Source organism: Salvia miltiorrhiza, chromosome 1 (assembly GCF_028751815.1).
Source record: "Salvia miltiorrhiza cultivar Shanhuang (shh) chromosome 1, IMPLAD_Smil_shh, whole genome shotgun sequence".
NCBI classification, from domain to species: Eukaryota; Viridiplantae; Streptophyta; class Magnoliopsida; order Lamiales; family Lamiaceae; genus Salvia; species Salvia miltiorrhiza.
In genome coordinates this window covers 58180450-58252538 of record NC_080387.1, presented here as the reverse complement: position 1 = coordinate 58252538, position 72089 = coordinate 58180450, and the positions used below count along the sequence as shown (strand labels likewise).

The window sequence follows — 72089 nt, the reverse complement described above, 5'->3', positions numbered from 1 at the left end:
ATTGGCGGAAAGTCTTACCTTTGTGACTTTCATCGATGACCACTTGAGAAAGGTGTGGGTTTACTTTTTGAGACAAAAGTCAGAGGTGTTTGAGGCGTTCAAGAAGTGGAAGGCCATGGTGGAAAATGAAACTGGCTTACGGATAAAGAGATCCGATAATGGCGGAGAATACGAAGATATGGCGTTCAAGAAATTTTGTTACCAGAATGGCATCAAGTTGGAAATGCCAGGGACCCCACAACAAAATAGAGTCGCAGAACGCATGAACCGGACGTTGACAGAAAGAGCTAGGAGCATGAGGATACATGCAGGACTGCCAACACATTTTTGGGCAGAAGCTGTCAACACAACGACATATCTCGTTAACCATGGGACATCTGTACCATTGGAGTACAGAATACCGGAGGAAGTTTTGAGTGGCAAAGAAATCAAACTTTCTCACTTAAAAGTATTTGGCAGGTCATCTCGACCTCAGGTTCCTTGTATCGAAAGTCTTCCTGATAGTGTGGTCAGGCAGCGAGTCCCGTTGAGTGGTAACGGCGGTGCAAGATATACGGAGGTGTACCCCCAGTGAACTCACGATTGAATCCGGTGGTTCCTTGTATCGAAAGTCTTCCGGATAGTGTGGTCAGGCAGCGAGTCCCGTTGCGTGGTAACGGCGGTGCAAGATATACGGAGGTGTACCCCCAGTGAACTCACGATTGAATCCGGTGGTTCCTTGTATCGAAAGTCTTCCTGATAGTGTGGTCAGGCAGCGAGTCCCGTTGAGTGGTAACGGCGGTGCAAGATGTACGGATTGTCGTTCGAGGGAGGACATGATGTGGTCCTTGATTTGAGGGGAGGATTTAGGAGAAGCAAAGCGAATTCTCGGGATGAGAATTTACAGAGACAAGCAAAAAGGTGTTTTGCAGTTGTCTCAGGCCAAATACGTTAATCGAATCTTGCAAAGATTCAACATGAGCAGTGCTAAGTCGGTTAGCTCAGTGTTAGCTAACCATTTCCGCCTATGCAAAGAGCACTCTCAAAAGACAAAGGAGGAAAGAGACTTCATGGCTAAAATTCCTTACGCCTCAGCCGTTGGAAGTCTGATGTATGCCATGGTCTGTACTAGACCAGATATCGCTCATGCAGTGGGAGTTGTGAGCAGAATTATGGCAAATCCTGGAAAGCAGCATTGGGAAGCAGTAAAGTGGATATTGAGATATCTACGTGGATCTACTGATAGATGCTTGTGCTTTCGACGAGGTGATGTAGCACTACAAGGTTTTGTAGATGCAGATTTTGCCGGTGCGGTAGATCGTAGGAGAAGCACTACCGGTTATGTCTTTACAGTTAAGACAGAAAGACTGCTGCGTTGATCAAGGTGTGAAGACAGATTGAAATCAGTCTTCAAGTGGGAGATTGTTAGTCAAAAAGAGGCAGCAACACTCCATTCAACTATTGTGGCTGCAATAGTCAAAAAGAAAAAAAAGGCTGCAAACTTTTTCCACTTTTGCTGCAATTTATTTTCAAGCTTTGCGGCTAACAGTTCCTGATTTCAGCCTATAAATTGAAGGCATTCGCAACAGCATTAGACACCCCAAAACCCCCCAGAACCAACACCACCAAGCAAAGTGTTATTTGCTAGAGAGAGAGAAAAATCTTGTGAGAGATAACTTCAGTGTGGAAGTTATACACGAGTGATAAAAGTGAGTTGAGAGATAGCCTCTGCGTAGGCAAGATACAAAATACAGTGTGGTATTTTTTGTACTCCTCCTTTTGAGATTCTCTAATATATTGGTGTGGGTCCGTGGACGTAGGCAGTTTGGCCGAACCACGTTAAAAATATCGGTGTCATTTTTCTTCTCGTTTCATATCGGTCGATATCCACAATATTGAGTCACACTTGATCCCGGGCGGAATTAGTTGTGTCTAATTTCCCAACAACAATCCTGGGCGGAATTATTGGCGTCAATAATTCCCAACATTCGATGTCAAATTCAAAAATCGGTTGAATGCGCCAATGATTTCCCAACACCAACATAAATAATTGGTGGTTCAAAATTTGAATCGAGCAGAGGTACACTGCACAAAAATGATTTCAACGGCACGTCGAGCAAATTGGCGGTATGCGAAATCGCCGCGGAGCACCCTCTGCAATTGTAGTTGTATGTGCTCCAGAGCCCCCAATTTGAAACAGCAAATGAGCAATTGCGCAGACAAAGGCAAATTTTGAATTTTTTTCGCAAAGGACCACCGGGGCAATTTTGAGAAATGGAATTTTAAGCAGGAGTACTGTAGATACCAAGGAATGCAAACTGGCGGTCACCCTCGTGCCTGGTTCCGCAGTGGAACAGTGTTTTTGGAAAGGGCCGAACTTTTTCTGCGGGCTTCCCATGTTATGGAGATTACTTATCAAACACAGAAATAAGCCCATTTAGCGCCCTTAAATGTCCTTAAACAATTTATCAAACACGCCCTATAGATCATGATAAGAGCTTTAATTTGATATATTTTATGTAAATATTTTATTTAAATTATAAAATTTATATTTATTTAAAGATTAAAATTTTAAGAAAATCTCTCTCCTCTCTCATCTTTTTTCGAATAAATATATTTTTAATTATTTTTTACTTTTATTGTTTTAACTTATTTTTTTTTTGTCTTTACATAATATCAATTTTTATGTTGTGGATTCTTTTTCATTTTTTTTGTTTTTCAATATTCAAATAAAATATATCCAATTAACTAAAGTTAATTTTTTTATATTTATAAATATGATATTGAGTTGGTATCAATTTTATATAAATTTAAAAATATAAAAATATTTTATGTGCATTGCACGGGGTGCAAATGCTAGATATATTTAAAATTGACAAATTTATTCTCACATTGAAAAATCATTCTTAATGTTTCCATGGGGATAATTATCCCCACACTAAAGCTGACTTTAACATTGGAATTGTCAGCGTAACACAACCGTCTGATAAGTGAAATAGCCCTAGGATTATACAATTGTGCCACACTAATAATTTCTATGTCGAACTTAGCTTTAATTTAGAAATAATTGTATTTTACGGGAACATTAAAAATAGAATTTCAATTGATAAATTAATTTGTCAATTTTTAATATCGTGAAAAAAATAAAAATTACGAAAGTTTGTAGATTCATAGGCAATTAACCATAATAAAAAATCTAATTCTAAAAAAAACCCTAATAAAGAATCTCATATGCTAGTCAAGTTAACTTTATTCTAAATTTTACATTATATTTTAAATAACGAATCTCAATTTAGTTTTTTTTTTTTTTGAAACGAAAAGGGAAATATTATTACTCAACATCGGAAAGGGCAATATCTCGAAGCCAGAGTGAGAAGTCCGATTTACAGATCATTACATCCTGAAAAGAAAAAGAAAAACGAGCAAGCTCATGCGTTGCTCTATTAGCCTCACGATGAACGTGAAAAAACTCTAAAATAACATTACGACGAGCATGTTGGAAGACCTCCCAAAGCTCGTCACATAAAGAGTCAGACCCATGATGCAACTCGTGAAGAAGGTGAATAGTCAAGAGTGAATCCAAATAAAGCACAACAGGGCCGATATCATGTTCCAAACGAATCTCAATTTAGTTGGTAAAGCTTTTTCTTTAATTGTTAAATTGGGAGTTTGAGATACCACTAACAAGAAATTGGATTTATTATTGATTCCCATTAATGAAAAGAAAATCTAGCCGCACTATAAGAGCATCCACAACGCCTACACGATAGTCACTTACTCGTGTAAGTGTGCTATTGTGTAAGCGTTGCAGCAGCAGCCTACACGAGGGCTACACGTTCTATCATGTAGTCCATTTTGATGATAGTGTAAGGCGCGTGTGTGACAAACATGGTTTTCGTACCTCAATATCGCATGAATTGTTGTCTTTTTCCCCCTTGAATTGATTGCTAATATGTGTTTGTATCCCAATTTTGAGTTTTGTGAAGTTTTGATTTCTTGGTGTAGTTTTGGAGTGATTTCAGGAAAAATCAAGGATTAATTGGGGGATTTTGAAGACATGAAATTGAAGTACGTCTCGAGAGGAATCCGTGAGCGCAAACGACGACCAAATCCGAGTTCGGACGAGGGAGAACGGAGCCGAACAAGCGGACTGCGCATAAAGCCCAGGATCCCGCGGTCCGGGCCGCGGCCACGGGCCCGACCGCGGGCCTCTGCTCCAAAATTGCCCAGTAAGACGCGGTCCGGGCCGCGGCCGCGGGCCCGACTGCGGGCCTCTGCTCCAAAGCAGTCCAGAACGTTTTTGGCAATCACCCGCGGTCCGAGCCACGGCCGCGGCCCATGACCGCGGCCTCCCCTGCTTCCAGCCGCGTTTTCAACCGCGGTTCATGCCGTGACCGCGGGAAAGAGGCGGGGATCCGCCTTTTGGTGGGCCCAAACGTGATTTTTAGCCCAAAACTCCATTTTTCCCCACTTTTCTCATATCATTCACCACACACACCCATTTTTTCATCTTCCTCAACACTCCAATTCCAAACCCTAGCCTCCATTTCTACCTTTTCTCTCTTCCACACATTAGAACAACACCAAAATCAAATAAAGAAGGGAAGACTTGGAAATGAGCTCATCAAGACCACATGATTGAAGATCAAGATTATAGGATTTGTCTATGAATCTCTATCTCTCTATATCTTTATTTATGTTTTCTTATGACTTGAGATTTGCTTTTATTATGAATATGCTTGGCTAAAATCTCTTATCTTAGGGATTAGATTAGAGGGATTTGTAATGGATTGATTTCTTTGTTCAATATATATATTGATTGTGCTTATTGTTATCTTTTCAAGTCCTAGATTTATCTCTTGTATGATTGGTTGGCCACCTTTTGTGCATTTCTAATTTGTGATTTGAATCGGAAGAGGATAATTACAATAGATTAGGAGTTTGATACATATCATCTCAATAAACTGGGAGGTTGAGAGTTGGGTGAGGGCTTGTTGATCTTTTGTGCTCTTGGGAGTTATAGGTTAGAAATTGACCGGGGACGGCAATTATGACCCGTAATATACTGTTTTAGTCGTCCGGGAGGGGGCTAAAACTAGTAGGGAGATCGCCCTAGATAAGTAGGTCATATCAAAATTAATATTGATTTAGATTAAAATTCATTACAATCCATCGAAATCTAGTCCCTAGGATAACTTTCCTTCAAGTCATTCCCCAATTTATTAACTAAGTTTATGTTATTGTTATTTACTTTGCTTGCTTTAATTTAGCTTTCAATATCTCTTCATCTTTGGTTGTCTAAATAGATTGAAAACAATTTATTAATAGTATTTAGAAGTTTGAATTCACCAATCCTTGTGGGATACGACCTTGCTTCCACTTATTGCAACTACATCGTATACTTGCGGCGTGGTGAAAATAATAGCGAACAGTGTGATGCACGCGCCTATTAAAAAAAATCAAATTTGACCGTTGGCTGCCTCGTTTTGCGTGATTTTGACCGTTCAAAATTATTATATATATATATATATATATTTTTTTCTCTTCTTTTTCTTCTATTTATTCTTCTTCTTCCTCATTTTTTCCCTACACCCTCACTTCTTCTTCTTCATCTTCTTCCTTTCTTCCTCTCTCTACACCCCATGGATCCACACAACCCAAATTACTATGACCTAAATTGGTGCCCCGATCTATCCGACGAATATCATCCCAATTTATCGGGGTGTAACTTGGGGGATGCTCCTCAGTCCGGCAAGGAGATGCCTTCGGCAGCCCATAGTGCCGCCAAACCGAAGAAAGGCAGCTGGAGGAAAGAAGTCGCCCACAAGAAAGACTGTCCGTCAAACCTACACCCCTGAGGAGACGGACATCATCGTCCAAATTTGGATGGAGGAGACAAACGACGCCATTCGTGGGAGAGTATTTTGGTGGAGGCGCGCAGCCGGTGGCCGTCCGGCCATTCTGACGATATGCTCCGGGACAAGGCCCAAACTCTTTTCAAAAGTCGGAGCGCAAATAACGCCTCCTTCAACTACTGGAATGCGTGGAGAATTCTCCGGAACAACCACAAGTTCAAGTCGATGTACCTCGAGGGAGACGTGCATTCCTCCAAGAGGACAAAGACGACAGAGGAGGGCGCCTTCACCACCTCGGCGTCGGGCGAGGAGATCTCGTCTGCCCGGCCGATTGGGAACAAGGCGGCGAGGGCGGCGGCGAGGGCGGCGTAAGCGAAGGGGAAGGAGAAGGCGGCGGCAAGCTCCGAGCAGTCATCGGAGTACAAAGAGGCATTGGATCGGTCTGATCAGAACTTGAAAAAAATCACGGCCGAATATGCCAAAAAGAACGAGCTCAAGGAGAGGGAGCTCGACATGCAACTCCTCATTCTGGATACATCGCATATGAGCGATGCACAGAGGATGGCCCACGAGCACATGGTCCAAGAAATGCTCAAGCGTCGTGGTCTTATCTAGACTAGGAGTTTAATTTATGTAATTTAAATTTTGTTTTTAATTTTTTTTAATGTAATTTTTAGGTTTTTTATTTTAATGAAATTTTAATTATTAGTCAAATGTGTTATTTAAATTTAAGTAAAAAGCATAAAAATCAAAACTAATGCTATCATGTAAGCTATCATGTAACCCCAATGCAACATCTTTACACCATGTGGTGTCCCCTCATAAAGTAGGCTATCATGTAAGCTATCATGTAACCCCATTGCGGATGCTCTAGGGTACATTGAGGGTTCCTCAGCCCACCAAATAAATTGGGAGTTTGAGATACAACTAACATGAAATTGGATTTATTATTGATTCTCATTAATAAGAAAAAAATCTAGCCGCACTATAAGGTACATTGAGGGTTCCTCAGCCCACCAAAACGGCGGGCCTACCTAACGCCCTAACCTGCCGCAGTTATGCTACAAGCCTACAACTAAATAAATGGCGGCGGCATCTTTTGCTTCAGTCAACTAACTACAAATATACAACAATATTGTTAAGTTACTATACTATAGTCGCAACGATGAAAAATCTTAAAGATATCACTCATAATTAGTCATTTCTATCTACAGATCTCTGTTTTACCTTTTTAGTGCTTCCTAAGAAAGTATGAAATTGGGTTGACTGCAATCAAGCATAAAAAAGTGGATCCATTCTAGTGCTATTCGTACATAAAACTGTAAAACAAGATAAGATACAAGCAGTGCATGCAAAGAAACAAAATGGAAGGGCAAAATGAGTGTATTTACATTGGCATGTTTCAAATTCTAACATATCTACTCTTGGTCGTTTCTCAATGAAAACCTGTCCGTTTGGATACTGCTTTCGTATCCGCTACTGTCACCTGCTTCTTTTATGTGCTTCTCCATCGCCCTCCCATCGCGATCATGTGCTCGTCCGTGCCCCCTTCGATCCTGTAAAAGGCCGGTTAGCTACATACGAGCACCAAACAACCACACTAAGATATCTAGTGCATTTGCAAATTAAGCTGTAGCCCTAATTAATCATTTTTTTTTTCTTATTTGTAAGCATGATGTAGACTGCACAATCATAAGTTAAAGAAGAATCACATGATCACATAGCGGCATGTGCAGTTAGATATGTGTAGCAGCGAATTCGGATTGGATTAGTGAAACTTACTTCGCGGAAAGGGAATTCCTCAGCCTCGAGCATATGCACCACATGCCCCATTTTGGGTCGCTTTTGAGAATTCGGGTCCACACAACGTAAAGCAACTAAGAGAATACGCTTCAATGCTCTCGAAGAAGGCCTTTCAGGCAACTTAGGATCCAAAACCCCCTCAGCATTCCGATTGGAAACCATTGTTTTGAGCCAATCAACCAGGTTCACCTGTGAATCGACTCGTTAAAACACAAGAAAGCACTCAAATTAAAATCAAGTAAAACTCTATGTACCTCTCCTGGGGGACGACTGTAATCCACCGGATTCCTCCCCGTGATGATTTCCATGATAAGAATACCAAAACTGTACACATCACTCCTCTCGTTAAGCATGCCAGTGCTTGCATATTCAGGAGCGACGTAGCTAGACAAGAGCAAGTGAGAAAGCCAGTCATTCATCTCATCATGTTTAGGCTATAGCAACGACTACTACTCACCCAAATGTACCCATAACTCGAGTGGTGATGTAACTCCTCTCGGAGCCTATCAGCTTTGCTAGACCAAAGTCAGACACTTTAGCATTCCATTGTCTATCCAGTAAAATGTTGCTCGATTTAATATCACGATGAACAACCTTAGGCTCAAGGCCCTCATGCAGATATGTCAGCCTGAGAAATACTCAAATCTTCTTAAGTTCCAAAATCCAACCAAAAAAGAGTATGAAGTAGTTTAATTGCATATCGTATCAACCTACCCCTTAGCAGTTCCAAGTAAAATATGCATTCTAATATCCCAAGTGAGGGGGCTAGAAGGCCCAACATCTCCATGAAGCCATTGTTCCAAGTTTCCATTATCGACATACTCGTACACAAGCATCCTGAATGGATCACAGCACATCCATGTAACAGCAACTTCAAATTAAGTCATGATGATGATGTTCAAGTTAGATGTACCTATGAGCTCCTTCAGCACAATAGCCAAGCAACCTCACCAAATTCTTGTGGCGTACACGCCCAATTGCTTCAACTTCAACCTTAAACTCTCTCTCTGCTTGACCCCTGAAACCGCATCTCTAAACTGTCAAATTAATTCACACATATAACAACTCAATTTATCCTATCAACTATACAATTACCATCTTTTAAACAAGACAGGAATCGGTGTGAACTATAAACCAAACGTCACGCAAATTCAACTGCTAAATTTCGATTGGAATAAAAAGTAGCGAGCATTTGACCTGTTATTGAGCAGATTCTTGACGGCTATTTTAGTTTGATCCTTGAGCACGCCGTGATAAACAATACCATAGCCTCCTTCCCCAACAACATTCTCATCAGCAAATTCATTAGTAGACTCCTCAAGCTCCCTCAGCGTGTACCAGTGGCCCCACCCCAGATGTGACACCTCGGGACCCACCGCCGTCGCTTCGCCGCTCCCCTGACCCGACCCGGAACGTGAACCCGGGTAGGCAATCCTGTGACCCTTCCCAATCTCAATGTGGATCCTCTGTTCCTCTTTCGGGTCGGGTTTGGGGACCGGTGGCAGCGACTTGGGATCTTTATCCGGGTCCGGAGCCGGGTCGACCCGGATTTCCCTGGAAACACTCGGGATGATGGAGTTCTTGCTGGTCAGTGATAAAAGTGGAGCCTTTCTGTTTCTTCTGGTGGTGAACCAGAGAGAGACGAGGAAGAGGAAGACGACGATGGCGGCGCCCACGCAGAGTCCGAGAACAACCCACAAATGCAGCCCGAAAATTGAGGTCCGTTTCCATAGCTCGTGTTTGAGAAACGATGAATTCCCATTAGACATTGTTGTTGGGCGAAACAGCAGAGTGGTGTGGAAGATAGAAATTGTAGAGAATGGAGGGCAGTGGCGAGTGGAGTGATGAATGATGAATGATGATGCCAATTCTACAAATGTGGACACAAGTCAAAATTTCCACACTAAAATATCAATATGTGGCACATAACATAAGCATTGAATGCGGCTGCTGTCCACGTACTACATTTTTTGTCCCACTCAAAATTAAGACTTCAATAATGGATTCCATTAATCAACCTATGTCAACACTTGGAAATTCCTCTGCGCATTGTTTATATTATGGGTGCTGTCAGTGTGCATTTTGGTAAATTTACTAATTATAAGCCTTCTTAAGCACTGTTTTGAGTTCATTAAGAGAATTGCCTTCTAAATTCTATCTCGTTTCCATATTTTCTTACTTTAATTTCTCTTTCTTCACTAATTATTTGTTAGATTAGGTCTATACAAGAATTATGTATTGCTGTATAAATTATAATTATCTGGTTAGGCTATAATTAAGTGTATAGTGGGGATTGCAATTATGTAATATCACGTACATATTAATTATTATGATATCCATCCGCCAATAGTATTTCTTTATGTTTTATACAAACTAGCTAAAAAACATGTGCATCGTAAAAGAGATGACGCTACTTAATACAACTATGTTTCAACTTATTTTTATAGTTATATTTTTTTAAAAATCAACACGTTATATGAATTCCTTGGTGGATATGTTTTTTGCGAAATGTAAAATAAAGATAAGTTGAAATATTTTATAATAATAAATACACCTAATTATCTCTAATGTTTTACTATTATCTTCTGGAAAGGTTAATAAATATAAATAACTAAAAAATAGACTATTTTTTTAAACGAACTAAAATGAAATTATTATGTATTTCTAAAGTGGCAGCCTAAGTGTTTATTTATTGAACAATTTGATATCTAACTGTAAAGGAGTCAACGTATTTTGATCTCATTTGGACACAGGCTTATTTTTTTTTTTTTTTTTTGAGGGAAAAACGGAGATATATTATTCAACACATGAACATGGGACAAGGAGATGACCCTCCACAAAGGACGGGGGTTCATTCCAGACATGATGTGTAATGATATCTCGCGCAGCCTTCGCTAAGCAGTGAGCGATAACATTTTGTTCTCTCCTTACATGACGAATTCTGAAGTTCGGCAACATCCGCAGCTCAAGACGGCAAGCATCAGCAATAGATCCAAGCTCAAGCATATTCCGATCTCCTGAGGTGATGAGGTTGCACGCTTGTATACTATCATTTTCAATCCAGCCTTCGACAAAACCTTGCTCCTTAATCCAAGAAAGCGCCTCCTTAATGCCAAGAAGCTCTCCTTCCACAATACTCCTTCGCCCGGGCAATTTTTTGGATTTGCCAATCACGAAATGCCCCTCATGGTTTCGAATGGCAACACCAATTCCCATGGACTGATCTTCCTCGAAAAAAGCAGCATCAACATTACATTTGAAAGACCCTTCCGGAATAGGGTGCCACCCCGCGCAAGAGGTCACGACCTGCTGCCTCTGCGTCGCTGGTTGGCGCATGGACTTCCAGTCACTTCGCGCCACAGCAGCTCGTAAGATTGATCGAGAAGACACCGGAAGTACATCCTGCCAAACCATCGCATTCCTATCTCTCCATATTTGCCAAAAGAGCATGCACACCTTAGCTTTCCGTTCATTGTCCGAATCTCTCAACAACAAAGAGAAGGCCTGCTCAAAGGAATCGCAGCTGTCAATAATTCCAGAGATATAACTCTGAAGGCCTCCCTGTCTCCAACAATCCTCAGCAAACGAACAGTGGAAGAACGAGTGCCAGAGGTTCTCAAACCCACTCTTACAGATGGGACATTCCCCCCCTACTGCAACACCCCGGGATAGGAGACGGTGCTTGGATGGAAGGTTATCTCTAGCAGCTCTCCAAAGGAAATGCTTTACTTTAGGAGGTACGTCAATTTTCCAGAGGCAATCCCATTGTCCCTCTACTTTGTAGGTGGTATCCAAAGTGAGCGAACTTGCAAGTTTGTAGGCGGATTTAACAGAGTAGATACCGTTATTAGAATAGTGCCAAATCATTCTATCTGGGCCAGCGTTCGGAAGAAGCGGGATGCTCATGATGTTCTTAAAATCTGCCTCGCCAACAATGCTCTTGAGCAGGTCCACATTCCAACCAGTCATCGTTTGGTTCATCACGTCATGCACACGGAGATCATCAAGGAAAATAGGGCCAGCTGCAGTTACTCGGAACGAATCCCCATTTCTGAGCCAAGGATCCTTGAATACACGGACCTGCGCACCATCTCCGATCCGCCATCTGATACCGCGGCGGAGCAAATCTTGAGCCGAACAGATGCTGCGCCAAGAAAAACTAGGGCTATGCCCAACTGTAGCTGCAAGGAAATCGGTATTCGGGAAATACTTCGCTTTAAGCACACGACACACCAACGAGTCCGTGTCAGTTAGAAGGCGCCAACCGGTCTTGCCGAGCATAGCAATATTCATGAGGTTCAAGCTCCGAAAGCCAATACCTCCCAGTTTTTTATCAACGCACATACGCTCCCACTTCATCCAATTGATACCCTTGCCTTCACCACTTTTATTTCCCCACCAGAAGCTATTGAGCATCTTCTCCATCTCATCAATGAGAGTAATGGGAAGTAAGAAGACTCCCATGCAAAAGGAAGGAATAGCTTGGCCAACACCCTTGACAAGAATTTCTTTCCCAGCTTTAGACAACTTTTTGTTGTTCCAACCCTGGATTCTGTTCCACATTCGGTCTTTAAGATACTGGAAGATCTCTTTTTTTTTTCGTCCCACGAGCGAAGGTAATCCAAGGTATCTTCCGGTGTTAAGAGGCTGATGAACACCAAGGATCTCTGAAATTTCCTCCTTAGTTGCGGCAGTCACATTGGAGCTATACAAAATCCCAGACTTCTGAAAATTGATAGCTTGTCCCGAAGCTTCTTCATAGCAAGCCAAGACATCCTTTAGAGCGTTACATTCATTTGCAGTAGCACGGCAAAAGAAGATACAATCGTCAGCAAACATGAGGTGTGAGATAACCGGCCCCCGGCGCCCTATTTGAAGTCCGTGCAGATTTCCCCTAGCAATCTCGTGGCCAATCATAGCTGAGAGGCCCTCAGCGCATAAAATGAACAAATAAGGAGAGAGTGGGTCACCTTGACGTAGCCCACGTCTAGGAGTAATCGGGCCCACTTCTTTTCCATTAATAAGAATGTCGTAGGAGACCGACCGAACACACATCTGCATCCAGTCACGCCACTTGTCACAAAAGCCTAGACGCCTTAACACTGCATCAAGATAACCCCAGTCGACTCGATCGTAGGCTTTGCTAATATCAATCTTGAAGGCAAAGGAGCCAAACTTGCCTCTGGTCTTCCTTTTCATCGAATGGATGGCTTCAAAGGCAATAAGAATATTATCTTGGATTAAGCGCCCCTCCACAAAGGCTGACTGCGCACGGTCAATAAGATCAGGAAGTACTCCCTTGAGCCGGTTACAAAGAACTTTGGAAACAATCTTATAAATAACATTGCAGAGCGCAATGGGACGAAGCTCCTTCATGGATGAAGGGGAATCAACCTTAGGAATGAGAGAGATAAGCGTGTGATTGAGGCCAGGTGGAAAATGTCCCTCGTTAAGCCACGACAAACAGCCCTTATAAACATCTTCACCAATCACACTCCAAAACTTTTGATAGAATCTAGGATTCAAACCATCGGGGCCCGGCGACTTGTCCGGGTGCATTTGAGAAACCGCAGTGCTGAATTCTTCCAAGCTGAACTCTCTTGTAAGGTTCCCGTTCATATCTTCATTGATGCAAGGATTAAGTTTGTCAAGAATGCGGTGGTAGTCCATCTGTTGACTTGGCTCGTCAAAAAGATTCGAAAAATAGTTGAGGGCAACATCCTGAATCTCCTCATTGCTCGCTGTCCAATCTCCGTCATCTCTTAGCAGTCGTATAATGGTATTTTTCTTCCGTCTAGCCGAAGCCATAGCGTGGAAGAATTTGGTGTTGGTGTCGCCGCCTTTCAACCAATGTTGTTTAGCCCTCTGCTGCCAATGTGCTTCTTCTCTCAACAGAAGAGAAGCAAGCTCAGTCCTAGCACCATTGATACTGTTAATAGCATAAGGATCACCTCTACCTTGAAGAGAAGAAATAATATGCTGAAGTTTCTTCTTTTTGCCTCGTTCATCGCGGTGTAAATTCTGCGCCCAAGTAGCAATAGAGTCCGAAACAGCCAAGAGCTTCTCCACAATGGTGATACCATGAAGATTTGTCCAACAATTTTTGACAACACCTGGAAGATCCGGTTCAAGACACCATTTGTTTTCAAACCGGAACTTCCTCCTCGAAGTAGTAGTCGGAAAACCTTCCATATTGAGAATAATTGGAGTATGGTCTGACATGGGAACAACATAAGTGCTGAGAGCAGCATCAGGAAAAAGACCACGCCAACTAGCAGTTGCCATGCAACGATCAAGCCTCTCTTCAACCGCATGCGCGGTGCCAAGACCTCGAGCCCAAGTAAACTGGTAACCAAGAAGAGGGATATCATCCAAACCGCAGTCGAGTATGGCCGCTCGAAAACCAGAGAAAAGCCAAGGGGGATGCTCGACTCGGCCCCGTTTGTCCCTCGGATCAAGGAGATCGTTAAAATCTCCTAAGATGGCCCAAGGCAAAGAGCTTACGCCAGCAAGGCGCCGCAAGATGTTCCAAGACTCGCGTCTTCTGCTTCTCTCCGGAAAGCCGTAGAAACCAGTTAGACGCCATCTGCCCTTACTGTCCATAATTTCCATATCAATGTGGTGAGTAGAAAAACTAAGTAACTTACAAGTCGTGGAAAACTTCCACAGCATACAAAGACCGCCGCTCCTCCCGGCACAGTCCACAGTGAAACAGCCATCAAAATGTAGTCGAGCACGAATTTCCTCCATCCTTCCGCGACAAGAGATGGTTTCGCAAAGGAAGAGAAAGTGGGGCCTATGAACTCTCACGAGTTCATTCAAAGTAGGAATTGCGAGGGGATGGCCCAAGCCCCTGCAATTCCAGCTTATAGCATTCATTGGGCTCGGCCGGCCCCGAGCCCGGAGCCTGCCGTTTGAGAAGAGAATTCATCATTAACATCCCCAGAAAACTCTGTAGGAAAATTCGCCGATGAGGAAGTTGTGTGATTAACTAAGGGGCCGCCACGTCGTCTCTTTCGATCATCATAAAGAACGAGTGACGTGGCATCAGTCTGCATTGCTTCACGTCCATTAGTCTCGGAAGTGATATTCTGTAGTGCCAATCTATGCGGATTTGGTATGATTTGATTTCCATAATTGTAGGCATCAGTTACGGGAATATTGATATCCCGATTTTCATGGAGTTTCCTTTTCGGATCAGGAATGTGCGACTCAATGTCAACCCTAGCAGCCGCCGCCTCCTTGCTAGGGTTTCCTCCATCTTCAACTCTTAGCCATTTGTCTCCGGCAAGATTAGGGCTCCGCCGATCGGCCGCTTTGAGATCCACACCCCATTCACGCTTCATATCCTTCGTTTTCTCATTGAACAAAAGTTCACAGTAGCTTTCCGAATGACCAAGTTTTCCACAGAGAAAGCAAAACACATTTAATCGTTCATATTTGAAACGAACAGTGAACGGCGTACCATCTTTCTGTTTGAGTTTCTTGAACCGTTTAAGTGGGTCGTTGACTCGAATACCAACCCGAATTCGCATATACTGCCGCCACACTCCGGAGGAATTAGTATTATCGTATTCCATAAATGACCCAATGAAGTTCCCCAGAAGTTTTCCAACACCTTCTGTCAAGAAACCGGCAGGTAGGTCATGGATTTGGACCCAAAAAGGGAGTAAGTCCAACGGAACTGATAGAGGAAATTCTCCTTTCTTTAAGCGATGCAGGATCAAGGGAAAGTTTCCAAACGCCCACGGGCCTCCCTCGTAGACACGCTTCAGATCAAGCTCATGAAAAAACTGAAAGATAAATCTGCCTTGGCCAATATCTTTCATAAAAACGCCTTTTCCCGGTCGCCAGATACTCGCCAGTCGGCTTCGCATGAGATTGAAATTGATTGGTTGATCCGTAAGGAATCTTCCTACCAAGCACAGATCTACGGAGACTGTCGAGTCTGCAGTAATCTCATCATCGAGGATCAGCTCATCATCTTCATTTGACAAATTGAGAGAAGCCATCTGTTCTTCCATGACTCTCACAGGAGAAGAAAAAGAAAAAAACCAACGCAGGACTAGGGTTCTCAACAAAGGAGAAAATCAGAGGATCTCAACAAAGGAGAAAAATTTCTCGTCTTTCACTTAACGGACACAGGCTTATTTTAAAAATTCGATATCTAACTATAACAGTCCGTTAGTTGAGACTTGAGTGTGTTCATTACCGGAAATTAGAAACAAAAAAGTATAGTAATTAGTTTTAAATTGAAGAAGGGGAAACTATTTACTTTTCGCAATATATCTCAAGAACATATTGGAAGTTGGGACGTTTTCGATATATTGTACGATTTTCACATAATTTGGGTACCCATTAGATAATTAATTTTGTTCAAATAATCTTCTTTGTTCAGACAATTTTTTAAAATATAGTCATAAACAAAAGAATCTCACAAACATGAACGGTAAAACTAACATAAATTGAACTGGTCGAAAAAACAAACTATAATAAAACACTTCAAATGATCAAATAGAAATAGTTAATTTCCATAATCTAAATGTTAGAACGACTAAGCTTCGACTTTCATTTAAAATAAAATAAATGTAATGGGATCCTCCGCATAAGGAGGGCATAATTTCTTCATTTTTTTTTTTTTCTTCCTTGAATTTCTGTGGATGGAGTCATGTGAAAAGGCACAACAAGAAACAAAACCCATAAGGTTTTCGAGACTGGACAAATCTGCGTCTTCAAATGAGTCAAGATATGAAAAACCTGTGTTGGAGAGTAGAAGAGCAGATGGGGAGTGATGAGACGGCAGCGTTTGCAGACCATCGTTTCAAGTGGACAATCCCGCAGTCTTGCATATGGGGCATGAGTTCTTTTGCATGAGCCATTGTTTTACACAGTCTCTATGAAAATCATGCCCACATTCCAATGTGCCAAGATCTTCTCCATCGTTATACTCCTCCTGCGTCAAATATGCATGCCGAATTTGAATGATAGAGATAGCCTTTTTTTTTGGTTTGGTGTTTTGAATAATTTCAAGTGGAAGAAAAGGTTAATACCCGACAAATACTGCATGGCTCCGTCTCAGCCTGATCTGCTCGTCTTTCAGCATATTTACGTTGCTTCAAACGAGCCATTATTGTTTCTTCATTCAATCCCGTGGAGACATTTCCAATGCGCTCCTCCAGGGCCAATAGCTCCTGGAATTTGAAACAAAATTCATGATTTTGACAAATGGAAAATGTTAGGTCTAAAATGTAAAAATTAATGTGTGGCCCTCACCTCATAGGACATATTATCAACATCCAGTCTCATGTCCCGGTGACGATCATGTATATCACCCATCCCGAAGAAGACATTGTGATCAAGCATCATCATATCCTAGCAAACGAGCGTACAAGATATTAAGTTTGGAAATTGCAAGGGAGAAACTGGTCAAAGGCTGGGTGGCTTTATCCAACCTTCAGCTCTACTAGGCAGCCAAGCAAGGCTGGCACTATGTAATGAAATTAACATGCGGCAATGTCATCACTATGTTCAACTTCATACAATACTAATCAGTCAGTCCCTAGTCACTGACTCTACCAATTGCTGTTGCAGTCGATAAGAAACAACTCACACACACATTGATATATTTCAAATAGAAATCCCTACATAAAGCAGCTATTATTTGCAATTGAGCAACTAATTATATTGTGGTCTCAATATAATAGATCGGGAAATACTATCAAATTTGATTAAACCATGCTTCTCCACAAATTCATTGCATTTCAAACACCATTTTCTAAAATTACAGCCCTGCGATGGGAAACACCACCAGTGAACTTAGTAGACGCCAAATCTAGAAGTATAAACAAAGGGGAGAATAACTAACCTCAAGTCTCAAGCCCTCTCCCCTTCTCATGAGATCCAAGACATGTCGAATCTGCTGAAAAACAAAATATAAATCAGTAAATCACTAGCTGCATTTTGCAACATGATATTTTCATATACTTCTCTTGTAATGTGCATTAGCATGAGATGCAAAAGCGGCACAAACCAAGACTGATGAGTAAGTTGAATCAAATGAGTCATCGAAATCTAGTGACTTCCACTGGACAAAGATAAAGCAGCATAAAAGTAATATATAAGCGTATTGTAAATGATCATGCATGCTTTGTCCACATAGTAGGAGCTACAAAGAAGATACAACATCAAGTAGTCAGCTTTTGCTTCTTCTCGTGAAACCAGTTCTAATATTTCGAATTAAGCAAATCTTCCAGTCAATATCGTTGTCAGAATAATTCAAAAATATATATATATCATTGTCAGAAAAGAACAAGGTCCCACTATACATTCTAAGAGGGTGTTTGGGTATGTTTTTATATATTTGCAATGTTTATATATGTTTTATTATATTTAGCTATTATTTTCAAGTGTTTTTTATGATTTACGCCTTGGTCTTATGCCGTGAACCGCCTCGAGGTTTATGCCTCACGGGGACACTAGAAAACACCTTGAGGCTTAAAACACATTTAAAAACATTGAAAACAACATAAAAAAGATTGAGGATCGATCTAATTGCAAAAAAAATAATGGTGTTGTAATTGCAGCTTTTAAAAGTCATGTAAAAACTGCAAACTTGGATAAAGGTTGTGTGTAATTAGATTTATCATGCATATATGATACAACCTTGGGGTGTGAAAATATACTCACACACTTACTAGTGAGTTAATGGTACATGCTCAAACTCTGAGAGTGCAAAATAGTTTTTCTCAAGATTTTTCTGAATGAATTTTTTTTTTAATTCTCAATGGATGTGCAAGAACAATTTGTAAATATTTGAATATTATATACTACTACTCAAGAATACCTAGGAATGGAATTTCATCCACAAATGCAGAGTGTAATCCAATTCACATATTGTCTAAGCACCTTGCTTGCACAATCATCTAGCTAGTGATCGAACAGCTACTTTCAAGAGAATTAGTAAATTTAAACTATTCGGCTATTCCATCATAAACTTAAACATAATGAAATTAATAAATTATATAGTGTATATATACATATATGTTGCTTAGATATTTACATGGACCTATTACCCCAACCCATAACCAATTGGCTTTAAGAATTTCCTCTACCTGATCCAAACCCAATTAGTTTGCCCATACCCACTTCAAATAGGTCTAAAACCTACTTTACCTGTACCCATAAACATCACTAACTATGATTGCAAATCAAATACTCCCTCTGCCCATGAAAGAACTCTCCTAGGAGGGAGTGACAAGGGTTTTAAGAAAAAATATTGTTGAGTGTATTGAGAGTGGATAAAAGGTAGTTGAGTGTATTGGGAGTGGTTAAAATGTGTTATAATTAATATTGAGAGTTGTGAAAAGTGAAAAGTAAGAGGATTATAAGTGGCGGGGTATAGTCCAAAAATAGGTAGGAAGTTCTTTTGTGGACGTCCCAAAAAGGAAAGATATGAAGTTCTTTCGTGGACGGAGGGAGTATCATAATATACTTCTGGTAGTATGACAGCACAGAGGGTATAAGCAATACAACAAATTATGCATCCATAAATAACAAAGAGATCTTGACCCAACAACATAATAATAAAATAATTAAATAAATAAATAAAAAGGTATGTATGGAGATAGTATGGGGCTTCAAAAACAAACTTCTAAATTCACGCAAAGCTGATGTGGAAAACATTTTCACATTTGAAGATTCACCAATGTAGAATAAGAAAACATGAAAGATTCTCATAATCAAGTTAGACATAATCGAGTATATATCACAACTACATGCAGCATTAGTAAAATGAAAAGCATCATGGGAACATGTGGAGTGGATTCAAGCACGATTATTCACGCTTCCATAATATAAATGAAAATGCAGATACTTAACACATCAATGTACCTCGGACATCACGCTGCCTCTTCCTTCACGAGTAGCAGCCATGCTTCGGAGTGAACCATGTAATGCAAAAGGACTATCCAGATGTCTCTCCAACAATGCTGACCTTGTGTTTGCTAAATGAGAAGCGTGATTGCTAGATCCAGATGGAAGCGCTGTTTCTTGTGATGTACTGGGTGCACTTGATCGTATAGCAGTACTGCTACTTTGACCTCCAGGTTCAGTACCTGCTGCAGATAATAGAGATCTTCGAACAATTTCCGTTAATCTACGAGGATATTGCGGATAACTCCTATGAGACCAAGAAGGTGAAGGTAAAGATGAATTAATCCCTGAAGTTGAGCCTGCCCGAGAAGCAGATACAGCATTTCCAGCAATATTGTTAATCCCTCCAGCTAAGTTCCAGTTTGGAGGTTGTTGAAATGAACCCCCCATCTCACTAGCAGGAATAAACATAGGATGCTCCGACATGCTTCTGGGAATATTTCCAGATGTAGATTCTTCGTAAAGCATAGGATCCGTCTCCCTCTCTAGAGAAACAGCAGCAGAAGATGAATTGCTAGTTCTTGAGCTAGAGGCTCCACTCCATCTAGAATGAGGATTTCGACGAACAGAAGGAATATGCTGAAGAATTGACTGACCATGAAGATTTCCATTCTCCACAGGAGGGTTTGGGTTCAAGTCAAACAAACGATTTCGAAGAACTAATCTTGATGAATGTCGAGAATTGGAAACATTAGCTTCTCTTGGTAATGGGATACCAGGTATGTGATCCTGTTGATGAGAGCCACTGATGCGCAAGCGGAAGTTTCTGCGAGAACTTCCAGCAGTTTCCCTAGAATTTGAAGACAAAGGATTTGAAGAAACGGCTTCTCCAAGTTCGAGCCGAATCCTTGAGTTTCCATGCTCTGACCCATTGCTGAAGACCAGGTTATTTGCTGGTGGAGTTGACATACTAACAGTACTGGCAGAAATTTGGGCAGGGGCAGATGTTACATCATGCCATTGACTTCTTTCAGCATGTTCAAAACAATTTGAACTTCCTGCTCCAGAAGACTGTCCAACTTGTACGTCAAGGGCTTTTCTCTTGCAAGATAAGCGCCGGCCATCCAAAGAACGACCTGGCCTGTAATCACTATCCTCCATCACATATCCACCACATCCGGATGACATACCAAGTGTATCAGAGGAGCTACCAGTAGATGGCATTTTCTCGTTCGATGATCCAACGGATATGTGTCTATTGGGATGCTCAATTACCTGACAGTCGTCATATTCTTGATCTCCGAACTCTGAACACATGTTAAGATCCTGAGAGATAGAATCAGGTCCAGGTATCTGCAAAAGAGATGACCCACTTGATGTCTGATTGCCTTGCCCATCGACAACAACATTATCCAGTGGAAGAATATTAGATGATTCAAGCTGGCATTCTTCCAAGTCGAGAGCAGCTCGAGAAGGAACACTCCATCTGTGCTCTCTTTTTCTCTCACTACGGTCGGATTGACTTCGTGCAGCACCAGAACTAGTTTCACCTAAACTCCACTGACTGTGCGCTATATGATGTGAATACTGAGTATCGGGATCACTTGACGCAATTTTGTACTCTGGTAGTCGAGCTTCTGCAGAATTCTGCATATTATTCCAGGGCACTTGGGAATCCATGCCAGCATCACTTGACGTAGAACCATGATCAAAACTTAGATTTTCGGGCAATGTACTGACAGAATTCCTCTGCCCTTGCATTAGGGATCCAAATGAGTTTATTCAAATACTAAAAAACAGAAGAAATATATGGAAGACTGATTATCTAGAACTTTCGTTCTGAGAGAATCTGCAAGAATAAACACAGAAGGTGAACACCATGTAAGTACTTGAGAAGTTTATAGAAGCAAATTGTGAGTAGCACAGTAGTATGAAAGAACTGAAAAAACAAATAAACGGGAACAAATCAGGAGACAGGGTGAATTGAACTTAGAAAAACTTTGTTCAGTTCAAATAGCCACAAGAAGCTCACTTTTAAGATGGGTTTTTTCATAGATGTTTTCGCAATTGACCAATGCCATAAGGTACATAATTTTCTTAGCTTTATGTTACTGATATCATAATCTAAATAGTCCACAGGATCTTTATTCAAACATGTACCAACATCATACACTGAGCAATGCGAAATCAGAGACATCAACCAGAATTCCATTAAACACCATAAGCTAAAGGAATGAAAGATACATGAAACAATATTCTAACTAGCATAGGAGTCAATGAAAATTACTTGCTGAAGTGAAAAATTATATAGCCCCAAGAATACAAATACGGATTCTAACTTGTGAAACAATTTAAAATATATAGGCTATAAGCACCAAGATATGAAACCAAAAGCTAGAAATGTTTTTTCAAATAGCTCACCAACTTAATACTAATGTAAAAGCAAAGAAAGTCAGCTAGAAGCATGACCAACCAGACAGCAACATTGTACTAAAGTTATTCAAAATAAGGGAAACACTCAAAGAAGAAAACAGGGAGTCTTGGAAAACTTCACTCTTTGATCACCAGTTGAACATGTGGATATACAGCAGAACAGAAGACATATACAATTGAAGTTTTAGCTGATGGTAAATCTTCTAGTGTGAGAACAAGAAACAGTATTATGTTAGACAAAGGAATAGGAATATGATATAAAACACTGTTGAGATTAATTAAAGACTCAATTTGAAACAAAATGAATCCTCAATCAACCAGATATACGTCAAACCATCTTTTAAGGGGATAAACCAGAAATAAAGAAAGATTCTAAAGCAGTATGAGTTATTCATTTTTTCCTCAGGAAACAAACAGAAAGAGAAAAGATGCTAAACCCATCCAAAATTTTGAAAAACAACAACCAAATAAAAGGCTGAATCCCATAAACCAAGAAAGAGAAACAGCACAAAAAAAGACTCAATTTTTAACCAAAAACACAACAGAAACGGAAATTTTTTATATAGTATCAATCAAAGATCAAACAAATATGAGAGAATCTGACAAATTTTACCAGCCAAAGAGAAGCAGGTAAGGCGGTAGATCTATAGCCGATACCTGAACAAAGCCAAAAACATCCGTTAAAACAATGTTGTTCTAAATTAGCAAACTTTTAATAGATGATCAAAATCTCTGTATCGCCACCTCCCCCTCCTCAGATAAAGCAGAAATGGCTGAGATGTGAACACAAACCTCAACTCAGAAAGAATAGATATTGAAGAAAAAAAGAGAATTCAGAAATGAGATTATAGAGAGAGGGGAGGGCGAGGGGTAGGGGGATGGAAATGAAACTGGTGGGTGGGGTGGGGTGGGGTGGGGTGAAAAATGAGAGATGGGTGGGAGGGATTAATGGGGGCAGTAATCTTTAATCTATAATTTACTCAAAACACGCCACCAATAAGCCCACAGGGCCACAATTTCACACAGGCGACAGAATTTGAACACGAAATAATAATAGGAGAAACTTTTCAATTTTCATCAATGCCCATATAAATGAGAAAAGTCATGATACCTCCCTCTTTTTCTTCGTAGCAGTTTCCAGTGATGGGATGGAAAACGAAATTAGATTAAAGTTATGAGGTGAAAACAAGATTGTGGCAAGGAAAAGAATAAAAAGGAGGAAAAAGATAATAAAGATTGCAACGCGGTGTTATTATAATGGGGTCATGTGTTGCTGTAATGAGGCTCACAAAAATCATTTTCCAATTTGCATTCGGCGCGGTCTTGGTCATTGTAGCAAGCGTTGAAAACAAACAGGCAGGTGACACAGGTCATCTTGTGAGCCAAATTTTGCACTTTCGTTTAATTCAATTTTGAACTTTTTTTTTGGATCAGGTTTGGGTTCGAGTTTTTCGGATTTGTTTTAGTTTTAGATTGAATTCCTCATTCCTAATCTTTTTCTATATGACAATTTTACTTAAAAAATATTTTATATACTAGTTTTGCTTTGCTATCTACATCCAACATTATTTTTTTAATAATAAATATTATTTTAAAATATTTTTTATATTAAAAATCAATAAATGTTAAAAAATTTATGTTTTATTATGAGTAGAGCAATTATTACCTGTTCTTTCAAAACAAATAATCGTGAATATTGTTGGACCATGTAAATGTTTGAAATGGTGTCTCTTATTATAAATTCTCAAATTCAAATGATTTAAGTCATATATTCTCAATGAGATAGCTAGATGCATAACCATCATTATCGCCATCATTTATTTTCTATACTTAAATGACTAAATATTTTATTTATATTTATTAAACATGTGCGATCATTTTATATAAAAATATGTCATTACATATTTCATTCAAAAAGAAATTATGTAATATAACTATTACCTATAAAATATTTAAGAGATTAAAAATTAATGCAATAAATTATAGTTCTATGATTATGTTATAATTAATTTATTGTGATTATAATTGATACACAATAATAATGGTTTGATTAATCTTAAATTTCAATTTTTTTACATAAGTTGATTAAATGTACAAGAAAGAATAAATAAATATGTTAAAGGTCCATCTTTAATCATAAATTTTATCAATATAAATATTTTAATAATACTATAAATATTTATTAGATATTTTATTTACATTTTATCGGTATGACTAACACTTATAAAATACGATGTATTTAAAAGACAAAAACAATTAATATTTTAATTGGGGCAATGTAAAAATTTACAACAACAAATAAAAATCATATAATTAGGCAAAATTAAAACATGTAACAAAAAAATTAATTCAAAAGAGATTTTGTTGAGTGTATTGAGATTTGGTAATGATGAAAATGTGAAAAATAAGGATAATTGGGGTATTATTAGTGGTGAAATATAGTCTGATAATAATAAAGAAGTTATTTTTGGATGTGCCAGAAAAAATAAATTATGAAGTTTTATTGTGGATGGAGGGAGTATATTTAAAATTAAGTGATATAAAGAATATAGGGCAAATGGTTTTTAATACCCACTTTTATAATACATCTATCAAATCTACCCACCTATATAAAACATCTATGAAAAATACCCACTTCATAGTGAAATACCATTTCTACCCTTATACTTAGTTTCTCTTTATCCATCTTTTGCCTAATTAAGCTTGACGAGTATATCGGCTGGAAACTTTCCTCGTGCCCGATAGGTTACTTCGGTAAACTGGGTCTGGACTGTGAGACAACGTCACGTACTGTTAAGCAAAAAAGGATTAAAATTCAAAGTGTTCAAATTGATCCCGCGCTTCTCAAAATGGTATCAGAGCGGGTTTTTATAGAGGAATTATATAGTTTTTAATTTATTTTATGATTAACCCATGTGGGAGGAGACTCCATTAAAAATGGATCCGGACGAGTGTCCGAGATGTATTGTCTACAGGAATTCTCTTCAGAATCTGGAGAGAGAAACTACTCGTCTTATAGACGATCTCAACTGGAACAATCGAGCCCTCGTAACAAACATTCGGCGAGGAGAAGATATGGAAATTATTCGTGATATCATCACGGGTATTCAATCTTACCATGAGACTCTCATGGGAATCGTCGGAATAAGAACGGCGATTGAACGAACCAGAGATGAGGACCATCAGTCCCACGATTGATGGAACCAAAAAACAAGGCGGGAGTAGCTTATCCAAGCTACCACAAGATCGAGCCAGACTCTTCCGAAAATGTCAACTTTCGGGAGATCCAAAAGACGGTGGAATTTTACGGCAACAAGCTGTATGAGCTACCGATGGAGATGAGCAAAATATCACTCAAACAAGAGGAAATACTAACCCTCTTAAGTGATATCCAGAGGAGATTGGAGGAGATCGAAAGGCGAAAACCATGTTCCGGAAAAATTCGGAATCAATGGTCTAAAGACCCGACGTCTACTTCTCTATTTGAGGCAACACCCAAGGAGTTGCAGCCGAAGGACATAATCCGAATCATGAAAGGCAAATATCATGAATAGCCTTGACAGAATCGGATTAGAAGATCTACAGGAGTTAGCAGAATCTTTTGCTAACCTCAAAGTGGTTGATCTAAAGATGAACCAAGGAGATGAGGTTCCCAAAACCGAGCCTCAAGATGGAGAACCGTCGAAAAAAGGTTCAGCTCAAGACGATGTGAGCCAGTACCAGCGAACCAGACGACGGAGGCCTCAGATGCAGGATACTCCTGTAGGAAAGGTTACCCTTGAACCAATCCATCCATACGGATTGATTCTCAACCTCGACGAGGCCAGATTCAAAGAATGGGAGGGTCTCATCGACGAATGGGCTTCATCAATAAAGGTCGTGATTGCTACAATTGATTACGACAAGAAAGAGTTTGCCAGAGTCTTCGAAGCTAGCTTAGCAGGCATGGCAAAACAATACTGGGAAAAACTTGAAGTTAGTACCAGGGAGGAGTTGTTTAGTAATGAATCTTTATATGAAATCATGAAGGAAATTACTAAGCAGATCAAAATCCATTTTTTGGGAATGGGTTTTTTCGAAGGATCCGCAGAGGAGAAGCGCAAGAAATATCAACAGGCACTTTACAATCTAAGGTTGATGGTGCTAGAGCCAAAAGCTCTCGATGAATTTCTGCGACTATACACCCTATATGTCCATATGGGGGAGGTGGAAGATCAGAAGGCCATGGACCTCTTCTTTCCAAAGTTTCCAAGTCCATGGAGGGAGATGCTCATCAATGAGTATGTTTCACCAGGAGGATATCCACTTGACAGTGCCTCAAGAAGGATGTCTTATGTTCACAAGAAGCTGTCCGAATGGTGCCAGAAGGCGGCGGACCTGAGGAATCTCAAGAGATTGAGGAGACTCAACAAGAAATCCCCATTGATGTGCGACAACATTGATCTTCCAACAGAGATTGGTGCTGAGTTGCTGTATCAGAAGAGGAGCCGAAAGAAACATAGGTACCAACCCTATGAAAGAAAGTCCAGAAGAAGCTCTTGGAAACCAAGAACTATGTGGACCAGACAGAAGGCGCGCTCCTACAAATCAGGTCAACGGAGCGGACCATCAAGAACCCGATTCTCAAATCAAAAGAGAATCCCGGCGAGAAAAACTTTCAGGCGTACTCAGGCCAAAGCAAATGAAAGTTTCAAGGATTGCAACTGCTGGTCGTGCGGTGCAAAGGGGCATATCTCAACCAATTGCCCAGATAACGAGAAAAAGATGATAAGGAGATTCGAATCCACACCGGATATCGAAGATGCCATCTATCATCAGGAATTGATACCCGTGTATCAGTTCGAAGATATATCCTCCGATGAGAGTATATACGAACAGGAAGAAGTCTTTAGTTCTGAAGATTCGGAGATGACCGATGGATCAACCGGAGACGAGTCAGACTAAAGAACACGAGGTCCACCACATCCAGAAGGAGGATCAGAATGGATTCACTAGCCATTTTCTGATTCCACAAGAAGAAGTGGTGAAAAAGCTCGTGAAGAAACTCAATAGGGAAACCGGAGAGGTACAAACATACCAAGGGTTTTCCAATGGGAGATTGAATCGAGTTTTTAATAGCTTGATTCCATCCAAGAGGAAGCATCATGTCTATTTTGGTGTCACAAACCGAGAAATGGCGCTTCCAATGGAGATTACAAGTAATCAGGTGGAGATCCAGCTGGTTCCTGCCGAAGATATTAGGCAGGATCTTAAGAAAATGAAGCCAGAAGTCGCAAGTACGATGAAATGGATTCATATTGGAGCAATTCAATTGGTACTCAAATCTTCCCTTTTCCCAGGGACAGACCAACCAATTGACGTCGCACTTTGCGATAAAAGGGTCAGAGATGCCAGAGAATCAGTTATTGGAGCTTTTTCGGGCAATCTCTATGCCAAGAAGATTATAACCGAGTTCTACCCACAGATCGCTTATAATCTACAAGATTCATCCTTCAGCCGAGCCCTGACTCTCTATCAGGACTACAAAAAGAAGGAATACATGACAGATGGAAATAGGCCATACTCACTGACTTATCAAGTCTCGTATGCCTTGTCAAATTCCCATCATACGGAGTTATTTCTGGGAAAGGAATTTATTGAAATTCCAGAAATATTCAAAGAAGTTGCCAAGGCAACCCTTCCAAACCGAGTGGAAATTCCCCAAGTCAGGGAAATCGACATCGATGTGGGAGACAAACCGGTGCTAAGCCATACCCAGAGTCTCAGACTGGGAGCACCCAGGCTATCATTCCAAGGAAATAGGCTAACTTCAGGGCCTATAACAAGAAGTTTCTCTCATTCCTATGAGAGAAGGGCGATCCAGGAAACACCAGTCCCAGACATGAAGGTCAAATTCAAATGCCCCGAAGGATGGAGACAGGTTTCCACAAGATTAGATACAACAAGCATGGAAAATAAGTTTCCTTGTAGTATGTTGTATTATTTGGCGAATCCAGGGGACAACCGATACATCGGAACTCTGGAGGTTGGAGGTTTTGAAATTCAGACCGAAGGCCAAGCCGGACAAGAAGCGGATGTCCTGATCTTAGGACGAAATTTCCTTGACAAATATAAGCCATGGTCATGGAAATCAGGAGGAATGGAGATCACCATTGGACGTCAAAGAGTGATGATCTAATGACAAGTCCATTCTCAATATACATCTCTGTGGGGATGTTATACGAGAAATACAAAGCAGAATATTTTGCTGCTTATGTGGATTCAGGAGCAGGAATCTGTACAGCAAAACGAGGAGTTTTTCCAGTAGAAGTGGAAGAAGATCTACCTCGAATTGCAGGAAGGGATTTCTCCAAAAAGATTTTGCTCCTATCAAAGGGAGTAAAGCAAACGGAAATATTGATCGGCGGAGCAGGGCAGACACCTTGGTACAAAGTCAAGACTCCACCAATTTATTTCCATGATACCGGAGCAGATATATTATTCGGAAATAATTTTCTGCAAAGCTTCAAGAGGTACATACAGGACAATGAAGCCAGGAGGCTAGTGTTCACAACCAATTGTGATCACAAAATCATTGTGCAAAGGCTTAATGGAGCCTTTCATCGATCGATGCCAATCAACTTCCGCAGCAAGCGTGGTGATGATGGCAGACTCCGGAGACCCCAAATGAAGGATCAAAGGAGATTCGGAGAAGTTTTGCTTAAATGCAGAACTGAGGGATTCCCAGATCTCTCCGAGGAAGAAACTCAAATCCTCAAAGTATCCCTGATATCCCACAAAGATATCAAAGAAGAAGAACAGGTGTCCATTGCCGACGTCAAAAGGAGAATCCAGAAGTGTTACCACGAGGATCCTTTGGCATGGTGGGACAAGAACCAGCTCAGAGCAACCTTGAAAGTTAAAACTGGAAAGGAGCATGAGTTCGTAAGGTTCAGACCTATTCTGATGAACCCTCGGGATCAACAGGATATGATGAGTATAATCAAGGAACATCTTGATTTAAAGCTGATCAAAGAAGGAAGATCACCCTACAGCAGTCCGGGATTTCTGGTGAGAAATCATGGGGAGATCAAGCGAGGAAAGCCAAGATTGGTCATTAATTATAAAGGGATTAATGACATTCTTGAGTTTGATGGATACTTCATCCCAAGCAGAGAACACCTTATCAACTGCATTAGGAGTGCAAGGGTATTCTCAAAATTTGATTGCAAATCGGGATTCTACCAGATTCGCATGGAGGAAGGGAGTAAGAAGTTCACAGCCTTCTCAACTCCACAGGGACATTATGTCTGGAATGTCATGCCAATGGGGTTAGCCAACGCGCCTCAGATATTCCAAAGGAAGATGGATAATCTCTTCAAAGATTATTCTTCGTTTATGTTTGTTTACATTGATGACATCCTTATTGCATCAAAAAACATTCATGAACATGTCAGGCATCTGGAGATCTTTGCGGATGTTTGTCAACAAGAAGGACTTGTGCTGTCAGAAAAGAAGGCAGTCATTGCTACCCAGAAGATGGAGTTTCTGGGGATCGAGATCGATGAATCCGGGATAATTCTGCAAGATCATATTGTGGAAAAAGTCCAGGGATTTCCAGAGGATCTCAAGGAGAAGAAACAGCTCCAAAGTTTTCTCGGAGTTGTCAATTTTGCAGGGATGTTTATCAAAAACCTTGCAGAACACAGAAAGATCTTCAGTCCACTACTGAAGAAAGATGTTCCATTCATATGGAAGGAGGAACATCGAGAGGGTATAAAGAAGTTGAAAGAGATTTGCAAAAATCTCCCGAAACTTTCGATACCACAAGACGAGGATGACCTGGTCCTCTACACTGACGCGAGTGATTTCTGGTGGGTAGCAGTGCTTACGAAGATCACCCCTTATGGAGAAGAACCTTGCAGATATTGTAGCGGTCTTTTCTCCAACGACGAAGCTGTGCGATGGCACATCAACGAGAAGGAATTCTTTGCAGTTCGGAAGGCGTTTAAAAAATGGCCGCTTTTCTTACTTGCTAAGAAATTTGTTTTGAAAGTAGATAACACTAACGTTAAAGCTTTCTTAACCAAAAAGATTGAATCTAAACCTGAAAAGGCTAGATTAATTAGATGGCAAGCAGAATGCCAATATTATGATTATGATATTGTCGTTTTGAAATCTGATCAGAATGTTCTTGCAGATTTCCTTACAAGAGATGGAGCTCCCTGAAGTGGAGGCCATCGAGGCAACACAGGCGCAGCTCTTTGAAAGTCTAGAGCTGCTACAACAAGAGTGGCACAAATGTGTGCTACATACCAAACAAGCAGGAAAGATACAAGCGGCTGACGAAGCCAAAGTATCTAGCCAAATTGATGTCTGTTTCATGAAGATGTTCAATCTTCAGGAAGCAACTGAAAAGCCGCTCTTGCGCGCTGTCCGTGAAAATCGGGCTAAAGCAATGCTTTCCGTACAGGGCGGATTACCTGTAGCAGGGGATTCAAGTACCCCTAGCACAAGTCCTGAGACAACGGTTTCACAGCCAGACTCTCGAGGAAAAGATGTTGTTAAGGGGTCACACCCTGACTCAACATGTCAACCCTCCACCTCTGGGGAAAAAGAGGGAGAGATCAATCTTAGGCCCATGACAGGCCAAGTTAAGGTTGATACTAACTTTATTGAAATTTCTCCTTCTTGGCAGATGTACCAGGACAGGTGGGAGAAACTTCTCACAAGGAGGGGCATTAATCCGGGAAATTGCCGGGTTGATGTAGTCGGAAAATATCCAAGGGTTTGGACGACTCCAGGAGCCAATCCAAACGATGTCAAGGAATGGTATGAGTTTGGGGCTTTGGCCTCAGTTTATACCACCGCCCCAGCCTTCACCGAAATTAAGGGTCTACCAAAATGGATCCAGAAAACGGTGTTCGACACATGGGAGAACAACGAGTCCCTCAAAAGGGGAGATGTTCTGGAGTTATACTGTTTCAGTGCAGCACCAGAGCCAGTCGGAAAAGGAATCCGTGAAGCTTTCCAATTCATTAAGCTTCGGAGACCTGATACGGGAGCCCTTAACCGGATCAAAGTTCCCGACTTCCAGGCCGCAATCGTCTCAACATTCACGGAGGATCTAATCTCCACTAGACGAGCATGGGGCCTATGGGTCTGTCTCACAGAGATGGACAAAATGAAGTCCAGATTCAAGTTCTATCAAAGCTCGGATCTGGGAACGTTCCTAGTTAATACCATGACAGGAACAACAACTCCGTTTGCCGAGGAATCTTTCGAGAAGAAAAGGCAAATGATCTGGAAAAACAGGATTGCGGGGAGCCAGGAGACTCGTCGCAAGTTTTGCAATATGGCCCACCTAGGCCATTGGAGCGATAAAATCTGCGATCAATGCTCATCGCAGAAGGAGCCGGAATTCGGTAAAGGGTTCTTTCCAAAGCCGGATAAAAGGAGGTTCCGGTCTGATGAACATGACAAACATCAGACCCCGAAGGGAAGGACACCTCGGGCACCAAAAAAGTAAGGTGGCCGACAAAGCTAAGTGAATCATGTGATTCACAGCAAGGATCGCACCCACAAAAGAAACGACAAAAGTGGGTGGAAGAACAGGAGGACCACTCATCAAAAGCTCCAGGACAAAAGTGAGTGGAAGGGAAAAGCAGCCGGCCCCTACCAGCATTATCACAAGACGATAAAGCAAGGGTCCAGCACCATGTGATGCCACTAACAAGTGTCGGCAATCAAGGCCGACAAAAGAAGGTGGATGTCATATTCAAGCAAGCTGGCCACAAGGAGGGAATCCGAGGCCACCAACCGAGCAATTATAGATGGGATCAAACCTCTATATAAACACAAGTGCTGGAGAGAAGAAGAACATCGAAAATTTCACAACCATTTTCACACACCACTTCCTCTCTCTAGAAAATTATCTTTGTAATTTTTAAATTTTGTTTTCAAAGTTTTTCATTTTAGTTTTAGTTCCTTTTTATTTTATGTACACAAGTATTAGCTACTATGAGTAGCTAAACAAGTTAGTCTCCTCCCTTGGGGAGTATTTTATGAAATAAATTAATTATTATATAATTCCTCTATAAATACTTTGTTTTTGTCCAACTATTTCGGTTTAGTAAAAATATTTTCTTTTCATTTATCAACGGAAGTATTAGACGTCGAACACACAGTGAAGGAGGGAAACTGATTCCTGAAGGTGACCAGTCGGCGAGAGCCGATACACAGTGAAGGAAGAAGGTTGCAACCATCACTTGCGAGTGCGTGGTTGGACGAAGGCCGAGGAGGCAAGAAGTCCGTAAAACGCGATAAAAGCTCCTGAAGGTGACCAGTCGACGGAAGGTATACTGTTGATTTATGTTTTGAATTATTTCGAAGTTGTACGGAAGCATGTTGGGCCTGATTATGTATTAATCGAATTATGATAATTTGAACATGAAATGGTTTAATGATGGATTTGTTGAGGATTTGTTGAGGGGTAGTTTTGGCATTAATAATGAGTTGGATATGGTTGATATGTGTTTTGTGAAAGTGGGTATTTTTGATAGATAAGTTATGAAGGTGGGTATTTTAAATTTTGACCCAAGAATATATATAAAGAATAAAAAGGGTCTATACAGAATCACCCTTTAAAAAGCATTCGATGTTTTTCCTGAATCTGGGCTTCAGCTGCTGTGGTTGGGGCTAAAATGTCTCCAAACTGAAACTTGGGTTAATGTGTCAACTTCAACTATAGCCCATTTAAATTGACAACGTTCCAAGCAAGAGTTGGGCTTACACTGAATCTAAATGAATTCGTTTGAAAGATCAATGGACATAATACATTTGGACCCAATTCTGAATTATTTAATTTATCTGGAGAAATATTTGAAATCAGTTTTTTTTTTTTTAAAGATTTTTTTTTGGGTTAGAAAGAATGATGAAGGTTTTTAATTGCCCATTGTTAAAACGAATGGGAGGTTTGAATGTGGCAAAATACCTCATCCATAATTTGGACAGTATACCCCTTTATAAAAATTGATTTGTACATTATATATATATATATATATATATATATATATATATATATATATATATATATATATACTTGGTATGGGGAGGGCTACGGTAAAAACACTTCTTAAAATATAAATATAAACGTTTTTTAATGTACGAATTTTATCCAACAAAGTTACGAATTCATCAAACATGGTTACGAATTGTGAAAAATAATTTTTTGCTACCTTTGGGATTCGAACCCAGGACCACGAATTCATCCAATAGGGTTACGAATCAACCGTAGATCTTGATGATCTAAGGGCTGAAAATCATTTATATTTTATACACTTAAGAGTGTTTTTATTCTAGCCCTCCCCTGCTTGGTATATACTCCGTATTTAATTTATATAACAATATATTTGAACCACTCTTCGCAAATCATCAATTTTCAGATTTTTTAATATTACTATTTAGTTGTGTAGTTACTTAATCATACTTTTTAAAAAGTACTTTATTTGTTGATAGTATTTGTTTTTTACTACGAAAATAAAAATGAATCAGTTTGTTTATGGGAGTTACTTGTTGTATTGAGGAGGAGTTTGGCTAGGGATGAGATTCAGTATCTCACAATATATCACTATTATATTTATTATTTTAATAATATATTTTATAAAAAACAAAAATTATTGTAATATTTTGAATTATATTTATTTTTCAAAGAATTAAATTTAATATATATATATATATATCATAACATTGAATAAATCAACCTATTATTAACTAGTAAAAGTGAAATTAAATGATAAAATCAATTATATATCATAATTGGATAAAATAAACTCTAGTTAGTAATCATAAAATTAAATTAAAGCATATAAAATTAAAATGGGAGAAAAAATATATTAGAAAAGTAAAATAAAATGAAACCGAGGACACCAACATGGCAACATTGAATCACAAGTGGTTTGGCTAAGCATATTATAAACTCTGTCATCTTATGAAGTATTTATAATTTCAAACATGACCATACAATTAACGAATTTTCATATCTAATCACTTCGTAATGATAGCTAAACTATGAATAAAAATAAAAATTACTCTCAAAAAGCATAGGGCGCCATACCTCTTCAGGCTCTTCTGGCTAGTGGTAGACTCAGGTCCAATCCGCTGAATCTAAAATGGAGAAATTGCATGCTTCAATTAATTAGATGCAATAAATTACTTTTATGACATCACGTGCAATGCACGGGAAAATTCTTTTTATTTTTATATTTATATAAAATTAATTTGAATTGAATATATTTGAATTGAATATTGAATAAATAAAAAAGAATTCACACTTATAAAATTTGATATTATGAAAAACAAAAATAAAAAAATAAGTTAAAAAGAATTAAAAATAAAATACTAATTAAAAAGAATTAAAAATATATTTATTCAAAAAAAGATGATAGAGAGAAGAGAGAAATTTATAAAACTTTAATATTTAAACGAATTTAATTTTTACATTTTTGATCAAATATTTTCAAATTTTATAATTAAAGCTCTTATCGTGATCTTTAATCTGATATGCATATTAAATATTTTATAATTAATCAAATTTTATAATTTTGGAAAGAAATGTAACAACAAATAAGAAGTTAAAAAAATGAAAATAAGATGAAAAATATATTGTTTAATCATAAATTTTTAATTTTATTATAACTACAAAATTGTCGCTTAATTTTGAAATCAATTTGAAATATTTCAAATTGGAAAGTCCCTTTTTAATATAGGATAGATTAGAGATACGAGAATTGTGATTTGTACTCAATACTCTCCCTTTTATAAAGGAGATGAATACCAGTGGAACCAATTGTTTATTAATTGCTCAAAACCAAAAGATACAAGTACCCATGGAATTGGTCCCATTCTTAATTCTGCTGTTTACTCTGTGGTGCACTTGTGCTTACGTCCTCACATCAATTCTCCGGCGCCGGAAACCGGCCAATCTTCCTCCGGGGCCGCCTCCTTGGCGGATTATCTCGAACATTCTCCAACTCCGCCGCAAACCCCACAAAACACTAGTCCAACTTTCCAAAATTTATGGGCCTTTAATGCACCTCAAGTTGGGAAGTGTGAACACAGTAGTTGCGTCCTCGCCGGAACTTGCTAAACAAGTACTTCAAAACCACGATCACGTTCTCTCCAGTCGCTTCCAACTGCAAGTGTTTTCCGACCACAACCAAGCGTCAATAGTGCTGCTCCCGGCTGGCAGCCGGTGGCGGCGTCTCCGCCGAATATGCAAAGAGCAGATGTTTTCGCTGCAGAGGCTTGAGGCAAGCCAGGGGCTCCGACAAAAGAAGATGAAGGAACTCAGAGACTACGTGCATGAATGCTGCCACAGCTGCTCTGTTTTGGATATTTCAGAAGCTGCCTTCACCACGTCGCTCAATCTTCTTTCGGAGTTTATGTTTTCGGTGGATTTGGATCAGCTGGGTTCGGATTCATCATCATCGCAAGGATTCAAGACAAGTTTGCAGGGTTTGTTGGAAGTGACGGGCACAGCCAATCTTGCTGATTATTTCCCCATTCTTAAGCGTATTGATCCTCAACGTCTTAACCGCAAAGCAACGTCGTGCATTCAAAACATGTTGAGAATCTTTAACGACATAATTGATCAGAGGGCAGCGATTGGTTCCGAGTCCAAACATGATGTACTGGAGGCACTGCTACATATGAGCCGCCACAATGAGTCTGATTTAACCCGGAACGATATAACACATTTACTTCTGGTGAATATATAATTCCAATATTCTTCTGAAAAAAATGATTTTATACAAGTAAACAATGAGTTGTTGGTTGAATTCAGGACTTATTCCTGGGAGGAGTAGACACGAGCGCCACGACGGTAGAGTGGGCGATGGCCGAATTAATACACAATCCAGAGAAGATGGCAAAGGCAAGAGACGAGCTAAACTCCGTTTTGGGCGGAAAAGGTGAAGAAGTTGAGGAATCAGACATATCGAGGCTGCCATATCTGCAAGCAGTGCTGAAAGAGACGTTCAGGCTTCACCCACCCGGCCCTTTTCTAATACCCCACATGGCCGAGGCTGATACAGAAATCAACGGTTATATAGTCCCTAAAAACTCACAAATACTAGGAATATATGGGGTATAGGCAGAGATTCGGATTTATGGTGGAACCCGGATTCTTTTGAGCCTGAACGATTTATGGAGAGCAAAATGGAGGTGCGGGGCCAGGATTTCGAGCTCATTCCATTTGGTTCGGGAAGGAGAATATGTCCAGGGATGTCGTTGGGTTATCGCGTGGTGCATGTGGAGGTGGCAACCCTCATTCGCAGTTTCCACTGGAAACTAGAGCATGGAGTGAAACCGGAGGACCTGGATATGGAAGACAAGTTTGAGTTTTCGGTCAAGAGGGCAATGCCCCTCAAGGCTCTTCCTATTCAAGGTTTCTTCAAATAGTTTATAAGATGTTTAGCGCTGTCCTACAGTTTAGGGGAGAACGCGTGCATGCCTCTCTCCAATAGTATGCTATATGTTCCGCCAGATTTTGCAGTATGTGAACAATATCCCGCTTGTCGGGGTGTACCATGTTGTTCATATTTTTACTTTCTTTTCTTTTTCTTTTTATTTTCTTGTTTTATTTCTTTTTGTTGTTCATATGAAATACTCACTATTTATCTTGTTTTATGTGTAGATCTTTTTCTATTTTTAATATTATTATTTTGTTTAAATTATAAAAGACAATATATAAAATTTTAAAATTGTGATATCATAAAAATACGATAATAATAAAAATACAACAACATAAAAATACCATAACATAAAATTACAAGAAATGGAAATGTTGTTTAAATATAAAAATGCTATTATCATGTAATTTACGCTTTTTGCAAGTATTATATAATGTTGTTGGAATAGATTAATGTGCAACAATTTAAATATATTCCTTAGTAAAATAAATTATTTTATAAATATTTATATTATATTATATTATAATTAAATAAATTCATAATAAATATAAATATAATCATATATATATATATACACACACAATTATTATATAAAAAGATTAATTGAATAATAATTAAAAATATCAAAATAGAATATTACATTCTAGAGTAATATGTAAAGTTCATTGTTGAAGAGCAATACAAAATTACTCTACCTTTCACTTAAACAATAAGTGAACCATTGGATATGCTCTTATCTTAGCCAAGTTTTTGGAGCCCAATAAACAACTTAAATAATAAAGAGATAATTGCATTTAAACACAGTTAATGTAATCGTTGAAGTAGTATAGTTATTCAATTATATCATTTTGGTACATTAATTGTTTAAGCAATGTAGACATTGCATGCATATTCACCTTAATATTGAGAGCAATTGAAATTCGTGTGCAAAATTAAAATAATTAAAATTTTATATATTTAAAAACAAAGGTTTTAATTTGATTAAAAAAAATTGTGTATTTAGGTGCAAATACAAAATGTTTTTCTTAAATTTTGGGCTTAAGTGGATGTGGTTTGGGGCTAAATGTGTATAAGAGCATCCACAATGCTTGTTGCTTAGAGGGGTGTCTTAGGAGTGGGCCCCACCTAAGACACACCCCTCTCCAATGCATTGTGTCTTAGAGAGTGCCTTAGATCCTCATTTCCACAAAATACATATTTCTACACTTTTATTTTTAAATTCTCAATTTCATTAAAATTAAAATTAAACATTACAATAATTAAAATAAAATTAAGACAAAATTAAAAAATTACATAATTTTAATAATAATAAAAAAATACAATAATTAAAATTAACAATAAATATTACTAATTTAAATACAATACAATGAATTAAATAACAATAATTAAAAATTGGGCTAAAAATTAAAAAGAATTAAAAAAGTCAAAGCAATTTTACCACTCCACCCCACCGCCCCACTCCACCCCACCCCACCCCACCCCTTCTTCTTCTTCTTCCCCCATCTCTCCCCAGACTCCCCTCTGTAATTTTTCGTTTTTTCTAAAAATTCTTCTTCCTCTCTTCTTGTAATTTTTCGTTTTTTTATTTATTATTATTTTAGCGCGTCTCCCACACGCGAACATCATTTCTCTCCTTCGCCCCGGATCGCCCACTCAACACGGCCTCGCATCTGGCCGGCACTCCAACGCTGCTCGCCTCCTAGCGCCTCGGATCGACGCCTCCTTCGACACCAGCGCTGCGGATGCTCTAAACTGCATATTGGGCTAATCAAATTTGATGTTGGCACACTAGTCACAAAATAAAAAAATTCCACTTTCCACCAGCAGATCTATTTGCAGGATTTGTGGTCCGCTGTATTAATTATGTCCAGATTCGTATTCTGCAAAAAAAAAAAAAAAAAAAAAAAAAATCTTTATCTTGGGCCAGAGGCGAGTCCGGTTTTATGAGAGCGCTACTATATCATGGAATATAAATCTACTATAAATTGGAAAGAGAGGATTTAAGATGAGAAAACTTAGCATTGCAGTATTAAATATGGTTATTGTTTAAAAGTAGTTCAAATTTTGATCATGTTGTGTTGGAAATATGGTTTTATGCCATATCTGAAAATTATTATTTAATTAAATATTTATTATTTAATTAAAATAATAATTGGATGTTAATCTACATCTCGAGTAGATCAACGTGATATACTTGAAGTCTCAAAACCAATTTCCGGTGAGTGAGATATTGTATGTCAAAGTTTGGATGTTGAAGAGGAAAAATCAGTTTCTACTTCTGCGTTCAACGATTGCGGCCACCTACCGCAGCCGACGGAGTTGACCACCGGCCGTTCACACCGGCCGTTCACACCGGCCGTTCACACTAGGTTTAACACCTATAAATATGGGTGTGTTATGAGCTTCATAACTCACAACTTACGAATCATAATTCACAACTCACAACATAAGTCTAGCTTAGTTCTCGATCCTTATTCAGTTCGCCGGAGCTCGCCGGATTGTGGTGCTACATCCGACGAGACGAAGTCGTTTTACCTTTGGGGAAGATACGCCTAAACCGAAGAGCACTACCGGGGCGATAATCTTCTTGCGGGAAGAGATTCATCTCGACTCGACTTAGTTTATACGTATAATTTATTTATACAGTATATTTTCAGTTGTATAAAATTATTTGAGTTGTAATTTCTCAAATTATTTTCTTGTGTAATATTTTCAATTATTTTGAGTTGTAATATCTCAAAATATTTATTTTGTAATATCTCGATCGTGTACCCGGTTCTAACAATCGCAAGAAGATTAATTCTCTGCCGTTGATACACGTTCGAGAAATGGCTCACACCGACGTCAATATGGATGGCTCCACCACCTCTGCAACCATCGGTTCAACCACGTCGTCAATATTTTCCTCGTTTGCATCAACGGGGGCTTCATCGTCAACATCTAGAACTATTGGTCTTGCCGAGAAACCATCAACGTTCTCGGGCAAGAATTTCAAATATTGGCAAGAAAAGATGCTATTCTACCTCACAACCGTGGGGTTTGCCGAATTCTTGATGGAGGATAAACCTCCAACCCCGAGTGAAGGGGAGACGAGCCAAGAAATTCGTGCCGGATATTTGAACTGGTGCCGCGGCGACTACTTGTGCCGTAACACCGTTCTCATGTCTCTGGACGAACGGCTCTACCGTGTTTTCAAGGTTCAGGAAACCGCGAAACAATTGTGGGAGGCCCTTGATCTAAAGTATCAAGTGGACAAGGCGAATACTACCAAGTATGTCGTTGCCAAATGGTTGGAATATAAAATGGTCGACTCCCGACCATTGATGGACCAAGTGGAAGAGTTCCAAAATCTTTCACATGAGGTTCAAGCCGAAGGGATGCCCTTGGCGGATGCATTGCTCGTTGCAATCATCATAGATAAATTACCTCCTAGTTGGAGGAAATTTCAAAACCTTTTGAAGCATGAGCGCTCGGAGATGTCCGTGCCGATATTAATATCCAAGCTTCAAATGGAGGATCACGTGAGAAGTCGTGATCAAAAGGGAAAAGCTCCAATGGAGGCAAAGGCCAATCTCACCGAGAAAGGCGGTCCCTTCAACAAACGTGGTCGCCCTAACCCTAATAATAAGGGTAAAGGGAAGCAAAGCGGTAGTCAACCATCAAAGTTTGATGGTGTATGTTATAATTGTGACAAAAAAGGTCACATGGCTAAGGATTGCCGCAAGCCAAAGCGGAAGAAAGCAAATGGCAACGTGAACAACGTCGAGAAGGACTTCGACGATTGGAACCACGATGACTTTGCTGCCATGATCTCCGAGGTGAATCATGTGGACAACCCGAACGCTTGGTTCGTGGACACCGGCGCTACCGTCCATATATGCATAAATCGTGAGTTGTTCCACAACTACAAGGAAGTGGAAAACAAAACGATAATGGAGGCTAGCGAGCGGACATCCCAAGTCCTTGGCATGGGAGATGTGATTCTTCAACTCACGTCGGGCGTGGAGATCACATTGAAAGACGTATTACACGTTCCAACTGTCCGAAAGAATTTAATTTCGGGCTTTAGGCTTACGAATAAGGATTTTGAATTGTTTTTCAAATCTGACTATGTTGTAATACGCAAGTGGGGAAAGTTCCTAGGGAAAGGCTATGCCTCCGAAGGACTTTTCAAACTTGGTGTAAGAGCTTGTAAGCCTGCCAAGGCTAAGATCAATAAAGATGCATCAACCTCTTCTGCTTACTTGATTGAGTGTTCAGATTTATGGCATTGTAGACTTGGACATGTTAATCTAAATGCTATAAAGAGATTAGTAAAAATGAATTTACTAAAAGTTGATGAATACAACTCACAAGAAAAATGTGAAGTTTGTGTTGAAGCCAAAATGGCTAAGTTACCGTTTAAATCGGTAGAAAGGAGCACTCAACCATTGGAACTTATTCACACCGATGTTTGTGATTTAAAGTTCGTGCAAACTAGAGGTGGCAAGAAGTACTTTATCACCTTTATAGACGATTGCACAAAGTATTGTTACCTTTACTTATTGAAAAGTAAAGATGAGGCTATTGAAGCTTTTATAAACTTCAAAAATGAAGCCGAGAATCAACTTGGATGTCGAATTAAGATGGTTCGAAGTGATAGAGGTGGAGAGTATGTAGCTCCGTTTGCTGAATTATGCAACGAAAGTGGTATAATCCATCAAACGACAGCTCCTTATTCACCACAATCTAACGGCGTTGCTGAACGCAAGAATCGAACTCTTAAGGAGATGATGAATGCCTTGTTGATTAGTTCAGGATTACCCCAGAACATGTGGGGGGAAGCTGTTTTAACGGCCAACTATATCTTGAACAAGATTCCACTCAAAGGGAAAGATGTAACTCCCTATGAGCTATGGAAAGGAAGGAAACCTTCGTATAAATACCTCAAAGTGTGGGGGTGTTTAGCCAAGGTAGAAGTGCCTTTACCAAAGCAAGTTACAATAGGACCTAAAACGGTGGATTGTATCTTCATTGGTCATGCACTTAATAGCAGTGCCTATCGTTTTATAGTGCACAGATCGGAGATACCTGATATACATGTTGGGACAACGATAGAATCAAGGAATGCTATATTCTTTGAAAATATCTATCCTAACAAGGATAAAGGTACATCGAACTCTGATGATGGAGTTGATGGTGATGCTACAGGTTCTAAACCTATGGAAGTAGCTAGTAATTCTACTCAAGTAGATGATGCCACGGGTTCTAATCATGTACCACCTAATAGGAAAAGACCAAGGTCTAAACCTATGGATGTAGAACCGAGACGTGGGGAACGAGTTAGAAAAGCTAATGTCTATGGACCGGATTATGTTGTCTTGATGCTAGATGGCGAACCGGTGACGATTAAAGAAGCTATGTCTGGCTCAGATGCAGATCTCTGGAAAGAAGCCATCGATATTGAGATTGATTCCATTATGAAGAATCATACTTGGGTGCTAGTAGATCTACCACCTGGTGCTAAAGCTTTAGGATGCAAATGGATCCTAAAGAAGAAGTACAAATCTGATGGTACTATAGATAAGTACAAAGCCCGACTTGTCGTTCAAGGTTTCAGACAGAAAGAAGGGTACGATTTCTTCGATACCTATTCACCTGTGACCAGACTAACATCTATTCGGATGCTTCTCGCTATTGCTGCCTTGCACAATCTCGAGATTCACCAAATGGATGTGAAAACTGCGTTCTTGTATGGCGAGTTGGAAGATGAAATATATATGAAGCAACCTGAAGGGTTTGTAGTACCTGGGCAAGAGCACAAAGTATGCAAACTTCAAAGGTCTTTATATGGGTTGAAGCAAGCACCGCTTCAATGGCATTTAAAATTTGACAGTGTAATGTTGTCAAATGGATTCAGAATCAATGAGTGCGATAAATGTGTCTACATTAAGAATTCTAATAACGAATATGTTATTGTTTGTCTTTATGTAGATGACATGCTCATCATGGGAAGTAATTCCCGAGTGATTCAAGAAACCAAAGGCATGCTAAGTAAAAATTTTAGCATGAAAGATATGGGCTTAGCTGATGTTATCCTTGGAATTAAAATTCTAAGAAGACCTGATGGTATTACTATAACACAATCTCACTACGTTGAGAAAGTGTTAAAGAAATTCAACGCTTTTGACAAGCCAATAGCTAAAACACCATGGGAACCTAGTGTGCATTTGAGTGTACACAAGGGAGAACCTGTTGACGCGATAGAATATGCGAAGATTATTGGGAGCTTGTTGTATCTAACAAATTGCACTCGTCCCGATATAGCATGCTCGGTCAACAAGTTGGGCAGCTTTACAGCTAACCCTAGTAATGAACATTGGAAAGCTCTTGAAAGGGTTTTGAGATATTTGAAATATACTCAAAACTATGCGATTCATTATACTAGGGAACCCTCTGTACTTGAAGGGTACTGTGATGCAAATTGGATATCTGATGCCAAAGACTCGTTTTCAACGAGCAGTTATGTATTCACTGTGGGGGGTGGTGCTGTGTCTTGGAAATCCAAGAAGCAAACATGTATTGCTAGATCGACCATGGAATCAGAATTCATAGCTTTGGATAAAGCTGGTGAAGAAGCCGAGTGGCTTAAAGTTTTTCCTCGAGGATATTCCATGTTGGTCGAAACCTGTGTCGTCCGTGATAATTCATTGTGATAGTCAAGCTGCTATCGGACGAGCACAAAATCATTTGTATAACGGTAAGTCGAGACATATTCGTCGACGTCATAATACCGTGAGACATCTGGTCACTAGTGGAGTTATCACAATTGATTATATAAGATCAATTGATAACATAGCGGATCCTTTGACAAAAAGTATCCATCGAGATCAGATGTATAAACTGTTAGGGGGAATGGGTTTGAAGTCCACAAATTAAGGATAATCATAGTGGCAACCCAACCATGATGACTGGAGGATCCCAAGAACTTGGTTCAATGGGACAACTAAGCTATGAAAATCCGTGTGTTGAACACTCGAATTGCCTATTCCTTGTAGAACAGTGAGTGTTCGGAAACCTGCACGTGGTGAGGTTAAGTCTTTGACTTTTAATGACTCTAGAACTCCTCGAAGAGGACAAGTATAGCAGGATACTTGAGTTAAGAGTCACCTATGTAAGTGTGAAGTGGGGCCGCTTCGATTGAAACACTTATGAATCCAAAGAGGTGTTCCAAGGCCTGTAATGGACACAAACGTGAGAACGAATAAGGATTGAAGCAATATTGTGTCAATATTGTTGACTAAGTATACACCGAGGAGGACTAGTTCAAGGAACACAATCCACTAGGCCGCCGGTATACTCGATAATATTGACTATGGCAGGTTCAAAGCCACAAGCTACCTTTCCAAATGCAATGTTGTATCTTAAGAGGACTGAGCTAAATGTCTGCATACATTCGCATACTGATTTCTCACTCATGTGGGGGATTGTTGGAAATATGGTTTTATGCCATATCTGAAAATTATTATTTAATTAAATATTTATTATTTAATTAAAATAATAATTGGATGTTAATCTACATCTCGAGTAGATCAACGTGATATACTTGAAGTCTCAAAACCAATTTCCGGTGAGTGAGATATTGTATGTCAAAGTTTGGATGTTGAAGAGGAAAAATCAGTTTCTACTTCTGCGTTCAACGATTGCGGCCACCTACCGCAGCCGACGGAGTTGACCACCGGCCGTTCACACCGGCCGTTCACACTAGGTTTAACACCTATAAATATGGGTGTGTTATGAGCTTCATAACTCACAACTTACGAATCATAATTCACAACTCACAACATAAGTCTAGCTTAGTTCTCGATCCTTATTCAGTTCGCCGGAGCTCGCCGGATTGTGGTGCTACATCCGACGAGACGAAGTCGTTTTACCTTTGGGGAAGATACGCCTAAACCGAAGAGCACTACCGGGGCGATAATCTTCTTGCGGGAAGAGATTCATCTCGACTCGACTTAGTTTATACGTATAATTTATTTATACAGTATATTTTCAGTTGTATAAAATTATTTGAGTTGTAATTTCTCAAATTATTTTCTTGTGTAATATTTTCAATTATTTTGAGTTGTAATATCTCAAAATATTTATTTTGTAATATCTCGATCGTGTACCCGGTTCTAACATGTTGTGATTAATATTTCGAATTTATAAGTAATATAAATATAATTATTATTTGTTTATATTATTTAGTTTATAGCTCAAGTTAAAATTTCGATCATTGAAGTTGATGTGTTTCGCTGGAATGTGATTTAGTTTATTGTCCGAAATTATTTTCAATATATGCCATTGCCGACAAGATACGTTAATCTTAGTTGATCGAAATTTTAGTTTGAGTTATAAATTAAACAAGAGATGATGATAGACTATATTTATAATATTTAATTACAAATTTAAAAAATCACCATATGATCAATTCGAACTATTTTTTAGTAATAACTAATAAGCATATTAAATAAGGCTACGGGAAAATCATCTCACTATCACAGTTCTTTCATTTATGCCCCTAATTACATTATGTTCTTTCATTCATAGCTAACCTTGTCTTATTCTTTATCAGTTATTATGATGATATATTGATATTATCTTGTAACCTTTTACGCCAAAATCTATATATTATATAAAGAACCAGTTTCACAGCATCCAATTTACCCACGAAACCCTATAATATTTTCTCTCCCACTATTTTATCTGTTTTAACTGATATCCCGTCTCCATATACAATTTTTTTATCTCTACTCCATTTCTGCAGAAACCTCGACTAAATTACAATTCTGCAGAAACCCAATTACAAAGAAGAAATCATCAAAACTTGATAACCCTTTTCCTCACCCCTATCTCCTCCTTCTCTTATTTCATCGCTGCCTCGATTCACCCCCTTCTAACTCCGCTGGATGTTTACTCATCAACCTCTGATGGAAATGCCTTCGCCGCCTTTGCCGCACCGTCTCGAACAAACGTAAGTTTTCTTCTCTCTATTCCTATTTGTTTTTCAATTTTTTATTCAGCACACTTGAATTTGTACTTTTTTTTTTGTTCTTATTGATTATCAGCCTGGATCAATTTTATTTCTAAAAAATGGCGATGGTTCCTGGGCAGCTGATGTGGGAGATTGCAGGAAGACCAATTCGTTTCTGGTAAAGCAGTTCGGGAATGGAACCATGAGTGTGCAATTCAGCAAGGAGCCTAACAATCTCCATAACTTGCACTCTGGTCTGTTTCTCAATTTTTGCCTCTGGATTTCATTTTATCATTGGTGGAAAAAATATGTCTCTAAATATGATCTATGAAATTTTATAAGTGTTTTTTTACGATTGGAGGGTGTTTGAAATAATTTGGCTTCATTTCGCATTAATTATTTTACAAGATTTCCTGGATTTGTTACATGCCATAGAATTGAAAAATTGTGCCTTTTATAATTAATGTTCAGATGAGTTAACGTTACCATTTAAACTAAGGTTGATACTAAAACTTGCATTTTCTGGTGTTTGAATTTTATTGCCAGTCATATATTATGATCATTCTTATAATTACCATGTACCTCATTATTATATACTTCTTGCTTTCAATGATATAAAGTTTACTCCTTTATTTGATAGAAAGAGGCAGGGAGGGGAAGTGTGTGTCAAGCATTTAATGTGTTTTTGAGTCTCTGAATTCACAAAGAACAAACCTTCTACAATGGATGTGTGTACTTTGTGCCCGTAGAATCACTTATATTTTTCCGTGTTTGTAGTTGTTTTCTTAATCAAACAAATATAGGTAAAACCTAATTCTACCCTCGATGAAAGCTACTAATTCTGATAATATCTTAAACTATCTTGGTAACCTCTAAAATGATAATTCTTAATTTACCTTAATTAGGAAGGATTATGTTGATAGTACTCAATCATGATTCTTTCTTCTTAAGTTGTTTCATTTTCTAATATTCTGTTTTAGACAATCTGGAACTGCCATAATTTAGATAGCATTTTCGAAAAAGCTGATATCATTAAATAACTGAGCAATTAACATATTTTTGGGATGGACTTTTGTTCATTTTTTTTGTTTACAAAGACTTTTGTTCTCTTTTGAGAAGTTTACTAATTCTTGCATGTTGTTTCTTCTATTTTATTTATATTCTCCGTACAGTTGGTGGGGCTGTAATGCCTGTTAAACTGAAAATTATTGTTTCGTCACTTTGTCAACCCAATATAATGTTGGCTAAGTGTTTCATCGACTTAGCTCTTTTTATCATTCTATTTGTTTAGATTCAGTCATGAATTCTTACTTCCACTTTGTAGGAAAGTCTGTTGTCCTTCTATATACATCAAAATATCATGACATACCTGTTGTTGTAAATCTTTCTGATTTTTATGATCTCAAAAGAGGAATTTAGGAACGCTTTGGTAATGATATCTTGGGAAGACTCAAGAAGAACGAAGACATAGATGTAAAAGCTGAGACAGGTTATTGTTTGATTTTTCCAGTTCTTCTTTTGGCATATTTTATCTCTCTCACGTTTCTCTCTCTTCCACTATTCTCTCTTCGTTTAGCCCACGATTTTCTCTTGATTTAACCTATAGACATGTGAATGTGTGTCTCTAAAAATGATAGGAATTTAGTTAGTGTATTAGTTGTAAGTGATGCTATGAGATATTTTAAATTCTTTAATCTACAACATAAATATGTGATTTCTTGAACATTTTTCTAAAGTTAAATTATCATAGATGATCATAGGGATACTATTAAAAGAGTGACTTATTATAAGTTTTATGTTGGACAAGAGAGACTGATATGTGATAAAGGTTTTATTCTAAGAAGATCCTCCAACACCAGTGGTAATGTAACATTGAAAAGGTTCTTATGTCATTGAATTTAATTTCTCTTTTCTATAATAGCTTTAAAAATAGTGGAGAAATGTATCCAGATTGGGTGTCGAAGAAGGATGGAGAGCATTAGAAATTCGATGGAACGAGGGAAGGGAGTAAATGGGTGTTCTCCATCGATGCATAGATCTTTGAGGTTGCACCGGATTTTCATCTGGTCAAGATGAAGAAGGCGAACATAGATACATTGGAGTATCATAAGGGAGTGAAGGAGGAGATAAGGTCATCGTTGAAGGATATTATTTGGACATGGCAAGGGGAGGAGCCGCCGCCTACACCACCACAACAACACGAAAAAATAGAGTTTCAGACATCTCAGATTTCAGAGTTTTTACCTTAGAAGCTTTAGGTTTATGATTGTGACTTAGATATTTATGTATTGTATTTTTCCTTAGGCAAGAGTTGATTCCCTTTGATTTTTTAGTCATTTGTATCTTCATGCTAATTTTTCGATATAATCTAACATTGCGATCTTCATACTCATGTTTATATTTTAAAATAATCTTGATGATATCCCTTTTGTAAGAATAAATAGATGTAACGTTTATTACATTGTCATGTAGATCATTTATGTTTCAACTTGAGAATGAATGTTTTTATACTTCCTTAATATTTATATAAAATTAATTATTTGCTGTGAAATCAACTTAAGAAACAGTAGGTGCATGGAAATGTATGGAATAATAGCAATTTTGGAAATGATTTTTTTTTATTTTAAATGTGACATGCATTTTTCCGTGTCTAACTAATGGAAAATGGAAAATTTGATGAAGTCAATTTGTATAATTTTGTAATTTTGATATGAATGTTATATAAAATGAAATATCTCAAAATCAATAAATTTTATGATTTTATATTAAATTTTTGTGATTTATAATTCCATTCTATTGAACAATTTGATTGATGTAAATTATATTTTTGTTATCCATTAATTTAACTCATAAATAATGATATTTTTATATAATACTGTAAAATATGAAAAAATTATATCATGGTCCACGCGATGATCCGTGCATCGCACGGGAGGACGTACTAGTATACATATAAGTGCTAGTTTAATTAATTATATTCATTTTTAAGATAGAAGGGTCAAAGCCACAATATTATTTTACATGCATGACTAATGATCACAATACATCGAGCCAAATCAAGTTTAGTCTGTTTCCAATGTGCGATATCTTTTATTTTATAATACTATTTCATAGTTTATTGTAGGGGTAATTACGCCAAAAGTCATGAACTTTGGCCCGATTTCAAGACTTTCCATGAACTTTAATATTTACCTTCAATTCCCCAAATTTAAACACTTGTTCAATTTTTCCATGCTTTTTATAAATCTCCAATATGACGTGGAATTACCAGACGAAGAATGAAACGACGTCGTTTAGATGGGATAAAACGACATCGTTTAGTCATATATTTCATCTCTCTCTCAATCGGAGCAAGCACAACAGCAACGGCGGTTCAGTCGAGCTCGCCGAAAGTCGACCACAGCAGCTACGCGCACTTCGCCTTCCTTCCTTGTCCAGTCGAGCTCGCTGGAAGTCTAGCACAACAGCTACACAGACTTCGCCGCCCTTCTCTGTTCAATCGAGCTCGCCAGAAGTCGAGCACAACAACAGCGACGATTTGCGCAGCCCAGAGCCAACGGCCCCTTCGCGCCCTTGTCTCTCACCGCAGGCGACATCTGCGTAGTCCTCGGACCGCCGCTGGAGGAGATCCCTGCTGCTTCACTTGAAAAACCTAGCTGAAAATCGAGGATGTGGAAAGGGATCTATCAGAACCTTGGACGGCACTGGAGAAGATCCTCGCAGCTAGGGTTTTAAAACCACGCCTTTCGTCACAGCCCTTTGCCGCCCTATCATTTGGATCAAAAAACTGCAACTGAAGACGAAGCGCAGCGCTGTTGTCGCCGCCTGCCACGAATCGGAGCATCTCCGATTTTCTGAATCGCAACTAAACAAAGTTCACCATCTCCGAAATTTATGAAATTGCTCCAGGGTTTCTTTTCAATCTCCGATGCGATGAAGGTGAAGTGGTTGACGGTGGCGACGATGAAAACGACGTTGATGGAGGTGAGGTTGACGGCGGTGGAGCACAGGTAGGTGGTGAAGTGGCGGTGGAGCAAAGGTCTGCAGTGATGGTGATGGAAACTTTTTATTTTTTTTGTTTTTTTTGTTTTTTATTTATTATTTTCCAAGTGTCAAATTTTAAGTCCAAGTAAGTGCCATGTCAGTCTAATATTACCACATAGATGCCATGTCAGTTTGTTGCTCACCGGAGATGAAAAGTATGGAAAAATTGAACAAGCGTTTAAATTCAGGAAATTGAAGGTAAAAATTGAAGTTCATGGAAAATCTTCAAATCGGGCCAAAGTTTATGGATTTTGGTGTAATTAACCCTTTATTTTAACTATGAAATTATTGTATGTGTACTTTTATAATTTTATAACTATCCATTACAAATGCGATCGAGTAATAAAAATATTTAAAATATAGATAATTACATATAAATATTAAAGTTTTAAAGAATTTAAATTTTACACACATCAATTTTAATTTTTTATATTAAAACCTTCAAATTTTTTTTTCTCATTTTACTATCTTGTCAGATTCTGGCATGATGACATGGCATAAATATGCTCGTGTGGCATAAATATGACAATCAAATAATAAGATAATGACAAGAGCTTTAATTAAATATATTTTATATAAATATTAAATTTAGAATGTAAAAGATATTTGTTTAACGATTAAAATTTAAAACAAAACTCTCTCACATCTCCCTTTTTTAATAAGTTAATTTCTCATTTTTTTTTTAAATTTCTTTCAACTTGTTATTAAGGAGAGTTAAATTAGTGTAGTAAAAGTGTGTAAAGGTGTGAGGTCATATTATTTATAGTGTAAAATCATTATTAAAAATAGAAACATGACAAGATCAATGAAATAACCTAAAAAAGAAAACATGATAAGATCAATGGAATAACCTAAAAAGAAAAACAAGACAAGATCAATGGGACGAATGAAGTATATAATTGCAAATTAATTAACCATATTCGTTTTTAAGATTAAAAAGAAATACATAATGAGTCGAGCCAAATTCTTTCTAGTTTGTTTTTAAAAAATAGTATTCCATATCCCCTCAAAAAAAAAATAGTATTCCATACTATATTTTGAAGCGAGATAGTGTTTTTGAGATTTGTTTTGAGAATTAATTAAATTCAAGATTTCTCACAAATAAAAGTCTTTCAGTGTTTAATTTATCATTTGAGTTACACCTTATTGACCATTTACGCAAACACACACAGACACCAAGACTCGCCCATGCAAACAAAAATATACACACACTCCACCTTAGATTTCACCAAAAACCAAGTGCAAACACATGACTTTTCAAAAAAAAAAAAAAAAGAAGTTGCAAACACATTCATATATGTGTTCCCCGGCCCACAATCATTATTGTGCAGGACCTCTCTTTCACTTTGGCTCATTATTCTTATCCACAGCCTTTTCCACATGACCTCTTTGGAACACTTGAACTTGGATTTCTCTATTTCTAACTTAATTTCTCTACAAATTCGACTTGTTCAATCTTTCTTCATGAGCTATTAAAGATCCGATAAGTAGATAACCGGTCAAGTTCAAGTCTTTAAACTCGATCTCTTACGACAAGATCACTTTTTTAATTAATTAGTCCCAAGATCTAAATTTTTTCCAACAAGATCATCATTAATCTTTTCTGTATCTTTACACTTGATTAGTATTAACCTACACATTTGAAGTAGGATCTTGAAGTTGATTTGCAGTCCTCATATGTAGAGATTCTAACTCTCATCTCAATGTTTAGAAAAAGTCATTTTCACTCTATCAACTTCTTTAATAAAAGCTTAAAATAATTTCTAACGATTCATTAAAATGGTTGATGCAGCTATTTTTTCGAATATCTTTTTATTTAAACTTTGATAAATAAAACCAAAGTATATTTAACTAAATTTTGTTTTTCTCCCATGCGGCTGCATCTCCAACATCAGCACATTGATTTCTTTTTCACATCCCAAATTCCATATTGTTCCAGGTCATGCAGCATGCATATTGTTCTTGAAGCTCTAACCTCGAAATACATGCCTAGCTAGCTACTCAATTACAGTGTGAGACGATCTGTGTATGAATGCAAAAAATGCCAACGAAGAGATGTGGGGGAAACTTGTATTTCATTAAAAAATTGGTCATGAAGTTGTTGTTCATTTTATTCATTCTTAAGGTATTTGAAGCTATAAAAATTTTAAAAATTCTCCTAATCCTACACTATTAATTATCACAACCGTACGTTATCACCACTACTACCACAATCACTATTATCATACATTCCTATGCATGATTTCGACATCGACGAATGCTGTTCATTTTAATAATATCGTCATTTCTTATTTAAAGAAACGATGCCGGAGATCGTAATCTGGTCATAATCACATAAATCTTGACTTAAATATTCTCATATTGTAGGACCGGGGTGATGGCGTGCAGTATTAAAACATCTGTCAGAAGAGCAATTTAGTAAAGTGAAAATGGGTCCTCGGATTTTTTAATTTTCATAGCTTAGCACACCGTTGTCGGTCAGATTTGCATGTTTAGATATTTTCTGTATTTTGACGCACGACATCTATCAAACTTTTGAAACTCAAATATCATACTAGTGCTATTTAATTTGGACAAAAAAAGTTTAAATATTTTTTAAAAATTAATTTAAAATTTTAAGTATTTAGTCAGTTTTATTATTTTATTCAAATTCTTTGTTTTTTTTGTAATTGTTAATTTTTATTTTTTATATTATAAAATTACAATGTGGAAAAAAATAATAAAATTAATTAATTTTTATTTATTTTATACCAAAAATTTAAAATAAAGTATTTTTTTTTTCAAAAATATCTAACTATTTTTTGTCCAAACATATTTAATTAAGGGATAATTGCATCTAAATACATTACCTTTCCCCATATTTATGGAATTGCACATCACCCTTAAAATCCGCCTCATAATACATAACTTTTTTTTTTTCTTCTGGAATTGCACATGGTCAGCCAACCACCAACTGAAAAAATGACGTGTATGCCGGAAACGCCACATATACACGCCGGGAAAAAAAATTAATTGATGTGGCAGCCATGCAGGAAATTATAATTTTTTTTTTGCTATTAAATTCGAATTTCCAGAATATAGAATTAAGGCATTAATTTCTCAAATCCCCAATTTTCCCCTTACAATTCTAAATAACATTATTGTAGTATTCTTTTTTTTTTTACAACAACATTATTGTATTCTTAAAATGATTGAATCTAACGTTATTGCATCGGCAGGACCAAAACCTACCATCAAACGCCAACTAGTGCCATCCAATACAGGTCATCTCAAATTTCCAATTATCTGTTGACATTTCAAACATACATTATTAGCAAATACTAATATAGATATAAATTGGGATTTGGAGGTAACGGTACAGTCTATACGAAGTATTATACTAGTATAAGCAGAATGTGGATAAGATATTGCCACTTAGGGAATTAGCATAACCTGTAGGCTGCAGAGCATATTAGCATTTATAAAACCCATTGATATATTTCATATGTTAGAGCACCAAAAATGCAGCTTCCTTTTTCAATTTCTGTGATTCTCTTGTCATTTTTTCTTTGGGCTAATCATGCTTCATCAGAAAAATATACTTACATTGTCCGCATGGACAAATCCTCCATGCCTAAGGCATTCTTGAGTCACCATTCTTGGTATTCTTCCCTTCTCAAATCAGCAAAATCAGTTGATCCGGCATCACTAGCCGCCGACAAATCCGTAGCGAAGCTTATCTACACCTACGACCATGCCTTCCACGGCTTCAGCGCTGTATTGTCGAGAGAAGAATTGCAGATTCTAAAGAAATCAGGCGGGTTCCTTTCCGCGTCCGTGGACAATGTTGTCACTCCCGACACCACACATTCTGTCAAGTTCCTTGGCCTCAACACTGCCGCCGGACTCTGGCCTGCTTCCCAGTACGGAAAAGATGTGATCATAGGCATCATCGACAGTGGCATCTGGCCGGAGAGTCCGAGCTTCAAGGATGACGGTATGACCGACATTCCTGCGGGGTGGAAAGGAATCTGCCAAGAAAGCCCAGATTTCAATTCATCCCTTTGCAACAAGAAGCTGATTGGAGCCAGATACTTCGACGCTGGAACTCGAGAAGCAGACCCGGGCAGAGAATTCACTTCGGCGAGGGACACCGATGGTCATGGTAGCCACTGCGCGTCCATTGCAGCCGGGAACTTCGTGGACGGCGTTTCCTTCTTCGGGTACGCCCCAGGAACTGCAAGGGGAGTTGCTCCGCGAGCTAGAATCGCAGCCTACAAGAGCGGAAGCTATGAATCTGACACCTTAGCAGCCATCGACCAGGCCGTCGCCGATGGAGTCCATATAATATCCATATCCTTAGCTTACGAATCATCTGATCTCTTCCAGAATCCTATTGCAGCAGCAACCTTCGGAGCTAGGGGGAAGGGCGTCGTGGTGTGTAAGTCCGCAGGAAATAGCGGCCCGAGCATCGCGACCATGTTTGGAGGCGGGACCCCTTGGGAGGTGGTGGTGGCGTCTGGGACTGTTGATAGGTGGTTTGCAGGGACTATCACTCTCGGAAATGGCGAAACCATCACTGGATTTACCATGTTTCCTGCAAGGGCCTCTGTATACAACGTGCCTCTCATCTATAATGAGACCGTGTCTCCCTGCAACTCAGCTGAATTATTGTCACAGTCGTTTCTGACCCGAATTGTTGTTTGCAATATAACAGACGAAACCGTAGGCTTTGATTCCTTAATGGGATATCTTTCCGATTCCAACGTCGCAGCAGCTATTATCATTTCGGAAGATAGCAGCATACTTAGATCAAATGAGTTTCGTTTTCCGGGAGCCGTAATCACCCCGAGAGAAGCCGTAAAATTGATCAATTACGCAACAACTAGTGCTACACCAAACGCAACTATAGAGTTCCAGCAAACAATAATTGGGGCAGTACCACGGGCAGCTCCCGCCTTATCGGCATCCTCATCTAGAGGCCCTTCGCAGGGCTACCAGGAGATCTTGAAGCCCGACATTATGGCGCCGGGAGTGCTAATTCTTGCCGCATACAGTCCTCTCTCGAATTCAAGACCACGAATTGGTAACAACATCTTCCTGTCCACCGATTACTCTCTCGAGTCGGGCACATCGATGGCCGCCCCTCACATCGCCGGAGTCGCCGCGCTTCTCAAAGCTGCACACCCGGAATGGAGCCCCGCGGCTATTCAATCCGCCATGATGACAACAGCAAACCATCTCGATAGCACCAAACAACCCATCAAAGACCAGGCCTTCGACCGAGTTGCTTCGCCACTTGGCATCGGGTCGGGGCAGGTAGACCCGAACCGTGCGCTTGATCCGGGCCTCATATACGACTCGTCACCGCAAGATTTGGCGAATCTTGTTTGCTCGATGAACTACACTCGCGAGCAGATTCGGGCCATCATACGATCGAGCTACAATTGCTCGAACCCGTCGTCGGACCTCAACTACCCCTCATTCATTGCCCTCTTCAACTTCGACCAAAGAGGACTGACACTCACCAAAACATTCAAGCGGACTGTCACCAATGTGGGAAACGGTGCAGCCACGTATAGAATGAAACTCGAAAAACCAGAGAATGCGACGGTGAGGGTATCGCCGACAACTCTGGTATTCAGGAAGAAATATGCGAAGCAGAGCTATTCCTTGAGCATTCGTTTTACGGGCGACATTGATTCCACGTACAGACAGGGCTCGCTGACCTGGATTGAAGACACCGGAAAGTATACAGTCAGAAGTCCGATTGTGATTTCGGGCGGAGTTGATAATTACGGCTAGTTTTTGTCTGCTTTCTTTTCTTTTTTCTGTGGCTGCTTTTGCTTGCTTATCACTGTATTTTAATTTTAATAATGGGTTTTCAAATCCTGCAATAAGTAATTCGGATGGCTTGCTGCGATTTATTTATTTAGTCTTGTTCTCTTTTTCAGTTTTTATTTCTCTTTATTTTGTTTTTTATGTACTTAACTTCTCTGATTTTAATTTTATATTTATTTTTGTGTTATTAAATTTTATTTTTATACACTATGGTTATTATTTATTTTTATCTAACCAAGTGACCCCATCCAAGAGAGGGATGTATGCTTAAAGATACACATTTGAATACCTAATAACGAATGAAAAGGAAAGAGAAGTATCGGTAAATACTAAATAAAGAGTGCATTTGAATTATAAGATGGCGTGGCCCGAGTGCATTTGAAGTATCGGTAAATACTAAAACACGTTATTGAGATTATCTCTAGTGGTCGTTCTTGTTTGTTTACTAGTATACGCCTATTCGTGCGATGCACGAATCGACATCGAAATTAAACGATAAATTTTAATAAATAAATTTAAACAATAAAAAAAATTAAATATAAACAAATACAAAATATATTTTAATAAAATATAATAATTCACACCAATTACTCAATAAAATCCTGAATTTAAAACTGTAAATATTCAATTTATACAAAGTGTAATGATAATTAAAGTTATTAAATAAATTTAAAAATTATTCGATATTGAAAATTTGCACTATGCATATATTATTCATCATAATAAATATTTTTATACAAACGTAAATAAAAAGTTATAAATTTTTAATAAAGAGAATGAAAATAAAATATTTTAATATTTTCATAACTTATTCATTTTTGATGATTTTTATACTATATTAAATGTAAGATACATATTGTTTATTTTTTCACGATCAAATTTGATGACGTTTAGAAAATAATTACAAAATATAAATAAGTAAATAAAAATAATGAAAATTTTGGTAGAAGAAGAGAGAGAAAAAAGAGAGGGAAAAAACTCCTCTTTTATATATTATATAGATTGGTACTCCCTCCGTCCACGAAATGAGTACCCATATTTCTTTTTTCGTCCGTCCACGAAATGAGTACTCATTTCCCTTTTTGGCAAGTGTACCACACACATCTTTTTAATTAATACACTCAAAAAGTAGGACCCTTAAACTATTCACACTACACTCCATATATATTTCTTAAAATTCGTGCCGTCCACAAATGAGTAATGAGTATTTTTTTTATGTTATGGAGAAGTTAATAGAGCGACACATCACTTAGCGCAATTTGCGCATACATTATTCGCGGTCGTTTGTTTGGACCATTGATTTTTTTAGTTGACTTAAAAAAAGTGGTATTGAAAGACCTATCTTATTAATATTGTTATTTGGTTTCGTCTTTTTAAAAAAAACACCATTTATTAAACAAATTTTGATGGTTCCACACAATACAAAAGTTTCCACCAGCATATCTATATGCATGATATGCGGGACCGCTACATTATGTCCAACGTCGTATGAGGCAAAAAAAAATACGCTCTCTCCGTTCTATGTATATATAGAGAGAATAGTAAAAAATAACTGAAGATAGAGATAGAGAGAATAGATAATGTAGTTTATTTTCTTTTTTGAATTGTGACATTATAAATGAGACAGTTGAAAAAAAGAAGAGGACGTTATTAATAGGATAGATGGAGTAGTATATCCATATATGGACAGAGGTAGCTCGATTTTTGTATAAAGGGTGTTATATAATGGGTTTTATGACAGTTTGATCGTGTACACCATCGAGTATGGCGGCGACGACCCGCCGGAGGCAATTTTGATGTAAAGAGAGAATGTGTATAGAAGAAAATGTAAAATGCTAAATAAAAATACAAAAAAGTCAAAGAGTGCTATAGTCTTTTAAGCCTATATAAAATGACTATATAACTTATCTATTACTCCCTCCGTCCCGCTATTCATGGCACGTATTCCATTTCGGGTTGTCCCATTAATAATGGCACGTTTCTATTTTAGGAAATAATAAGGGATAGATAATCTTAATTAAAGCACTAATTAAATACCTAATAAAACCTACTTTAATTAAAAACTAACACTCTCACTTTAACTCTCTCTCTCTCTCTCTCTCTCACACATGTTGCACCATCGCCGCCTCTCCTCATCCACGGCGACGGCGCGACGACTCCACATCCACCCACTGCCTCCGCATCCAACCACTCTCCTCCGCGACTTCTCTCTTTCTCCTCTGCGTGTCACCTCCACTTCCGCTGGATCTCTCTGTCACAGTCGTCTCGCCTCTCTCTCGCTCCAGCCGCCTCCACCATCACCTCCTCCACTGTAGCGCCACCTCTTGTACTGTGCCGACCCCCATCCACCCCCCTCTGCCTCCGCCCTCCCGCCTCCACCCTCGCGTTGCCTAAGCGCCTCCGCCCGAGTGCCTTCACTGGTGGCTTCTCTGTGTCGACCAGATCCGAGAGAGAGAATAGAGGCTTGAGTTGGGGATCTGAAATCGGCCGTGGTGGCGGCCTTATGGCCGTGCAGTCGCCGGAAATCTAAGAGGAATTCAACCACAATTTGAAGCCTAGGGTTTTAATTGCGTATGACTATTTCTTGAGTTTCTTGAATTTTAGGCGGCTGAATTTCTTTTTTGTTGTTGATGACGATTTCTTAGTTTTTTTTTAAAATTTCAGGCAGCTGAATTTCTTTGTTCGTTGAAGATGAGGATTTCTTGGGTTTTTTAAAACACTATTGGATTTGAATGATGGTGTATTGAGGGGAGCCGGCGCCGGCGGCGCCGGCGTTGGACTGGCCGGTGTTGAGTCAGCCTTAGGGTGTGTTACTTTATTAAGATTAATTAAATCAATTAACACATGTGGGCCATACAACCTTTCTACTAATATAGCTCTCCTAAATACCCGTGCCGAAAAGAAACGAGCCATAAATAGCTGGACGGAGGGAGTATAAACTAGGGCTATAAAACTTATGTTTTTAATAAAAAGGGCTATATGTGATAATTCTCACTTATATAAATCTACTATAGCTTTTGAAAAAAAATCTACTATAACTTGGAAATGAAGATTTTAATTGAGTAGAACATAGGATTTAGAAAAAAAATAAATAAGGCTAGGAAAAAAATCTTCTAAAATAAGTAGGGAAAATCATTTTAATATCAAAGTTCATTTTATTCCCCCAAATAGAGTTCTTTCAATCTTACCTAATACTGAATTTAGTTTATTCTTTGTCATGATTTATTTGGGATGAGATTCCGTGTTCCACAATCTTATGTGTACCACTGTGTCCCATGCTTATATATATTTATTATTTTAAAAATATTTTTTATAAAAATAAAATTTATTACTCCCTCCGTCCATGAAATGGCTTCCTCTTTGGGGACGGCACATGTTTTAATAAAAAGTTGTAAAGTGTATTGATAGTGAAGAAAAAGTGATATAATTATTATTGAAAGTTGTGAAAAGTGTTATAATTAGTATTGGGAGTGGTGAAAAGTGAAAAGTAAGAATAAATAAAGTATTATTAGTGGTGGGGTAGGTTTCCAAAAATGGAAAGAAAGAAAGAGGAAGTTATTTGGGGGACGTCCCAAAATGGAAAAGGAGGAAGTTATTTTAGGGACGGAGGGAGTATAATACTATGAATTTATATTATTTTTATTTCAAAAAATTAATTTTTTTAAAAAGTATATACCATGACTTTGAATTTATCAACCTATTATTAGCTAATTAATAAAAGTGAAATTAAATGATAAAAAATAATTATATAGCCTAGATTGATGGAATAAACCCTAGTTAATAATCACAAAATTAAACTAAAGCATACAAAGTTGAAATTGAAGAAAAAATATATAAGAAATTAAATAAAATTGAAAGTGAGACATAAAATGTGGTACACTGAATCTCATTCCGATTTATACTACCTCTATTTATTGGGATGAGATCCAGTGTCCCACAATCTTATGTGTGCCACTGTGTCCCATGCTTATATATATTATTTTAAAAATATTTTTTATAAAAATAAAATTTATTATAATACTATGAATTATATTTAATTTTTATTTCAAAAAATTAATTTTTTTAAAAAGCATATACCATGACTTTGAATTTATCAACCTATTATCAGCTAATAAAAGTGAAATTAAATGATAAAAAATAATTATATACCCTAGATTGATAGAATAAACCCTAGTTAATAATCACAAAATTAAACTAAAGCATAAAAAGTTGAAATTGAATATATATATATATATATATATATATATATATATAAGAAATTAAACAAAATTGAAAGTGAGACACAAAGCGGGACATAAAGTGTGGTACACTGAATCTTATTCCCTATTTATTTACATCTAGAATAAGTGTATCACTTTTTTCTTTTCTTTTTTAAATTTTTTTTTTTTATGAACACCCTCTATCTTTATAATTCAATTTTAAAAATCCTATTTATTTTATCAATAGAACAAGAAGAGGTGTCAGACCATCCTATTCCCCACAATAAGTTGATTCTTGTGGCAGAATAAAAGAACCAAAAATTGAGTATGAAAGAAGAACAACAAAAGACTTACGGATCTCTAGCCAAATCCAGTGAAGCGAACGAAATCCCCATTTTTTGGTGGAGATAGAAAATTTCCGAAAGAGAATGGAGAGTATTTGATCTGCTGAAGGAAAATAGAAGAAGTTTTGCGGCTTGCGAGTCAATATTCAGCGAGAAGAGATAAATTCAAAACGGTGTAATTTTGGGGGTGGGACAGGGAGAGGGACATGAAATTGGGGACAGAGGATCCGAGCTGAATTGGAGACAGAGGATTCGAACTATCCTCATCCACACTCAATTATTATAATTTAACCTTAACCACTCAATATGCTCATTTATTATGGACGGACGAAGGCAGTGATCTGGACGATTTTATACATCCCTTTTTAAGCTCAAACTAATAATAAAATATCTACTAAATTATCTCAAACATAATTTCATGTTAAATAAAAAATTCATAGTTGAAATCAACGTAGGAACAAGAAAGGAAGCAAAGACATATATAACTGAACGAAATTAGACCAGAAAAAACAATAAGGACCATACTTGGAAGGAAACAACAAATATAAGATCATGACGGCAGATAGTAAACCTAAATGGATAATCGAGGTTGTCTCGACGGCGATGATGAACACACAAAATCACTTCTTCTTCGGCTCAATGGATGTTGATTTTACTTTATTTTATTGTCACCAATATAGAATAAATTTGGTTAAATTTTCACTTGGTTTTATTTGTGTGAAAAGTGTAAACATCAAAAGTGGCAGAGGCCACGTGACACTATACTTGTCATTTCTTAGACTACCCACAGTCGTGACACTCACCCAATCCAACCTTACTCCACTTTTTAATAAAATATTCATTTCTCTCTTATCCATCTACACAACCCACAACCTAACACAATTTTTACTCCCAATGATGACACCAACCTAACCTACATATTTTTTCTTTTCACTTTATTTTTAAATTATCTTAATATCTAAAATAAAATATAAATATAAATTAAATATTTATTTATTATATTTAATAAATAAAATAAATATTTTTTTAAACAAAATTGTAATTATATTATAATTAAACATTGTCATATATTATAATTGATATTTAACTCAATCACAAAGGAAGATTACAAGAATTAAACATACAACTGAAATTAAATATAGCAAAGTACAATACGCGAAATTTAAAAATACAATTAGAAAATGCAAATTACGAGAATTAAACACACCAAGCTACATTTTTTGCCCCTTTCTGATTTTTGTTTGGGCGTTGAACACCCATAAACAAATTACGAGAGACATTTTCTGGTGTGGAAATTCTTTGAGAGGTAGGAATTTGACTCAAATTTGGAGAAAATTGAGATTCATAAAATTGAGAATTTGGTTGATTTTCGAAATTTGGAAAAAAGGGAGTCGAATAAGATGAAAAATTTGCAGAATCTTGAGGGTTAGGATAATCTTGGGAGTTTTGGTGATTTTGAGAATTTTGATAATAATAATTGGGATGATTTGGATCCATAATAGAAACAAAACGGTGAGGAAAGAATTCAACCAAATATGAAAAGAAGAAAAAGAAAGTTTTTGTTTGGATGTGAAAATGTAGTGAAATTGGGCTCTATTTATAGAGCTAAAAATAATAAAAAAATTAATATAATTTTTATATAATTTTTATATATTTTTTATGCAGAAAAATAATTATTAAATTTTATCTATCATAAAATTTAATACACCAATACTAATTTGACAAGTGGCAACATCTAAATAAAAGAGGGAGGGCGACCCGGAAGGCGGCTGACAAGCTGGGTTATGCAAAAAGCATGACTTTTCATTTAATTATTTTTGCATTTGGGTTTGTCGTATACGGGTGACCCTCGCTGAGGGTCACCGTTGTGGATAGTCTTAACATTGTCTCAACACACGAAGCCCGTAGGGCTCATTATTGATTGTGGGTTGCAGAGAGGTAAAGTGGCATGGAGTTTGGTCCACCTTAATTTTAAATTACTTTATTTTCATGATTGGCTTCGCTTGATCTTCTTATCCTTGCTCACGTTGAAAAGTATCGATTTCAATAAAAAATTATTAAACCAATGATCATAGAATTTCTAAATAACAAAGGCAGATAATTATATTTTAAATGAAAGATATATTTAGCTATTTTGCCCCGTTCACGGACCACCAGTTGAAGTTTCTTGTCGGTGGTTTCTTGTACCATTATTTGCTGTAGACTGATAGAATTATACTTGTGTACTGATATAATGGATTTTGATGGACCCTTAGTTATTTCAATGCAGTATATATTATTTACTCAATTTTAACTTCTGATGTTGCACTGAAGCATATAAAGCTTTAAGATTTGGGACCCTAAGAAATATTCCCAACTCAATCACTGTTAGCCTTTATATAATTCATCTATTTCATATGTTACAGCAACAAAATCAAATGCAGCTTCCTTTTTCAATTTCTTTGATTCTCGTCGCATTTCTTGTTTGGGCTAATCATGCTTCATCGAAAAGATCCACTTACATTGTCCACATTGACAAGTCCTCCATGCCCAAAGCATTTTCCAGTCACCATTATTGGTATTCTTCCCTTCTCAAATATGCAGCTCTGGCATCGCTAAACGCTGATAAACCCGAGGCGAAGCTTATCCACATCTACGACCATGCATTCCATGGATTCAGCGCATTGATGTCGGGAGAGGAAGCGGAAGCCTTAAAGAATTCAGCAGGCTTCATTTCCGCTTACCCTGATCATATCGTGACGCCAGACACCACACACTCCACCAAATTCCTTGGTCTCACCCAATGGCGGAGCCATAATTTTTTTTGGGTGGGGGGTGAACTGTTACGGGGTTTGGGGGCGGTAGCCCCCGAGTTTTTTTTTGGGGGCATTCAATACATTTTAGACATTTTTTACTAAAATACAAATATAATAATAATAATAACAACATTTTCATAGATAATATAGTTCAAAACATTTACTAAATTTTTTTTGGGGGGCATTCAATACATTTTAGACATTTTTTACTAAAATACAAATATAATAATAATAATAATAACAACATTTTTATAGATAATATAGTTCAAAACATTTACTAATTTTTTTTTGGGGGCATTCAATACATTTTAGACATTTTTTACTAAAATACAAATATAATAATAATAATAATAACAACATTTTCATAGATAATATAGTTCAACATTTACTAAAAATTTTTTTGGGGGCACTCAATACATTTTAGACATTTTTTACTAAAATACAAATATAATACTAATAATAATAACAACATTTTCATAGATAATATAGTTCAAAACATTTACTAAATTTTTTTTTGGGGGCATTCAATACATTTTAGACATTTTTTACTAAAAGTCTAAAATACAAATATAATAATAATAATAATAATAACAACATTTTCATAGATAATATAGTTCAACATTTACTAAAAAAAATTTTGGGGGCACTCAATACATTTTAGACATTTTTTTACTAAAATACAAATATAATACTAATAATAATAACAACATTTTTAGACATATTATAATTTTTTTTTTCAAAATTGGGGGGGGCTCTAGCCCCCCTAGCCCCCGGCTACGCCCCTGGTCTCACCAGTGCTACAGGCCTTTGGCCGGCATCCAATTACGGCAAAGACGTCATAATCGGCGTTGTCGACACTGGCATCTTGCCGGAGAGCCAGAGCTTCAAGGACGACGGTATGACTGAGATCCCCGCTAGGTGGAAGGGGATTTGCGACGGCGGTGAAGACTTCAATTCATCACTTTGCAACAAGAATATCATCGGAGCCAAATACTTCAACCAAGGATTCCGAGCAGTAGATGATCGTCCGTTATAAGAGATTCCGCAAGAGATGATGATGGACATGGCAGCCATATGGCGTCCATTGCCGCCGGAAACATTGTGGAGGGAGTTTCCTTCTTTGGTTACGCCCCAGGAACCGCGAGGGGGGTGGCTCACGAGCTAGGCTGGCAGTGTACAAGGTGGTCTGGTTCGGAGCCGTTGCATCGGATATGATAGCGGGAATTGATCAGGCCGTGGCCGACGGAGTGGATGTAATGTCCATTTCTTTAAATAGTCGTTCGACTATTCTGTATGAGAATCCTATCGCCATAGCCAGTTTTGGTGCCAGGGAGAAGGGTGTCATTGTTTGTGTCTCCGCAGGGAATTTTGGGACCAGTGGGCTTAGGTCTCTAATTTCAGGATTCCCGTGGGCTGTGGTTGTAGCAGCAGGGACCGTTGATCGCTGGTTCGCGGGGACTTTAACTCTCGGCAATGGGAAAACCATGACAGGATGGACCACATTTCCGGCAAGAGCCACTGTAAAAAATGTGCAGCTCGTCTACAACCAGACCACATCCGATTGCGACAGGCCCGAATACCTAGAACGAGCCCCTTATAACACTATTTTCATTTGCAACACCACCGCCGGAGGTTCATCTCTTTTAGGCGTGTTGCTCTACCAAACTACAGCCCGAGATATCTTACGAGCCACTATCGTCATCACTGAAGATCCCGAGATATTCCGAACTTCTACATTCTTTCAGCCGGCAATAGTAATCCGGCAATCAGAAGGGCGCGATGTGATCAATTACGCATCAACTAGTGCTTCCCCAACAGCAACCATCACTTTCCAACAAACAATTTTAGGAACAGGTCCGAGAGCTGCACCAGCCCTATCAAATGAGTCATCCAGAGGTCCTGCACAAACTTACAAGGGTATCTTGAAGCCCGACTTAATGGCACCAAGAGTGTTAATCTTAGCAGCCTTCAATCCTGATAGCATGGCAGCTCAAAATTGCCACAAACATACAACTTTCCAGCGACTACAACCTTGTCTCAGGAACATCAACGGCATGCTCTCACATATCTGGAGTGGCGGCGCTTCTGAAAGCTGTGCACCCTGATTGGAGCCCCTCAGCCATCCAATCTGCGATGATGACAACTGCTAATCATCTCGATAACACCAACCAGCCCATCAAGGAACTGGATTACACAGTTGCCTCGCCACTAGGCATCGGATCCGGTCATGTTGATCCCAACCGGGCGCTTGATCCAGGCCTCGTTTATGATGCCTCCCCTCAAGACATGGTGAATCTAGTGTGCTCCATGAACTTCACTCGCAACCAAACTCAGACAATCATAAGGTCAAGCTACAATTGCTCCAATCCATCCTCTGACCTCAATTATCCATCTTTCGTGGCTCTTATTCACGCTGCAGACATTGGAAGGACGTTGACCCGCAGATTCCAAAGAAGAGTGACGAATGCAGGGAATGGTGCAGCCACTTATATAAGGTCAAGTTGGAAGTGACAGTCAACACCACAGCCAAAGTTGAGCCTCAAACTCTAGTGTTTCGCAAGAAATACGAGACCAAGAGCTATTCTCTTACAATTCGGTATAAGGCCGATTTACAGATTCGACATAGAGAAGGTGCAGTGATTTGGACTGACCAAACCGGCAAGTATAAAGTAAGAAGTCCAATAATGGTCTCTGCTGCAGCTGGCAATCAAGGGGAGTAGTTTGCATGATCATGTATCTAACTTGTGGAAGCCTTTAGGCACCACTGGCCGTTTGGCAATAATAATTATCAACCACTGGTATTTCATTATGAGATATGACCACACGATAGTAGTTTAGTTTCGTAGTTTCTGATTATATCTTCATATATATATATGAACCAAAATATGAGATTTCCTCATGAGATATGAGTAGTCAATCGTCTTATTCCACTAACATAATCTTTCATTCATAGCTAAGCTTAATTAGTTTATTCTTTATCAATTATCACGACGAGTCGATGAGACTGTCTTATAACCTTTTCGCCAAAAAGTTTACATATAATTGCCAATATAATCCTTTCAATGTGGCTAGCCACAAAATGGTTAAATAGAAAAAAAAAATTAATTTATTTTTAAATAAAAAAAATATTTAGTTATTTTACTCTATTATCTACATTGTAACTATTTTTGTATAATTATTATTTAAAAATAATTACAATATGAACAATATACTAGTAAAATAATTATTATATTTATTTAAAAAATAAATAAACTAAATAAAAATATTCCCTATTTAACTAGTTTGTGGGTACCCATGATCGATGTGGCAGTTTAGTATCACTCCATTTTTTTCGTTTTTAAGATTAAAATGAAATTCATATATTTTTTTAGAATTACGAGGTATCTAAATGGGAACACTACAACACACAAAAGTGAGAAAACTACCCGCACGCAAGTGAAATTGATCAAAGACCTCTAAAAAAATGTGCCTCAGCTTTGCCACTTGAATTAAACCTCATTGGCAAAATGAAATTCATATATAAGAGTAAAGCCATAATAATATTGTGCATATATGGTAAATGAGTACACAATAACTCGGGGCAAACCGGACTACCTGTTTTCATCGTTCAATATCTTTTTCTTTTTCTTCTCGAAATGGTGTTCCATATTGTTGTGTGAAATTGTTCTATGTATATTCGAAATTCCATGAACAACAATAATCAAGTATTTCTAGAATACCACTTGATAATCATTACATGGTTGAAAAAATGATAGAAATATTGTTTTGGAAGTGAGGATATGATGGGAATTAAATCCTCCATTTGATTTTCTCTTCTTTTTGTGCGTGGATTAAACTGTAAACATCAACGTAAGCAAACTTCATATAACTTTGGCAGAGGCCACAGACTATTAGGGACGGAAATAGATCGGATTTGGATCGGATCTTATAAGTATATATCAGATTTAGTTTCGTTTTATTTCCACATATTCAAATTCGCCCCAAATTCAATGGGTTTAAAAATTTATGATTCAGATCCATATTCGTCAGATCTGCGAATCCATGGATCTGAATCCGTGGATCTATTATTGTATTGATTTTTAATATTTATTTATGTTTTATATATTTATATTTAAATTTAATATTTATATCATTTAAAGTATTAGTAGTATGTATTGATTTTTAATATTTATAGTTATGTTTTATATTATTAGCAAAGCAAATATAAAATATATTAAAAAAAAAAACGGATCTACGGGTTGGATTTGGGGCGAATCTGAATTTAAAAGTTCAAGATCTAGATCTAAATTCGTTTTATAATATTTTGAGACCTAGATTCAATCAAGATCCAACAAATTCAAAATTTTAAGATTCAGACTCAAGAGAACGAATTCGAGTTCAATATTCATTGCCATCCCTACGGACCAGCATGTGATTGGAAATTATGAGAGGTAGATTTGGAAGGTGGCAAGTGGGTTCCCCGTCTTTACTTTCTGTTCATGCATTGGATAATGGATATGCAACATATGCCTTTCAAAATCCTAACACCTTTTCTCCATTTTTTATCCTTAATTAGTATGTTCATTCGTGCGATGCACGACCAATATCGAAATTGAATTATATTTTAAATAAATAAATATACATATTAAATATAATTTAAATATAAGTAAAAGTAAACATAAATCTAAAATAAATTGAAATTACCCACGCCATAATCTCAATAAAAAAAATATGAATTTGAAAATATTTTGAACTTTCAATTTTGTATTTTCAATTTTTGAAATATCAATTAATTAATTGTACTTGATAATGTGTATAAATATATAAATCATCAAATATCACAAGCAAATATAAATGAGTATCATATAATATTTAAAAATCTACAAAATCATTTATTTGCATATAATTTAATATATCTTTTGAATGCATATCTATATCATATATATGTGGCCATTATGTTTAAATAAGATTTTAAAATAAAGTTCCTATGAAACATCCAAAGATTTGATTTTGCAAAAAAAACATGATTTGTTTTCATAAATAAAATTGGTCTATTAAACTTAATTTTATTTGCTTTCATAAATATTATTAATTATTAATGGTGGGCCTAGTTCACTTTATACACCAACTCATTTAAATTAATCCTTAAATATTTTTCACCAATCACATTTTTCTTAATCTCTGTGCCCAAAGCAATGAGACAAAGAGAATAGCTTTATTAGAAATTTAATTTTGCTTTCCTTAAAATTAAAATTAATTATGTAAAAGATGAAACATAGAAAATAAACACGACGACAAAATTAGGTGATGTTTAATTAATTAAAATTTGATTTTATACTAAATATAAATGTTTTTTTATGAGCTCTATATATAACATTGTAATTTCCAAAAATTACCCAATAATTATTTCAAAAAATATATTAAAATGATAAACGTTATAAAATGAAATGAAATATAAATCTATGTTCATAAAAAAACAATTCATTAAAATCATCCTTTTTACGTACGATATGCACGTTATCTTTGCTAGTATATTAAAATTGGCGCACTGCAAACCAATTAATAATCTGGATAAGGTTGTCCCAAAAAAACAAAAGAAAGTAATAGTCTAGATAAGGTATTGCAACTAGGCAAGCTGAAATCCTTGATGAGGCGTAAGCTATTAGCATCTATATAACCTTGTATTAGTATATGTTTTAGAACAGCAAAAATGAAGCTTCCTATTTCAGTTTCTCTTATTCTCTTCACATTTCTTCTTTGGTCTGATCATGCTTCATCGAAAAGATCCACTTACATTGTCCACATGGACAAGTCCTGCATGCCCAAAGCATTTTCCAGTCACCATTATTGGTATGCTTCCCTTCTTAAATCTACCAAATCTGCATGGCTTGATGACGCTGATATACCCAAGTCGAAACTTATCTACACCTACAACCATGCCTTCCATGGATTCAGCGCATTGCTGTCCGGAGATGAAGTCGAAGCCTTGAAGAAATCAGCTGGCTTCATTTCCGCCTACAAAGATGATATTGTGACGCCAGACACCACACACTCCTCCAACTTCCTTGGTCTCACCGGTGCTGCAGGCCTTTGGCCGGCATCCAATTACGGCAAAGACGTCATAATCGGCGTTGTCGACTCCGGCATCTGGCCGGAGAGTCCGAGCTTCAGAGACGATGGAATGACTGAGATCCCCGCTAGCTGGAAGGGGATTTGCGATGGCGGTGAAGATTTCAATTCATCACTATGCAACAGGAAAATCATTGGAGCCAGATACTTCAATAAAGGATATGAAGCTGAGAATGCAGGTCGCACCAGGAATTCAGCAAGGGACGATGATGGACATGGCACCCATGTCGCGTCTATTGCTGCCGGAAACATTGTGGATGGAGTTTCCTTCTTCGGTTACGCCCCTGGAACTGCGAGGGGAGTGGCTCCACGAGCCAGGCTGGCGGTTTACAAGGTCCTCTGGGGCGGTGGCGTATCATCGGATTTGCTGGCGGGAATCGATCAGGCCGTAGCTGACAATGTCGATATAATCTCCGCTTCTATAAGCAGTCGTTCAATTAATCTGTATGAGAATCCTATCGCCATAGCCAGTTTTGGTGCGAGGGAGAAGGGAATCATGGTTTGTCTGTCGGCAGGGAATCGCGGGACGCGTGGTATTAGGTCTTTATTTTCAGGAATCCCATGGGCTGTGGTTGTGGCTTCAGGTACCATTGATCGGTGGTTCGCAGGGACTTTAACTCTCGGCAACGGAAAAACCATCACAGGATGGACCACTTTTCCAGCAAGTGCCACTCTCCGAAACTTGCAACTTGTTTACAACCAGACCTCATCTACTTGCAGCAGGGCCGAATTCCTGGCAGAGGCCCCTTCCAACAGTATTTTCATATGCAATTTAACACGTTATAGTAATTATGTCCTCTCCACCGTGTTCTCCTACCAAGCTGATTCTAATGTCCGAGCAACTATCGCCATCACTGAAGAGCCCGAGGATTATGACACTAGTTCATTTCCTGAGCCGGCAATTGCAATCCGCTCAGCACAAGGGCGAGATGTGATCAATTACGCATCAACTAGTGATTCTCCGACAGCAACCATCGATTTCCAGCAAACGATTTTAGGGACGGGGCCCAGAGCTGCACCAATCCTATCACTTACCTCATCCAGAGGTCCTGCACGAACTTATGAGCGTATCTTGAAACCTGACTTAATGGCACCAGGAGTGTTGATCCTAGCAGCCTACAATCCTCATAGCACGGCATCACAAATTGGCAGAAACATACAACTTTCCAGTCCATACACACTTCTCTCGGGGACATCCATGGCATGCCCTCACATCTCTGGAATCGCGGCCCTTCTCAAAGCTGCGCACCCTGATTGGAGCCCCGCAGCCATTCAATCTGCGATGATGACAACTGCCAATCCTCTCGATAGCAACAACCAGCCCATCAGGGAGCAGGATAATTTGGTTGCCTCACCACTAGGCATCGGGTCGGGTCAAGTTGATCCCAACCGGGCGCTTGATCCGGGCCTCGTTTATGATGCTTCTGTACAAGAATTGGTGAATTTGGTGTGCTCCATGAACTTCACTCGCAACCAAACTCAAACAATCATAAGGTCAAGCTACAGTTGCTCCAATCCATCCTCCGACCTCAATTATCCATCGTTCGTGGCTCTTATTCATGAGGCGGAGATTGGGAGGATGTTAACGCGTAGATTCCGGAGAAGCGTGACGAATGTAGGAAACGGTGCAGCCACCTATAAGGTTACGGTGGAAGTACCGGCGAACACCACAGCCATAGTTGAGCCTCAAACTTTAGTGTTTCGCAAGAAAAACGAGACCAAAAGGTATTCCCTTACAATTCGGTATAAAGCTGATATAGAGGTCCAACATAGAGAAGGTGCGGTTATTTGGACCGACGAAACCGGAAAGTATAGAGTGAGAAGCCCAATAATGGTCTCTGCTGCAATTGACAATTTCCAGTAGTTTGAAAGAGATGATCATCAACGAAACCTGGTTGTGTAAGCCTTTAGGCATTACTGGCTGTTTAGCTACAATTATGCTGTAAAATTTGCCCTTTCCAATAAAAAAATTGTACGCGCTGTGATTATTATGCAATTATCATGTACGTAAGAATATGAAATCTCTTAATCAATTGACAGCATTAAAATATACTTAAAAACATTTAGTTTTTCTTTTAATTTTCTGGCAATGTGTTTTGTATTGGGCAATGGATTTCCGGTCCTTACCTATATATCAAAATTTTGGAATTCAGTAACTCGATAAGCTCAGATATTATTAGCAAAATAATTTCTATTACTCGCGTCGGCAGAACAAACTTCCCACCCAATGATGACTAGTAGCATCCAAATAAAAGGTGCATGCTCAAATTTACAAATGTTTGTTGATATTCGAAACAGTTTATTAAGCAATATTATTAGCCTTTCTATGAGCTAGCAGGACAATAATCTCATGTATATATCTCTATAATAATACACTAATCACAGCACCTATTGCTTGAGTAATTAAACTGTATTCATTTAAACAACTTGGAAGCATCAGTAGCATGCATCTAGTTGCAATTGTGTGATATGTACCGCTACTTTATGTTCATATCCGTACGTATACTGCAGAGGCTAGAGGCCAATTCAAGAAATTCAAGAGTGTGGGGTATTGATGTGTATTTCCTCATACCATGTGTGGATATACACTGAGAGGAATTAATACCACTCGATCTCAACCCATGGTATTATGAAATAACATTAGGCCAAAAGGTCTTTCTGCCTGTCGGAAAATAAATGAGATAATTACATGTAAATACACGAATTTTGGCAAAAAATTAATTTTGAAGCATAATTTAAGAAGTTTAATGAAATACACGAATTTTATTAGATGTTCAATTTTGACTCCGATTTTATTTTTTCCAAATTAAAAAATGGCATGGTATCTACGTGTCTCTCCAGACGTCTACATGGTATCTAGGTGACTTCTATATGTCGTCTACATGATGTCTATGTGGCTCATCAGAGTTAAAATTGAACAACTAATAAAGTTCATGTATTTTATTAAACTTTTTCAAGAGTGCGTTAAAAATAAATTTTGGACAAAATTAATATATTTATATGCAATTTATTCCTAGATAAATCAAGTTTTATTGGGTATCAATCCTTCATCGTCAAAAATGTAAGATATTTTGTTGAGTCTTTAAACAATGTCAGGGAGGTAGATTTGGAAGGTGGGAGTGGGGGCGCCGTCTTAATTTAGCTTCTCTTTATAAAAGGTGGGAATTCAGTAACTCGATAAACTCAGATATTATTAGCAAATAATTTCTATTACTCGCGTCGGCAGAACAAACTTCCCACCTAATGACGACTAGTAGCATCCAAATACTCAAATTTACAAATGTTTGGAAATTTCACGTGAAGCAATATTGTTAACCTTTCTATAAGCTAGCAGGACAATAATCTTATGTATATATCTCTATAATAATACACTAATGACAACACCTATTGCTT

General features: G+C 38.0%; 6 protein-coding genes and 2 pseudogenes across 15 annotated transcripts; 4 read left to right on the top strand and 4 right to left on the bottom strand.

Annotated features, from left to right (window-relative positions):
• Positions 1–7113: 7113 nt before the first annotated feature.
• On the bottom strand, positions 7114–9789 carry LOC130998466 (probable serine/threonine-protein kinase At1g01540). The gene is made up of 7 exons (XM_057923888.1): positions 8835–9789; positions 8551–8655; positions 8352–8474; positions 8095–8265; positions 7892–8021; positions 7617–7826; positions 7114–7390 (listed from the first exon to the last, which is right to left on the bottom strand). Exons 1-7 carry the CDS (start codon positions 9404–9406, stop codon positions 7253–7255), a joined length of 1449 nt encoding a protein of 482 aa, XP_057779871.1. The 5' UTR covers positions 9407–9789; the 3' UTR covers positions 7114–7252.
• A 644-nt stretch (positions 9790–10433) lies between these two features.
• On the bottom strand, positions 10434–14387 carry LOC131010650 (uncharacterized). The gene has a single exon (XM_057938284.1). The coding sequence runs from the start codon at positions 14385–14387 to the stop codon at positions 10434–10436; it is 3954 nt and encodes a 1317-aa protein (XP_057794267.1).
• Positions 14388–14512: 125 nt separating this feature from the next.
• LOC131010642 (uncharacterized) lies at positions 14513–15661 on the bottom strand. Its single transcript, XM_057938274.1, has one exon. It carries the CDS (start codon positions 15659–15661, stop codon positions 14513–14515), a length of 1149 nt encoding a protein of 382 aa, XP_057794257.1.
• Positions 15662–16108: 447 nt separating this feature from the next.
• On the bottom strand, positions 16109–23255 carry LOC130998424 (probable E3 ubiquitin-protein ligase RHG1A). 10 transcript variants are annotated; one of them, XM_057923861.1, is made up of 7 exons: positions 23053–23255; positions 22555–22598; positions 19527–21357; positions 17503–17556; positions 16911–17009; positions 16688–16828; positions 16109–16590 (listed from the first exon to the last, which is right to left on the bottom strand). In XM_057923861.1, exons 3-7 carry the CDS (start codon positions 21267–21269, stop codon positions 16459–16461), a joined length of 2169 nt encoding a protein of 722 aa, XP_057779844.1. In that variant the 5' UTR covers positions 21270–21357; positions 22555–22598; positions 23053–23255; the 3' UTR covers positions 16109–16458. The 10 variants fall into 10 exon arrangements, with proteins under 10 accessions (XP_057779844.1, XP_057779865.1, XP_057779842.1 ...); XM_057923882.1 differs by having other exon boundaries at positions 17503–17553; positions 23053–23134; XM_057923859.1 differs by lacking the exon at positions 23053–23255 and adding an exon at positions 22734–23026.
• An 11540-nt stretch (positions 23256–34795) lies between these two features.
• On the top strand, positions 34796–36575 carry LOC130998417 (cytochrome P450 76T24-like; annotated as a pseudogene).
• Positions 36576–52648: 16073 nt separating this feature from the next.
• LOC130998412 (subtilisin-like protease SBT3) lies at positions 52649–55340 on the top strand. Its single transcript, XM_057923829.1, has one exon. It carries the CDS (start codon positions 52932–52934, stop codon positions 55212–55214), a length of 2283 nt encoding a protein of 760 aa, XP_057779812.1. The 5' UTR covers positions 52649–52931; the 3' UTR covers positions 55215–55340.
• A 6869-nt stretch (positions 55341–62209) lies between these two features.
• Positions 62210–65375, top strand: LOC130998406 (subtilisin-like protease SBT3; annotated as a pseudogene).
• A 2769-nt stretch (positions 65376–68144) lies between these two features.
• LOC130998402 (subtilisin-like protease SBT3) lies at positions 68145–70692 on the top strand. The gene has a single exon (XM_057923822.1). It carries the CDS (start codon positions 68278–68280, stop codon positions 70558–70560), a length of 2283 nt encoding a protein of 760 aa, XP_057779805.1. The 5' UTR covers positions 68145–68277; the 3' UTR covers positions 70561–70692.
• The last annotated feature ends 1397 nt before the right edge of the window (positions 70693–72089 follow it).

Excerpts from the sequence above, each read along its gene's own strand:
- LOC130998466 (XM_057923888.1), bottom strand. The coding sequence starts at position 9,406 with ATGTCTAATGGGAATTCATCGTTTCTCAAACACGAGCTATGGAAACGG. Across the intron at positions 8,266-8,351 it reads TTACTTGGAACTGCTAAGGG|GCTGACATATCTGCATGAGG; the intron begins GTAGGTTGATAC and ends AGTATTTCTCAG. Across the intron at positions 7,391-7,616 it reads AGGAATTCCCTTTCCGCGAA|GATCGAAGGGGGCACGGACG; the intron begins GTAAGTTTCACT and ends GGCCTTTTACAG.
- LOC131010650 (XM_057938284.1), bottom strand. The coding sequence starts at position 14,387 with ATGGAGGAAATTCGTGCTCGACTACATTTTGATGGCTGTTTCACTGTG.
- LOC131010642 (XM_057938274.1), bottom strand. The coding sequence starts at position 15,661 with ATGGAAGAACAGATGGCTTCTCTCAATTTGTCAAATGAAGATGATGAG.
- LOC130998424 (XM_057923861.1), bottom strand. The coding sequence starts at position 21,269 with ATGCAAGGGCAGAGGAATTCTGTCAGTACATTGCCCGAAAATCTAAGT. Across the intron at positions 17,557-19,526 it reads GAGGCAGCGTGATGTCCGAG|CAGATTCGACATGTCTTGGA; the intron begins GTACATTGATGT and ends TTTGTTTTTCAG. Across the intron at positions 16,829-16,910 it reads TTGATAATATGTCCTATGAG|GAGCTATTGGCCCTGGAGGA; the intron begins GTGAGGGCCACA and ends TTCAAATTCCAG.
- LOC130998412 (XM_057923829.1), top strand. The coding sequence starts at position 52,932 with ATGCAGCTTCCTTTTTCAATTTCTGTGATTCTCTTGTCATTTTTTCTT.
- LOC130998402 (XM_057923822.1), top strand. The coding sequence starts at position 68,278 with ATGAAGCTTCCTATTTCAGTTTCTCTTATTCTCTTCACATTTCTTCTT.